Here is a 52466-nt window from a genome sequence, read left to right on the forward strand (position 1 = left end):
CAATGCTGGCATGTGTGGAGAGAAGCTTTCAGTACGTACAGTTGGAGACCAATTCCTAGGTTCTAGTTGACATGATTCATGGTCGATTACAACTAGATGCAGTTCTAGATGGTATTTTGTGAGATATTACTCTTATTAAACAACAAATTGAAGCTGCTCAGTTTTTATATGCTCCTCGTGCCTGTAATAAGGCTGCGCATCTTGTGGCATCTTATGTCACGCGTATAGGGGGTAGTCATTCGTGGGATGATTTTGAACCAGAGTGGTTATTTAACACTCTGGCATTTGATGTAAACATTTCGATTCACATTTAATAATATTCCTCTTTCGACAAAAAAAAAGCCCCACAATTATTTATTTATTTTATTTGGAAGAAAGTAACTTATATTCAGATTTCAGAGGGAAAAAATAAAGTAGTGATTAATAAATTAGCAATAATTAGCAAACTCATACCAGGGAGGAAGCTCCATTCATACAAGCATGATCACAACTCAAAGAAAACCTACCTAGTTAACGAGCAAAATGACATTTCAAGGCATGCACATGCTGTATAATAATTATGTAAAGAATTAGAGTGAAATTTATAAAAGAAAGACAAGGAAAACTCTATATAAACAGATACATAATAAACAATAGAACAAGTAAAAAGTACAACTTAATTCGTAAAAAATGAGGTAAAGTATCCGATTTTCTTTGAAAATAAAGGAAAATAAAACCAATTAGTTATTGGTATACTGATATTCTCTGTTCTAAAATTCTAGGTAGTTGGTCTCCGTCCTGATTAGTTCCTAGACGTTTGAAAATTAAGAAAGTGTGCCTAGACCCGTTTCGGTGTCTGCCTAGCTCGTCTAAACCCGCATAAGCACCCACTTAGATAGTGACTCTCACTTAGACATAAAATTGATAATTGTCATTTTGAATTTTATTTGTCAACAAAATGTAAGCGACTTGTTGGGCACTTGGATGAACACTCATTATATGCTTATTTCCCATGTTTTCAATATATATGTCCTAATACTTTATAATCTACATGTCATTTTTGTTTTGCATTTTATGTATCCCAATACAACTATGTGTTTCCAAAATATACATAGGCATTATTATACAATATTTATACACTGGCAACCCGACTAGCACCCATCGTCTTTAAAATCTTACTGATATCCGTGTACAATGTACTATTTTAACAAGCGATGCTAGCTGGTTTTATATATAATTAAGAAGAGTTGTTTGAATGAAAGAGTATTGACAACTCTTTCATTTTTTTTCTTTCCAACAGCTCATTTTATTACGAGAATGTTAGGAAGACGTTTTTATACCATATTCAATATTTATAATGTTATGTGACAAGTCATTATTTGATATGACTTGTTCATATTAATTATGATATACGTGATACAAAAATGAGATCTCTCTAAACATTATTATTTTAGCTTCTATGATTAAACAAGGGACATACGAAAAAAGTTTAATCACATATGCGCTAATGGACACATGTATATGATGATTTGCGGGATCAGGAACAACAAATGTTAGGTAATACTTGATATCAAGCTTATAACTAGGATGTTAACTTTAACATTATCCTTAATAATGCCTTCAAACCCACGTAAGAATTGCATTTTTATGAGAAAATGCTCCTAGAGCTCAAGCGCCATAACTGAGCCTTGAGTCCTAGAACTAACCCTAGTTAGAAAGCCGAAGCTCATGATCTAAAACCTTAGATTCTGACCCTTAAGAGAAAAACCAAATCCTAGCTCAACCAAAAGCAACTTCATATCTTAGAATTGTTTGATTACTTGATATCATTCCATTCTCATTCTCATTAGCCAAGTCATATAACCAAAAGCAATTTCATATATCTTAGGTTTGTTTTTTATGAGGATGTGAGGAAATATTCCACGTAAGATATTTATAAAACTTTGCATGGACTTATATTGCCAACCAGTTTTTTATGGTGACAACTTTCAACTGTTTTTAGGATATATATAGTTTTTAGGATATATATATATATATATAGAGAGAGAGAGAGAGAGAGAGAGAGAGAGAGAGAGGGGAATGTTAGGGATACTAATTTTTTTAAACCAAATGATATGTCACCAATAATAAACAAGCACGTTAATCGACACTTGATTAATAATCCAATCATCTCCAACCACATCATTTAGTCTGCAAATTTGATTTAAAAAATTTAGTCTCCCTAGCATTACTTATATATATATATATATATATATATATATATATATATATTAGAGCCAGTTGGCCAACATGAAAAGCCAATAGCCAAACGCTCTCTACAACACTTAATTTTTGTTGTCCACGAGTTAGGCTTAAATTAACCACACGTGAAGAGGCACATGAAAATGTAAAAAAATATTAAACATAAAAAATGTACCAAAGCTTGTGTGAACTTACAGAAATTAAGTTACTTTTCATATTACTAATTAATTTTATAATAAAACCTCAACTTATTTCATAACTACATACAATAAAGTACTTTTCTGCTCAAATGATATTTGATATTTTGTACTTTTCTGCTCAAATGATATTTGATATTACGACGAAATATTTATCTTCAATCTGTCTTCTTTTTCTTTTCGATGAGCATGCTCCATTATCGTTAAAGAGATGTCTGTATTTTGTCCGCAAATAATACTTTCTCTTCGAATAAAACAAGAAATGAAACATGTCATGTCGTCACCAAAACATGTCATGTGATCGTTCGTATGTTGAGAATAGAGATTCCATGTTTCTTTTTCGGATATTCCCGGTGAACTAGGGATAAAAATATGGAACATAGGGCCGGAAATATGAAGGATTTGGCATTTTAGGCTATGTTTCGATGAAGTATTTCCAAATTCAGAGATAAAAGTTAAGTTTTTGAGAAATTGATCACAAAAGTTAAACTGTCGATTTGCATCTTAAACTATCACCTAACTTTGTATTTTCCCCCTGAACTTTTTAATTGGAAAATTAAGGACTTAAACTAATTTTTTTGGACGATTCGCCCCCTGCTGTTAATTTTTCATTCATTCCATCCAAATTTTTGTTAAATGGAAGCATGTGCACAACATGTGTGGGTAATTTAGTCGCTTCATTCTTTAAAATAATTGAAAACCTTAGGTTTCTAAAATATAAACCTATGCAAATATGTGTGATTCTATAGCTTTTGTGTCTGAATGTCTAGTGAAGTGACGCTTTTGTCCACAAATGAGAGTTACGTTGTTTGCACATTTAACGTTAATTTGAATGAAACTATGAAAAACTAACGATAGGGGGAAAATCGGCCAAAAAAATTAGTTTAAGTCCTTAATTTTCAATTAAAAAGATTCATGGGGGAAATGGAAAGTTCTTCAGGGGCAAATTGGCAGTTTACTCGCATTATAAAAGTATGCGCATGAAATTTTTTAATTACTACTTAGAATATAGAACTTATAAATGAACTAGGGATAAAAATATGTAACATAAGGCCGGAGATATGAAGGATGTTGTCATTTTTAGGCTATCTTTCGACGATATATTTCCAAATTCAGAGATAAATGTTAAGTTTGTGAGAAAGTGATCACAAAAGTTAAATATGAAGCATATGATATATTATAAATGTCTTTCAAGCATTATAAAAATATGCACGTGAAATTTTTTAATTACTAATTAGAATAAAGAATATATAAATGTCTAATCCTCTTATCTAACTCTTTATAATTCTCTAAATCCTCTTATATTTCGTTAAATATTATTTGTATTTAATTTTAAATAAAAAAATAATTTTCAAATGCAAAATAACAGATGAACTAATCATTAAAATCCGAACAGAAGCTTGTTCCATGATCTGTTACATATTAGCTTTGGTATCGGTGTTGGAGTACTAGGAAATCCTTCACCCAGACCTAACAAGGGCTAGGGTTTTGGCTTCGGCCTCTCAAAAAGTGAGCGAGAAAAAAAAAAAAAAAAAGGGAATAGAAGAGAGAAGTTTTGGAACGCTAATCCCAAGAGGCTCCCAATACACTAAGGGGGTGTTTGTTTGACCGGATTAAGGGGGACTGGACTGGACTAGACTGTAGTCCTTTGTTTGGTCTGGACAAGGATTAGGTTTAATGGGATTAAAGGGGACTCGCCCCGACTGAACGTTTCGCTAAACGTTCTTAAGGAGACCCCTCAATTTCAAGCGGACTGCTAGTCCCGTTCTCTCCCCCGCCACTGATCCCTCGTCGTCTCCCTTCTCCTTCGCCCTCTCCCTTCTGATCCGCACCTTTGCCCACTCCCTTAGGCCTTCACTATGCCACCCAAACGCCTAAACCCAGACCTTAAACAAAACTGAAAAACAATCCATTGATTCCCTTCCTTTCTTCTTCGTTCAAGTCGGGACCGAAAGCGTACCAAATGCTCAAGCACCTGCAAATCCCCACATAAATTCAAAACAAAAAGGCAAAATCACCAGAGAATCCTGAGATTTTTCGAGAAAATCAGGAGGCGCTGCGTGGAGAGCTCCGATGAATCCTCCATGCGAATCTTCTGCATAAGGAAAAGAGGGAGAGGTTAGGGATAAAGTGGACGAAGGGAAAAAAAGGAGAGGGGAAGGAGAGAGTAGCCGGAAGAAAATAGGGAGAAGTTGCAGAGAGAGAGGAAGAATATTTTGGAAAAATGGAGAAACAGAACAAAAAGAGGGAGATGAGAAGGAGAATGGCGGAGGAAAAGAGGAATAGGGTAGAGAGAGATAATTTTAGGAATAAATAAATACAAAGATTTTGGCCCTTACAGAAGAACACATGATTCTAGAAACAAATAAAATGATAAATTAATAATAAAATATTAATAAATATAGATAAAATAATATAATATTTGAGTTGGATAATTATCCAACTTCTTAGTCCGACACTGCACCAAACGCTTCACTAAACTAGTCCAGCTTAATCTAGTCTAAGCCAGTCCAGCTTAATCCCTGAAGCTAATCTAGTCCGAGACAATCCGGTGCAACAAACGCACCCTAAAAGACAAAAAACGCAGGCGTGCGTGCTCTCTCCTCGAAAAGCACCGTCACCATTCTCTTTCCTCGAAATCCCACTTTTTCCAGAGATTTGATGTTACTGTGGTCCCTACTGGCCTCAAAGCCCTTGCTCTCTACTTGTACGTTAACCCTAATTTCTGATTTATATGATTCTTTCAGTGCACGTGGTGTTCTATCAATAGGGCGGTGACTCCTGCCCGCCACTAACGTCGGACTCTGTGACTGTGAGTCCGTTAAACCTGCCCGGTTTCCGGCTGCTTGCATGCACGCTCGCGGCCCCTGTAATCAATGTCGATAAAGGATAACGGGATAAGGACATTATATTCCTCAAATATATTATATTTTGTTTCTCAATAGGAGTGTGAAACAAGTAAAACTTAGACATGTCAAATATTTTTATTATTATTATTTTTTCTTTTCGGAGACAATTGGAAGAAAACCATAGTTATCCACCCATTTTTAGCTCGAAGAGACTATGAAAAATTTCACAATGTCCCCCAGTTAAATAAACTCATCAGCTCAAAGTATCGAACTTGGAACCTCTCATATTTTTTTATTTATTGGGGAGGTCAAATGTTTTCATTAGACCCCTTCTAATATTTATAAGAAGAGAAATCCAATTAGATTCCATGATAGTACTGAAACAATTTGTTTGAGTATGATGCCAAAATGTGAAATGCAAACAATCTGGATCTTGGACGGGAAATTGTCAATAACTGTTAACGGGATAAGGACATTATATTCCTCAAATATATTATATTTTGTTTCTCATGAGGAGTGTGAAACAAGTAAAATTTAGAAATATCAAATGTTTTGGTTAGTCCTATTCTAATATTTATAAGAAGAGAAATATCCAATTAGATTCAATGATACTTAGTATTTAACAATTTGTTTGAGTAGCTACCTAATACTACGGTTTAGTGTTATTCTTCTTCACTTGTAAGTGAGAACTTTTAAGTTCGATTTTTGCCCAAAGTGAATTTGAACAACATTATTGCTGACCTATTGTGAGACTTAGCCCACTCCTTTACTGTCTTAGTGTAGATAATATCGTTTGTTCAAAAAAACGATTTGTTTGAGTATGATGCCAAACGTAAAAGTGCAAACAATCTGGATCTTCAACGCCAAATTGTGAGTAACTACTGATGAAGAATATTTAATTCAATGTACGACTTTTATTAACGTTCTAAATAGCTTACGTGTAAAAATGTTTGACAAGAGAACAATATTACATATGTTGCGTATTCTAAACGCTTTGCAATGGTTTTCAAAAACTAGGAAGGGACCTCCAGCATATTGCATTAATCATATTCTTTTACTAGCTACAGCCTACATGTAGCATATTATTTGTACAATTAAATAGCCTATGTACACGGAGTGTCAAGAAATAGTCCCCCTTGTAAGATGCACCTTCTTAGAGTAGTTCCACCGGCAGGTGGTTAGGCCGACACTCAGCCAATCTACTCCAGACCGTTTTATTGCCTGGCATTCAGTCTAAGCTGGTCTCCAGGCCAGCCCAAAATTGACAGACCTTGGGACCTGTCCATCTGACATCAGCATGGCGTTGGAGGGCATATGACGTCAACCTTTTTTTTTTTTTTTTTTTTTTTTTTTTGCACCAGAGAGGGAGTTGTTGTGGAGGCTAAGGAGCGGAGCTGGTCGAGGAGGGAGAGGGTGTCGGGAGGGAAAGAGCCACGGAGGGAGAAGGACGGAAGGACCAAGCGACGGCGTCGAAGGTGTGGAGATGCAGGAGGACGAAGCGACGACGTTGAAGGATAGGAGGTGTAGAGGAGCTTGTTGTTGAGGTTAGCTTGGGATTTGAAGGACAGGAGGGCAACGGCGTCGGAGGATGGGAGGAGGAGGTTTGGAGGCAGCGGTGGGAATGGATTATCTATGCTGGGGCAGATGGCGTGCAGGAATGGAAGGGAAGTGTGGAAGATGAGAAAATAAAAATATTTTAATAATAATAATATTATTTAATTTTTTTATAAAGTCAAAAATTAAAAATAAAATTATTAATTTAAATTATTTTATAATAAAAAATAATAATATTTTAATAAATTGACTAGGCTATTTTTTTAGGGGTGGAGATGCTTTGGCCTATTACTGTTCACTTGAATGGATAAATATGCTGGGTGTTGGCGCAAAGTTTTTAGGGGTGAAATTGCTCTTAGATAAACACGAAAACAAACACACACTGTCAAAGAAATAGTCCTCTTGTAAGATGATCCACCTTATGGTTATACAAACTTTTGGGTGAGAAGGGAATATAAACACGAAAATAGACTAACACTCGTCAATCATTGGTGTAATGGTGTTGCGTTGTTCAATATATTCAAATTCTTTGGCCATGAGTGAGGATGATAACACATCTACGGTCTTAGGAAGATCATGTTACCACCACCACATTTTATTTTATGCCGAATTGTATTGAATCTTTAATTTTCAAGATTTAAAGTTTCTTTTTCGAATTCGTGTCTTAAATAACGAGAAAAATCATCACAACTAGTTGTCTGTTTTTAAAATAATTAATCACCGCCATAATCACTTGTAGGAAAGTCATTATATAGAGGTCGTGGACATGCCACGCCAGCGAAGGTTTTTTTTATGAAGCTTGCAGTTGATGATGATATTAATTTATATATATGGATTAGATAGGCTTTTAGCCAAACCAGCATACCCTACAACCCACCTCTCCAGGAAACATGGTGTGGATCCACACCGTGACACCAATGGCGTTTGCTTGTTGGGATTAAGAAAATAAATAAAAACGAATTAACACTGTTCATTTGAATTAAGTTATTCTAATATTTCCCTGAAAAAAGTTAATGTAACATACAGTAAAACCTCTGAACGGTCAATCCCAACCTGGGCCAGTGTACCAAGAGAATAACTTCTCTAAATGTTTCTTATAATCCTTTAAGGCCAACGAGTGTAGAAAATATTAACTGATGAAATACACGAAAGAAATAAGGCAGAAAGTTCATAATGCATAGAAATTTTTTACTTAACAACTTCTATTTTCTCAATTCAGCTCTTTCTCAAAATCTTTATCTCATCCCCAAATTTTGCTTTTCCTAAATCCTTATCTCATCAGTCAATGCAGATATTTCTACTCCTTTCAAATTAGATGCCATGGAGAAACAAGAAATGATAATTATAATGATTTGCAGTCTAAGAGATTACGTGTGTTATATATATATTTGTTGATAAATTAATAAATTCACAGATATAACAGTAACCTTTAGAAAATAATAATTTTTCTTAGTCTCAACATTATTCATTTATATAGATTTTAGTGTAAATCTTTCTTTGAGCAATATTGTAGATATATAGACATAGTTGAATATGTCAAATTGGTCCAGTGAACATTTAAATTTGAAGTGGCGTAGTGAACAAACTCTTTATATAGGCTTATTTAAGGTTTCTTAATGAATTAGAACTTTAACTTCATATCCTCATTGCATCCGTAGAAGCATTGACAACTTGTCACTTATGTATATATTTGTATGAGTTATATATATATATATATACATATATTTCTTCTATTGAGGGATCTTTCAACTAAATTTATTTGAAGGACATCTTATTGGACACATATTTTAACAATCCAAATCACCTATTTTTCAAGTTTTCATTCATAAATTATCTTGCAAAATTAGATAAATTTGAAACTATTAATGTGTTTAATTGCGGCAAAAAAACAAACGAATACAGTTTATAGTGAGAGAAAAAGAAAACCGTAAAGGTGACGTGCTACATATATTTCTTTACAAAATAGGAAGCAAATCACAACAAGACGCTCAACCACACTTTTTTTTTTAAAAACAAAATAGGAAGCAAATCACAACAAGATGTTCAACTACACTTTTTTTTTTTTTTAACAAACGATATTATTTACTCTAAAAGGGGTGGGGAAGTGGGCTAAGCCTCACAATATGCTAGCAATAATATGGTTCAAATTAGTCTTTGATGAGAATTGAACCTAAAATCTCTCACATACAAGTAATGAATACTATTAGACTGTAGTGCTAAGTGGCCTCAACCGCGAATCTTGTTACTTATTATAGTTGATTAGAGCAAGGTCTCTCCTTGTTTAGAAAGGAGATGGCTTTTATGCATCTGCACGTGGCATATCTCATTCAACTATCTACTCTCTTCTAAACCTCCAAGTTTAGAAGCAAGGTTTCCCCCTAACACAATAGGATTATTAGGGGTGCGCAAATATCACTTCAAACTAAAACTCTTGTTAACTCATCAAACTCATCATGTGTTGCACTTGTGAGCACTTATTCATGCGTATTTCATCCCTATAAAACCTCTAGGCGACTTGGGGTAAAAACATGTTGGCTACAACTAGCCTTCGAGGAGCGAAAGATATGTCCATCAAACTTTAGTCAACTGAATTCTTGTTCAGTCAGCTAGGTTGTGGGAAAAAACAATCCTTAGAAAGAGTTTCCACATATATTGCAAATGATACGTTTTGACTAAAGTTTTAACGAAAACTTATATATGGAGGTTGTAACATTCACACTTAAGCATAAATTTGAGTGATAAATTGGCAAGATTTAGTTTATGTGATATTTGAGCACACCTGCAGTATTTAAGATGGTGTTTGTGCAATTTCACTACTATTAGTGTTACAACATATTGTTATTATTAGTAGTTATGCAATTGCATATCTTACATACTTCAAGGTTATGGTCATTTGGAATTTCTTTTTTTAGGGAAAAGCATGAGGGCAATGCTATTGCATGCTAAATTATTGAACTCTCCTTCCCAACTAATCTTCTTCATACCCGAAAGGGGTGATTGACCGTGGTTCGCCACTAATTGTCCTCTTTTTAAAAACAAAAATGAAAGCACATAAAAAAATATTACCTAATTAAACTGGGATGAGAAAATAATTTAGGCTAGCATTGCTACGTCAACAAGTACTTATTTGGACAAGTAAAAGATTTGTTAGGACAAGTAAAAGGTTTGCAATAAGTAAACTAACAATTAGAAAGCAACCAAAGAAAAACCAAAGTTTCTTAATTTTCACTTACGGATGCGACCATTCCGTGTAATTTGCATGGGAGATTACTAAGAGATCGGTCAGTACTCAGTAGCATGCAATCTTGGATCTCAACGCCAATAAGCAATAATAGATGGATAATAATTAGGTACTCACTAACGAGTACTCTATGAATTTATTTTTTAATTTGACTTAATAAAAAAATAATAACTAACTAGAGGTCTTAGATTTAACATCACTATAATAACTAACTAGTAGCTACTCTATTTTTGAAGAGTTTTGATACTTAATTATGCTTAATCTAGGTAGTTATCCTAAGGTACTAAAAACTTTCTAAATATGCAAGTGACCCTTTACCATAGTAGTGAAAAGGTTTTGAGTCCTTGCATGACGGCGTGAGTTCAAACTTCGTCGGGAACTAATCTAACAAAATTATCGTTTGAAAAAAAAAAGAAAAAAATAAATAAAATCTAGGTATCCATATTTTACACGTAAGAATTCAGAAATGGTCTGGATATAAACAAGTAAAATGTCTACATAAGTGGTGCTTGAGCGTGATTTTCCATTTTAACTATTTTTTCCCTTCAAATTACTTCCTCTTTTTCTAATTTTCTCCACAGGAATACCTTTCCTAAAAAATAAAATAAATAAATAAATGTGTACTTCTATTAGTTCATGCATCGCATTTTTTTTATACAAGGTTCAACGATTTCCGAACCACAACTACTTGCCCCAAGCGATTGGGGGTAGGTGAGTCTGGGAAAGCAACATTCCTTGAAAATACATAGCAATTAATGCACGCAACTACCTTTCTATGAACCCTATATCGTTAAGCTTAATTACTTTAGTTAGAATGAGAACACGGCATTGACATTGACTTTTTTTTTTTTTTTTTTTTTTTTTTGGATTTGAGTACATCGATATTTTTACACTAAGGAGATGAGAGTTCGGCTAAGCCACACAATGGGCAGTCTAATTTGATTGACTTTTAAATATACAATTATCCTCAATTTAATTAAAAGGGCTTTCACATTAACTCTGTATGAACATTGTAAGAGATGATAAACTCACACTTTTGTTTCTTCATGCACACTCATAATTGATCCTGTCAATTGTTGCTTAATAATTTGAACCGTCTATTTTACAAGTCATCTTTTAAAAAACCAACCATGCAAAATATCAACCAAATCATAAATCTTATAATTGTGCTTTTCAGTATTAAGTGAGAATCATAGTTCGTTTATTTATTAAATAGCAATTAGATGACAAAAACATTAGTTTTTCTTTCCTTTTTCTTTTTGCAAAGTTGACGTTTAAAAAGTAACTTATAAAATAGACAGTTTAGATCATCATGCAACATTGCATGAAGGTAGAACAAGAAGGTTACTAGCATTTTTCTTTGAGTTTTGGTTTAGTCTTGTCTTGTCTCTTTCTTATACAAGTGATAATATTACTACTTCAATTTACACTAAGGGAAGGAAAAAGTTAATTTGAAATGCAATGAATCGAAGAGAAAGATCCTAGTTAACAGCGCAATCCGCCACTTGCTCGTCTTGTTTTATACTACCCGAACTTTAGCTGTACTAAACCAGTTTAAAGTCGTAAGTGTAAAAATTAACAACTAAGAATTAACAGCAAAATGATTTGGTATTCAATATCTAAAAAGTACTTAAAACTTCAAAGTTAAAAAACAAAAATATTTGATTTTAAAATTTCTTGTGAACGAGTTGCTCACGAACTTTGTAAGCTAAATGTGGCATACCTCAAGCCTGATTTGTTTCTGTCATGATTTGATATCAGACGACCCAAATTCAAGCCACGAACTCGAACTGTACCGAACTAATTTACAACCCTATTTATATGATGGATCTTGCATCAATATTGGTGAAGTCGCCGACTTGTAACTTGAGTGTGTTACAAATTTTATTTTGTTTTGGTTGCGCAGATAATTTTTTTTATTAACTTTCTAGGTTTTTACAAGAAGAAATTAGGTTCTTATCCTTCAGTTTGCTACTCAATTGATTAAAATCCTATTTATTTTCAATTTTTGATTAAGGTCCTTGAGTATTAATAACATCATTAATTATTTCAATAATAAAATATTTTTTTATTTCTAACTATATTCATTTAATGTTAAAAATGTTACAATTAGTATATTTATATTTCTGACTAAATTTTTTATCATATATTTTTAGTTTTAGTTTGTACCCATTTTTAATTTGGACACATTTTTAATTTGTACCAATTTTCTTTTCAGTTTTAATTTGTACCCATATATTAATTTCTTTTTGTGCCCATATTTTTTAAAGTTTATTTGTATTTGTACCCATATATAATTTTTTTATTTGTACTTTTTATTTTGCTAAATGTACCCACGCTAATTATATGTACCCATTCATGTAAAACTTTTTAATCTTAAAATGTACTCATTCTTAAATATACCAATTTGTTATATGTAAAATGTACAATTTTTTATATAAAATCTATTCAATTTTTTTCTAATCCATTTTTAAACTTATATGGGTACATTCTTTTTTCTTTGATTTTAAAATGTATCCATGTCAAGTTTAATCGAAGAAATTTACTAATGTTATTAAGCCTGATATCTTCTTTTTTTTTTTTTTTTTTGTGATTTTGAAGAATGTACCCATGTTTTGATACAATTAATTTTTTGGTTAATTTTGATGAATGTACCCATGTTTATACACACACACACACACACTAGTATATTTATATTTTAATATTTTTAATCCCACAAATTATGGTTTTTTTATTTAAAATCTCATTTATATAAACAACTAAAATTTCTAATTTTTAATTTAAAAAATATAGTAACATACATAGAAATAAATTATCAGATTAATTTCAGAGACCTTGATCAAAAATTAAAAACCAAAAAGGTTTCAATCAAAGAATATTCATAACTAAGGACCGTATCTAAAGTCTCTCTTTTTACAATAAACAATAATTTATAATTAAAAAAATCTAAAATCGGAAATTTAACACATCCAACCAGTAAACATCATGTTGAAGATGAAAAGAACAAGGAAACACAAAGAACCAATATACAATAACTTTCATCATGTGCACAATGGACAGTGATGGTGACGGTCAAGATATTGGTCAATTAACACATAATCATGTTTTGTTTTGCAGCCAATAACAAATATTCATGTGTTAGATTATATTGTGAAAGGGACAAATGGGTAATTTGAGGTAATCTCCTAATTAACCTTAGGGTAATTAGTGAGCATCTCAACAATACAAGCTAAATTTTTGTTAGATCAAAGCATGTGGAGATTGATCGTAATTTTGTTTATGAGAAATTGAAGGAAAAATCAAGTTAATTCTGTATATGAAGAGTACAGAGCAGCTGGTTGATATTCCAACACATGCCTTGTCGTGTCAAGCTTTTCGTGACTCACTTGTAAAGATGGCCATCGATGATATCTATGCTCCACCTTGAGAGGGTGTTGGTGAGTCATGGGTGTAAATTGATTAGATTGTATGGTCTTGTAACCCTACTTGTAATCCTATATATACCTCCTTGAGAAAAGAATGAAAGTACTCTAATTATTCTACACCAATACTCCTACACACACTTTTAAGTAATATTTTATATTAAAGACAACAACCCAAGCCCTTTTTTCTCTTAAAGCCCATAAACAATACAATTTTATAATTTTTAATGTTTAGCAAAAATTTAACTTTATCCCTTCCTAGCTAAATCTAGCTAGTTATTCTTCACAAGGTTAAGATAGCTAGTTATTTAGCTAGATTTTTTTGTTAGTTCTCTCGAGGTGCCAACAATGAGATAGAAAATGAACTATCCATTTCCTAAGGGGACCTCTTTTTATTTCTCACATATTTTTTTAATTTTCAATTGTCAGATCAGATGAATAGAAAAAGATCAAAAAACAAAAATTAACAAACGGTGTATGAGAAATAAAATGAGCGTGTGAATAACACACCCTTTTCCTAAAAGGTATTTAAAAAAAATGAGCTACTAGAGATTATTAACTTAGAGCAAGGCCATTTTTAATTGATAAGTTTGTAATAAGTTTAAATCATATGATGTGATTATTGATGATTTAATTATTAAATATTAATTAACGTGTTTATTTTCTATTTATAACATATCACCTAATTTGTAAATATAATCCAAAAAAAAATTAGGATAGTATTACTCTTTTACTCTTTTCCTTAACTTTACTCCATAAGGTCAACTAAGAGCCAAAGCCCCATTTTAGTCAGTGCCATTTTCAAGGAACATCAGAGAGAGATTATTTTGATGTAGAAAGAGAGAAAGTGAAAGAAAAGAGAAAGGGAGCAATTGAGCATTCGGAAGAAGAGAGAGAGAGAGAGAGAGAGAGGAAAGGCAGTGTCTGGGTGGTGTAGGGGAAGATAGGGGGCAAAGCTTCAGCATTTGGTCTCTCTTAGTCTCAGCAAGCCCTCCTTTTTCTCTGCCCCTCTGTTCCCTCCTTTTACTTCGCCGTTTCCCCCCGTTTACCTTGCCGGAAAAGCCCCTACCCTTTCCCGGGAAAGCTACAAACTTTTTCCGGGAAAGTTTTTCTTTTCCATTTTTTTTCAATTTGTTTCGGGAGCTGCAGATTCTGCCGAGCTCAGCTGATAGAGAACTTGGTCCGAGTGCGTCGTCCGGGAGCTGAGACGAGCTCGGAAAGCAGGTCTAATTCCTCGCCAATATATCTCCGGCGATATGCGCAAGTGAGACTCTCGGCGATTTATACAATTTCGTAAAAACCCAAGTCGGCATAGCAAACAATGAAGCCGCCGGCGAACGGCGCGGGAGCTTCCGTCGCCAACTGCGCATCCAATTCATGCCCAGGTCGGTGCTTTCTCTCTCTAGAACACTCAAATCGATTGACTCTCCCTCTCTCTAAAAACACGATATTAAAAAAGCAGCGGATGGATCGGTGGATCGATACAATTGCTGTGGATTTATTTGATTTGTCTGTTTATATCGTTTTGTTCGTTACAAGTTTTATATACGGGACTCGGTAACTAACTGCCGCTGGCCGGCGGTTACGTTCTGAGATTCCCAGAATCCAGATTCTTACAACCTTTCAGTTGGTCTTTAATTTTCTTTCCCCCGTTTGCGTTTTCTCGGAAAACAAACGGAAAAGACGGGGGTTTTGTGCTGTGGTGGTTTCTGACGAATGGGTGGCCGACACGTGTGCAGGGGGAGAGAATGTAAAGAGCATAAACCCGGAGCTATGGCAAGCGTGCGCCGGGCCGCTGGTGAACTTGCCGCCGGCCGGGACCCACGTGGTGTACTTCCCTCAAGGCCACAGCGAACAGGTGGGTGGGTGTTTTTTATTGTGGATGTTGCTATCATGCGCCGCATCGGTGTTTATGCTTATCCTTCACATTCTGCTTTGCCATTTTTATGAACTCATGTTTTTTTGAGTTCATTTATCAAGCAGCTCTCTGTTAATAGCAATCTGTTGGTGGCCTTCCTTTTTTAAATCTTCCCAAAACATTTGGTTTTATGCATATATAAGTGCGCGTGTGTGTGTGTTTTATATATACACACACACACACATTAAAACATTGAAATATTGTGGTCTACTGCTACTTTATTTTCCGAATAAAGCAATTGGTGTTGATGGGTTTTGAAATATTGTTACTGTTTTTGTTCAACAATTACTGTTGTAGATAAGTTTTTATTTGGATTTAAGTAAATACGTTTATTATTGTTGTTTGTTTTTGGAGAATTTCCTCTGTGTTTTTTGTTTCTTCTTTTTGGAGGCGGTCTGTACTGATTTGTACCTGAAATTTCCTATTCCAGGTTGCGGCTTCTATGAAAAAGGATGTGGATGGTCAAATACCGAACTACCCGAATCTTCCATCCAAGCTACTTTGTCTCCTTCACAATGTCACCTTGCATGTATGGGTGATTTTATCTGCTTTAACTATTACTTTGTAAACAGATTTGTATTCTTGATCATTTCTAATTGATTTTCTCATTTATGTTTCATTTACAAGGCGGACCCCGAAACAGACGAAGTTTATGCTCAGATGACACTTCTGCCCGTGTCATCGGTAAGGACTATGTTCGTAATGACTTGAAGATTATTACGTTCTTATAGTACTATGGGCATGCCTTTCTGTCACTTGATAATTTTCCATTGTTCTTTAGAAGGTAAAAGTTTCTGGAACCTCATTCATCAATTTGTTGTCGTGTAGTTTGACAAGGATGCACTATTGAGATCGGATCTCGCGCTCAAGACAAATAAGCCCCAACCAGAATTTTTCTGCAAAACATTGACAGCAAGTGATACAAGCACTCATGGAGGTTTCTCAGTGCCCCGACGTGCAGCAGAAAAGATTTTCCCTCCTCTCGTAAGCAAGTTTACATCATTCCCAAGGTTTTCCTCGATAATTGCAAAGTTTTATAGTGTTTCATCTTCTACATAGGATTTCTCCATGCAACCACCTGCCCAAGAACTTGTCGCCAGGGATTTGCATGATACTGTTTGGACCTTCCGCCATATCTATCGTGGTATGTTATCTTTTTATCCATTTGAATGTACATATATGGATGAAGCATTAGTATCCTATTTCTAAACATCTCATGTCATTCCTTGATTTGCTTGATTCAGGGCAACCAAAACGCCACTTGCTTACAACAGGATGGAGCCTATTTGTTAGTGGGAAGAGGCTTTTCGCTGGTGATTCCGTCTTGTTCATCAGGTAATCACGTTGAAATGGAAATCTTGGGATATTCTATTTTGGAGTATTAAATTTTCACCTTAAGTATGATTTATTGGTAAAAGTGCCTCTTTCAAGTTATACAGATGTATATTTTAGTTTCCTCTTCCCTATTTTGGACTGGAAAATAAGCAACTTCTTCTGATGGTCACACTTTTCATGATCAGGGATGAAAAACAGCAGCTTCTTTTGGGAATTAGACGAGCAAACAGGCAACCCACCAACCTATCATCTTCAGTATTGTCAAGTGACAGTATGCATATTGGAATTTTAGCAGCTGCAGCTCATGCTGCCGCTAATAATAGCCCCTTCACAGTATTCTACAATCCTAGGTTAACATCTATCAATTTTTTATTCCGAATGTATCATCTTTATTTTACGACTATAGAATCCTAATTGTGGGAACGACTCACCTTTGTTATTACTCATCGAATGAATTCAATATATATCATTTTTAAAATATACTTTTCCAAATGCAGGGCTAGTCCATCAGAGTTTGTTATCCCTTTAGCCAAGTACTACAAGGCAGCATGTGGCAACCAACTATCACTAGGCATGCGTTTTCGTATGATGTTCGAAACTGAAGAGTCAGGGACAAGAAGGTAGTTGTATACTTGTATCTCAGTTTAAGTTCTATGTAGAATTTTAGTAATCTTGGCATCAGTGATCTGGTATGTAATTCACAAAATATACTTAACGAACTAGAAATGGCCTGCGGAATATGATCATTTGCAAACCTTATGGTAGTGTAAGAGTTGAACATAAGAAATTTTGTTGCGCAGGTACATGGGTACAATTACAGGAATTAGTGATCTTGATCCTGTTAGGTGGAAGCACTCACAATGGCGTAATTTGCAGGTAAATGTGATGCAAACTTCTCGTTGTATCTCTTCCCTTTGTTCTTACAGTCATCTTGTCGGTCATTGAAAATAACCCCTAATGCCTCACGTTTCTTTGAATAGGTTGGTTGGGACGAATCAACTGCTGGGGAAAGGCGTAATCGGGTTTCAATTTGGGAAATTGAGCCTGTTACTGCTCCATTTTTCATCTGCCCCCCACCATTCTTCAGATCAAAGCGTCCCAGGCAACCAGGAATGCCAGGTAAAAGATATAATATATATTGAAGGATGAATTATACTAGTTCTTCCTCCTATGATAAATGTTTGACCTTTGGACTTCAAGGGTATCTTTTTTGTGATCTTTTGTATGCTACAACAAACTATGATTTGAATCATTTGGAGGCTTCATTATCCTTTTCCTTGCATGTTTTATACCCTTGTTTTGAGTCAGCCAAACGCGCCGTTAGAAACTTAACCGCATTTTGAATTTGGAATTTTGGTGAAAAGACATCAATAACTTTGATTTTTCTTTCGCAGATGAGGACTATGATATGGATAATCTTTTCAAGAGAACAATGCCTTGGCTTGGTGATGATATGTCCATGAAGGATCCCCAGGTTCTACCTGGCCTAAACTTAGTCCAGTGGATGAACTTGCAGCAAAATTCTTCCACAGGCAACTCCATGCAGCCAAATTATATGCATTCGTATTCTGGTTCAGCTATGGAAAACCTTGCTGGAGCAGATCTTTCTCGGCAGTTGGGCTTGTCGGCTCCTCAAATACCTCAAATGAACAATTTACAATTCAATGGCCAGAGGCCACCTCAGCAAGTGCAACAGCTTGATCAGCTCCCAAAGCAGCCATCCTCATTGAGCCCGTTAGCATCCATGATACAACGTCAGCAACAGTTGGGAGATAATTCTCAACCACCCCGGCAAAATTCGGTCAATCAAACTCTGCCCTTGAGCCAAGTTCAGTCCCAGCTTTTGCAACCTCAGACCCTTGCCCAAAATAACAGTGGTGTTCTTCAGCAGCAATCGTCTGCTCAAAACCATCTTCAAAGAAACATACCTCAGAACCTACAGCAGCATCAGCAGCAGCAGCAGCAGCATCAACAACAAATTATGGGTCAAAATCAACAGCAGAGTTTTATTCAGTCTCAACCACCAGATCAAATGAACCAACAGTTACAACATCTTTCGGATAATCAGCTTCAGTTTCAACTGTTACAGAAGCTTCAACAGCAACAGCAGTCACTTTTAGCGCAGCAGGCACTGCAACATCCCGCCCAACAAGTCCAACTCCAGGACCAGCAGAGGCAAATGTTTGATATGTCCCAGAGCTTCTCGAGGCCTTCTCCCACCCAAATGTTAGATATGCCTCAAATGGCACCAACCTCGCATCCTCAGTCAAGAACAATGCCACAGCAGATGACAAAGAATAGTCACAGCCAAGCTAATGTTCGGTTTTCTCAACCACCTCAGCAGCCAAAGCTTCAACAGCAGCAATCTGGTATGCTGCCTGAAATGTCCAGCCACATGGGACTCCCAAACACAACCACCAATCACCTCTCTACAGTGGGTAGCAATATGATGACAGCGGTTGCAGGAGCTGGGCAGTCTGGGATTACAGATGAGGTTCCATCTTGTTCAACTTCACCATCCACAAACAACGGCCCGAGTGTAATTCAACCGTTGACGAACAACAGATCCCACCGAAACTCATCAATAGGGGAGGACATAGCTCAGTCTGCCACCACAATATTGAGTTCCGGTGCCATAGACAGAATGCCATCTCATGGTAACTTGATGAAAGATTTCCAACATAAGTCTGAAGTTAAGCCGTCAGTGAACATTGCTAGGAATCAAAGTCAAGGAATTCTTGCTCCGCAAGCATACATGAACGGTGCAGCGTCCCAGACAGATTACTTGGACACATCATCTTCAACAACTTCAGTTGGCCTCTCTCAGAATGATGTCCATTTACAGCAGAATAACGCCCCGTTACCTTTCCATCCACAATCAATGTTATTCAGAGAAGCAAGTCAAGAAGTGGAAGTTCTGGTGGATCAGAGAAACAATGTTCCGTATGGTTCTAACATTGATGGTCAAATAGGGATACCCTTGAATCCTGATCCTATGTTGGCCAAAGGCGTGGTGGGGTTAGCAAAGGATTTTTCAAATGCTCTCTCTTCAGGTGGCATGCTTGGCAACTATGAAAATTCGAAAGATGCTCAGGTGGAACTTTCAACTTCAATGGTTTCCCAGTCCTTTGGAGTTCCTGATATGACATTCAATTCGATTGACTCAGCGATAAATGATAGCAGCTTTCTGGACAGTGGCCCATGGCCACCTGCTCCGCCATTTCAGCGGATGCGGACATACACCAAGGTTTGATATTTTAAATTCAAAACAAAAAAAGAATTGTGATACTATCTATTTCAAGCTTTTCAGATTATGTCTTTTGCTCTAACTTGGTTAATGTTTATGTATAGGTGTACAAACGCGGAGCTGTAGGGAGATCCATAGATATGACACGCTATTCAAATTATGACGAGCTTAAACAAGATCTGGCTCGACGGTTTGGTATAGAGGGACAGTTAGAGGACCGAGGGAGGGTAGGCTGGAAACTTGTGTATGTAGATCATGAGAATGATGTTCTGCTAGTTGGAGATGACCCTTGGGAGTAAGTCTTTCAATCTCATTTCTGCTCAAAATTTGAAATATATTATAAGCATACGTGCATCAAACGTCATTTTCTTGTTTGCAAAATTGTAGGCCAAAAGCATAGGAGTCTTCATTTGTCATCGAAACTTGTTTCTTAACTAGTTGTTTTGCCTATTCCAGGGAGTTTGTGAACTGTGTTCGCTGCATCAAGATCCTTTCCCCGCAAGAAGTCCAGCAGATGAGTTTGGATGGAGATTTTGGTGGCAACGCTGTGCTCCCAAACCAAGCTTGCAGCAGCTCGGATGGTGGGAATGCCTAATGTAGCATGCCAATACGCTGACAGTTTTCTCCCTAGTAGGAGCCTTAGATGCTTGTAGGAAAATCTTTCACGGTAATCAGCACGGCATAAAGATCAAAGTTTGACCTTTCTGGTGACTTAGCCGTTACTAGTTGCTGGAGCAAGCAGTTTGAGAAGTGGTATTTCATGGTTAAGGTTGGCATCTAACTTTCTGGCCGAGCTCTTGCATAAGCACGGGAGAGAAGCTGAAGTTCTGAACAGAGGATCCCAGTCCGAAATTTCTTGTGGTTCTAGTTGGTCCCGAGTTATGTTCTAGGGAGGGCAAATTTCCGGCCTAGTGAACAATCTAGTACGGCATGTTTTATATTCGCGGATACAACGATGATGTCTGAAGTCAATTTTAAACTTCATTTGCCATTTTGCTTTTCAGATTGAAATTCTCCCACTCAAGTACATTGTAAAAATCAGCAGCATGAAATGTTTGTCATGCAGTTCTCGGTGTATAAATGCGCAGAAATGAACTTTCTTAAATAAATTTTGCAAAATTTTGACTGATTAACGGTAATGGAATAATGTTCCCAAACACGTTAAGATTAATGTAGCAGCATAACCTAAGGCCTCGTTTGGTGTCAATGATTGGATCAGAATTGATAATCCACTCGATTCAATGTACGTTAAAGGGAAAAAATAGACGTCAATTCTAAATGGTCGAAGTTGAAGGTAAAAGATGGATTAGTTAAGAAGAAACATGTCTCAACTGGGAGTTTGGGAGTTTAGGCGTCTCAACTGGGAGTTTGGGAGTTAAGGCGTCCATTTTTCCTTCAACAAATAACTGAATCGAGTGAATTATCGTTTGTCAATTCCGATCCAATCTTTGACACCAAAAGAAGCCTAAAAAGATAAATGAGTTCATGTCTTTCCCTGGATTTGCATGCATCAAGATTTGAATTGGATTAGATTGAGTCAAAACTGACTGCTCAACTTGGGATCGTCGAACCAGAGACTTGGATTCTGGACCTCGAGGAGAACTTCCCTGCAACGGTGGTATAAATCAAGTGTTGGAGGTGAGTTGTTCTGCAGGACCTCAACCCCCTATGTTTATGTTTCGATTTACCTGTGTATAAGATCTCTCTTTCGTCTAGCAATTCGAAGTACGAACATACAAAAGTAATATGGAACAAGTCACTTCAAATTTGAGATCAAATGATCCTACAAATGTAATAGTAACAATTTCAAGGGGATCCAGTCAAATTCTTTTATAAACTACTTATCGAGCAGGCAGCAAGATAAGTTCAATCAAATATGAGATGGTAATCTGAAACTGTCAAGTACAACTTTCGGAGTAGAGACTGAAATCCCCGCAGTGAAGACCAGGGCAAGAGGAAGCGTACCATTCATGGTATCTCGGGGGTTTACCTAGTCTTACGGGAGACCACAATCTTCAACTTATCATCATGTCTGGACCAGATGAAGATGATGACAAGATATCCAGCAAAGAATTCTGGGGTTCAAGCTCCTCATGCCAGAGCTGAAGGGTGTCCCCTGGATAATAGTTTCTCGTCACCCCCTCTGAATTTATCTGCAAACAGAGCATACAATCACAAGAGAATATAAGATAGAAAGAAGGCCATAAAAAATGAAAAACATACTTAGTCAATGGGTACTTTGGCAATTTTGGGACCAAAAAACCTGAAAGGCTTTAGTTCAATCCTCACAACCTCGATTAAACAGAACCAACACATTCATTGAATGGAAATAACAGCTATTCACTACTGTATAGAAACGCAACAGATTGTCTGCTAAATAAGCTATACAGCTTAATTTCAAACTCATAAGAAGACCATGTCACTGAAATAACAAGCATTACGCAATTTCCTGTGTGTTTTGAACTAATTAGACAGTCTACAGATAGAAAACACATGCTCGGCAGACTATGGCTGCAGGTACATCAGTGTGGAACTAGATATTTCTATTCCCAAAACCATAAAGTAATTGCAGACTACAGTAGAATAAAAGAAAAACTCACAGTGACAGTTCGAACGACACCACCACTAGCACCATCTCGAGCAATAGCGAGGGAAACTGCTTTCACCACCAATTGCTGCAGTAAATTAATAGCAGTTGCTTTAAGTGAAAAAATTCTACAAAGTATTATCTCACCAAGGAAGAAATTAGTTTCAATGGACAAGGTGGATGCAATCAAGGAACTAAATACTGATACAGAAGAATATTTTGAAGATGCAGAAATATATCAGTTAAAGATTGATGTTGAAAGAAATTAGGTTGTGTAAACCAAACTTTTGAATGGAAAAACAGAAAACAAAATATTGGGATACATTTTTATCTCGACATTGGTACTCATTGGTAATATAATAGCATAAATATTTTAATTATTCCTGTATTTCATAATTATTCAAAGATGAGAATTATTTCTATGTTTATGAATATGAATCCAAACAAACAAGGGAATTAGTACATGTCCATTTATAAATTCTGATTTTTACCCAAATTCCAAGTTTATTTCCCTCGACCAAACATAGTGTAAGAATGAGAGAACATTCAGCTGGAACCATAAGGAATTCGAGCAATTCTACGTAATATAACTTTAAGAAAGAATAACAGAGATTAAACAATAGTAAGAAAAACAGTTCATGTTGCATTTCTTAGTATTAACTATTAAGCAATCAAGTAATCCATCATTTAACAATAGACACAAACAATTACACGCATACACCTTTACCAAAATAATCTCATATTTTTATTTTAATAATTTATTGAAACTGACTCCTATAGTACACAGGGAGTACCTGCGTAACATAAGCAAAATAAGATTCCAGGAAAAACAGAATCAGAGTTTTCAAAGTAGTGTTGAAGTCCTTTGAATCCACTCAAAAAACCATCTTAACAACTGATCCCTCAATTATAGCATAAGTGTGTTCCTTCAAAGGCTCTGCTACTTCTTTCAGGCCACAAATACCACAGACTACACAAAGCTACCAAATTCCAAACAACTATGTTAAATTTCTAGAAAAACTTGCCGTGCAACCTCAAAATCATCTGTGAACACTGAACAGAGACCTTGGCATAACTCATATATAACCACAAACTACGAAATAACACACTCATATTGATCAAGCTAGTGGACAAAGTGTACAAAATATGAGTCAGACTCTTCTATCGTCTTGTGCATGCATCTTTAGCCCCAAGGCGCAAAATCATCCCATGTAACATCAAATACTAATTTATAGTCAAAATCTTCTCCAGCAGGTGGCCCTCCTAAAGAGCCATTCACAAGGACACTGCACAATGACTTCCACATTTCCTTCAAAGAGAAAAAAAAACCTATGTTCCTTCCAAAATACCAAAATAGCAGTCCAAGTAAACCAATTACCACCACAAGACCAGCCACCCAACTTCCCTATTACCCTCACTAAAGCACCATACAACAAGTAAACATCGTACACAATACTACAAGCAATTTTGGATCTCACTAATTTATTTCTCATTGTCACAATGATGAATGAATCAAACCTTGGCACATTATTAATCAGAAATATCAAGGAAGCCAGCATTGAAGCAGTACAAAAAAATGTCAGAAGCATAAAGACTACATACCTCAGCTTCCTCTTTGGTCATTCCTTCCTTCCACTCTTGATCAAAGAAACCATACAGATAAGTGGAGCCAGATCCTGGATGACACAAAGATCTTGAGTACTTCAAGCCACTAGTTTATGGTAATTCAATAGCATTAAGTGGCAAGAAAAATTAAAGTAGAGGACCTGTGCATTTACTCAACTATAAAAATTCAAGTAGAGTTGAAAGTTCAAATTATTTTACACCGTATGATGATACCTTGTCAGAAAGAATTTTCTATTAACGCCAATTGAAAGGGCTAAATATAGCCCCGTCCAGAATTATAGCCTTGCAAAATATTATTTTTAAATGACCAGTGTCAGGCCATATTAATATACTATCTCCAACCAAAGGGGCTAAACATAGCCTCCTCAATAATTTATTAGTTTTAAGTTTATACTTTAAATTTATTAGTTAATTTCATTAAACTACCTTTTAATGTTTTCAAATCGGGTTACATTTGGCCAGCCTGATGCCTCTTTGGCCAAATAATAGCCTAGTGGGCTCTATGGAATTATAGCCCAGCCTTCGGTTGGAGAAGAATTTTTGGACAAATTAGGCCATTTTTTGGCTTTTGTAACTTTAGCCCTCTCCACTAGAGATGGTCTCACTATGCTTGACGAGAAAGCAACCTAAAACAAAGAGTAATATAGAAATTTACACCAACTCATAAGCAAATGCAGAAAAGTTTCATATGATATAAAGGAGAAAAAAAATAATTGCAGGGAAAACCATTTCAACCATGACAAGGAAACCAACAAGAGAAATATAGAAAACAAAATAGAAGATCTTTATAAAGAACATATGTGAGTTATAAAAACACACCTCCAATAGCAAAAGGCTGCTCTAAAATTGTCCCTCCGAGTGGTACTCCATATATTTTACCTCCTTCATACTTGTCCCAACCACCAATAATCATGCCAGTTTGTAGCATATTCTACCAAATATAGAAAGAATACATAAGGAATACGAAATATACTAGCAAATAGTTACACATGAAGCCGCAATCATGACTTATACAAATGATGAAATCACAAACAATATCTGAAAGGAAAAGATTCCTACATATATCATTAGAATTTTATATTATAAAATATTTCCAGAATACTTTTAAATTACAATCAGATGCCATATTCTTGAAGAGGGGTTTCACACAATAGAAAAGATTTAACTCATTAGGAGGGAAAACAAACTAAAACACAGCTTGACGCACGGGGTGTGCAAGGAAAAGGAATACCAGAGACAAACCTTGTTATTGTATGCGAACAACCTGATAAGGTTTGCAGCAACCTTGACTGTTGCAGGCTGGCCCAGCTGTATCCTACACAAATCGAAACTTTTGACTGATAATTGCAACAAAAAATTAAAAATTCTTACCACCACAAGTTTCAAATGTTTACAACTTCAATCTCTAAAGCATAACTTTGAAAACTATTTATCAGGTTGCACAATGTTTAATGTTTCATTTAATTTCCAGCAAGAAAACTCAAACAAAGAAAATGCATTCAGCAAGCCCAAAAAGCATATGATGCCACAACATGAAGTCCATTAGATGAACAAAAAATCTTTGAAAATCATCGTAGGTTGGGTGCAACAAAATGCTTCCCAAAAGTACTCCAGTCTGCTTGGAATTATGTCTTTAAGAGTTATTGCCAAAATTAAGCATGTCAAAATTATATAGTTGAAAGCCACTGAAAACACCTACGAAAATAAGAAAAAAATATGCACAATTCTTATACAAAGGGGAAGATAAAAAACAGTTAGTTTAAAACCAGCAGTTGCTCTGTCACTTACGTGTGCTGATGGAGAAAGTGACGCACGTAATCAGACACAATTTGAGAATCTGCAGCCTGGGAATAGAATGGTAGACAGATTAATGACAGAATACAGAAACTACGGAGTTTTTTACAGAAAAGGCCTTGTTGCTTAACTATCGAACAATGTTCCTGAGATATTGAATGATTCAAAACAAAATAACACAACAATAGTAAAGGGAAATAAGGATTGAAATAGGTAGAAGTGGTTACGAAGCTGCGTCTGCAAAAGATCCTGTGGATGATATTAGGACTAGATACGACCATGAAACATAAGAGAATTCATGGGGTCTATTGCACTTAGTTTCTTATGAAAATCCATGTAGCCAACCCCAAATAAGGTTTAAGGGTAAGTGGAGTCGAGTTATTCTTTTTACTATGACATGCTAAAGCCCAAAGATCCAACCAGCCACCAAACAATCCCTCAGTTTGCCTAAAATCTGGAAAACGTAAGGTTCTAAACAAACAAGAGTTACGAGATCATAACGGAGGACATCCCAAAGGCTATTACAGAACTTTCCTATACCCTCTAAGTAATTTTGTTGTCAGGATTGCGTCAACTACATCTCCGAAATCTTATAATCAACTTGGTTTTGTGTATAACTAATTAAGATAGTTCAATTATTTTACCATCAAATTGAACAAAGCATAATATTAATACAAGACATAACGATAATAACTTATTAAATTTCCTCTTTCTCTTGCCTAAGGCCAACAGCTTGAGGGGTGGAACACCATTTAATCCTCACACATGTGTGCAAACAACAGAAATCACAAGCATTCACAAAAAAAAACATCAAATTTGTTCAGTAAGTAACAAAAAAGGAAGCAGAGAGAAATAGATACCGATCCGGAGCGGCACAAGTAGACATTATCAGTGAGCTGAGTGATCTTGTCGGATGCTCGATTCGCAACATAAACACCTAAAATCATCAACAAAAATCAACCAAATTCCGCCCAAAAATCAAATAAAATTGGGAAAAGGAGCTCAAGTGCTTCGCCCTACAAAAACCAAAAGAGAGGGAAGGAGATAGGGATGGTATGATGGTATTTTACCAGTGCTGGTACGAGAATCGGCGCCGAGGACGACGCCGCCATTGTAGGTGACGCCGATGATGGTGGTGCCCATGGAGTGAGGGGCATTAAGGTCATTCTGTATCGACTGATCCATCCTTGAGGAAAATCGCAACGCCTAGTGGGGAAGGGAAGAGGGTCACAGACTCACAGATAGGTAGCAGAGAGAGAGAGCTGAGGAAGTCGGAGAGACCAAATACTGCTCCAGCTGCTTTGCTTTCTTGTACGGGAGGAAAACATAAAAAAATAAATTAAAAAAAAAACGAACACACAAAAGGAGGAAAAGAATTAAAAAGTTGGAGGGGCATTCCGAGAATTGAACTCGGGACCTCTCGCACCCTAAGCGAGAATCATACCACTAGACCAAATGCCCTTCGTTGTTACTTTGTTGGAAATTCTCCTTAATAAAGTAGTTTACACATAGTCAATAGTATCAATCAGTAGCTATCTACTAACAAACTCTCTATGTCAACCAAAAGATAGTAGAAAAACAATTTTGTCCTCTATTTATAATTCAACAAAAATATTAAAAAAATCATAAGCATTAAGATAATTTCGCACAAAAAGAATTTTACTATTTTTCTCTTTTTCTTCACCAACATATTATCAAAGCATTCCACCCTTCCCTATCTCTTCTTAATTGCACAAACCCCCTGTTAAAAACCAAAAAAAAACTGGTCTCACACATAAAGTGTGTGGATTTAGGCTCGTATATGATTATAAAATCTTTTTTTTGGTATACAAGTGGCTTGTGGTTTAAGTAGTTAAAATTTTCGAACACAATATCGTTTACTAATGGAAGTATACCGGAGCATAATGTTCTATTGTGTGGCTACTATGTGCATAGGTGATTGGCGTACAAGAGTAGAGTGATACTGATATGATTACATATCACGAGATACAAGTAATTCAAGTGTCGTAATATGAATTAATATTTATTGATACTTGATGTTGTGGTATAACCAATAAACGTGATCATAATGTAGATAGACCAGATAACAGAAGAGGATACATAAAGATTAAAACCCCACATAAGCTAAGGCTATTTATTTGCTGCAAAGAGGCCGTAGGGATAAAAAAAATAACTCATGGTAACTTATTGAGCAAAGTTTATTGCGTAAAATGGGAATATTTTTGAAGAATCATGTCCGACTAAGAGAAATCATAGTCTGGACCATTCCTCTTGATTGCACGGATGTTCACCTTGCCTAAAAATGTTCGAACAAAACTAAGAAACCCAACATATCTGCCATTTGATTTGGTAATGGATCCTGCAGAAATGTGGAGGACCTTTTTATTCTCTTCTCTATCAGATGGCGATGAATGCATTGTTTGCTTTTAGTCCATCTTTATGGCGTTTTCGTGTTGCGTAGAATCACATTTCTATATATGCATTAACCAATCTCAATGACCTCCTTTCAGTGGAATCGAATTTCAGTTAAACTTTATCTCATAGTGAATCTTACTTTAAAGTTCACATGCTCTAGGTTTTTTTAATTGGTTTGATAGTACAATTGTAATCTCTTTCCATGAGAGTCACATTAAAAGTAGGTTATCCGATTTGGTGAAAACCAAGCGCCGTTATTTGGATAGCTCTGCAACAGACGGTGAAACCCTAATTGCCAGGAATTGGCTCTTCCGATAAAACCCTAACATTGATTTGAACACTTGTCCTATAGTACCGTACACTATATGTCAAGCTAGGGCCTTGTTTCTCACAGGGGAAAGCTCGGTTCTCTCTCTCTCTCTCTCTCTCTCTTCCCATTTTCGTCTAAGTTCTCACAATTTTCCTGGAATTTGGGTTAACTTAATTAATCTGAATCTTCCTTAGGGTAACCTAGGTGACGCTGGTCATACGTGCAATGGCTGTTCATACCCGAAATCCAAAAGCAATTTTTTTTTTAAAATAAAAAATGAGAAATCAAACTTTTTGTGTAATTTTTGGAATATTTGTGACGATTATATTCTTCCAAGTATTGGGTCCTATTGATTTTCCTCCAAAAAAAGACAAAGTAAATTCCTTTTGTGTTGAACGAACGACATTTTGTTTCATCTGCAGAAGGAAAACCCAATATTATTAGTAGGAGAATTTGTTGGGTTTAGCTGAGAAGTGGATGTAGTTTTAGTGATGGAAGAATCTCCAACGCCTGCGAAACGAAAAGAACCTGAAGCGTCAGAGATCACAGAAACTCCCACCGATGAATCTCCCCTGAAGCGACGCCATTTGACTCGAACATGTGTGCATGAGGTTGCAGTTCCCAGTGACTACGCTTCGACCAAGGATGAGTCGGTTTATGGAACCCTTTCAAATCCTGTGTATAATGGCGAGGCGGCCAAGACATACCAATTTACCCTTGACCCCTTTCAGCAAATTTCTGTGGCATGCTTAGAACGGAAGGAATCAGTTTTGGTCTCCGCCCATACTTCAGCTGGTAAGACTGCAGTCGCAGAGTATGCGATTGCCATGGCTTTTAGAGACAAGCAGAGGGTTATATAAACTTCGCCATTGAAGGCTCTGAGCAACCAGAAGTATAGAGAGCTCAGCCAGGAGTTTGAAGATGTTGGATTGATGACTGGAGATGTTACACTCTCATCAAATGCTAGTTGTTTGGTTATGACTACTGAGATCCTTAGGGGAATGCTTTACAGGGGTTCAGAGGTTTTAAAGGAAGTCGCCTGGGTTATCTTCGATGAAATTCATTACATGAAGGATCGTGAAAGAGGGGTTGTTTGGGAAGAGAGTATTATATTTATGCCTCCAGCTGTTAAAATGGTTTTTCTTTCAGCCACAATGTCGAACGCAACTGAGTTTGCAGAGTGGATTTGTAATTTGCACAAACATCCTTGTCATGTGGTGTACACAGATTTTCGACCAACTCCTCTGCAGCATTACGTTTTTCCGGTGGGTGGGAACGGGTTGTATCTTGTGGTGGATGAGAATGAACAATTCAGGGAGGAAAATTTGGTGGAGCTTCATGATACTTTCTCAAAGCAAAAGTTGGGTGATGGTCACAGAAATAACAAGGCTAGTGGGAGACTTGCAAAAGTTGGGAATGCATCCGGGGGTTCAGACATATTCAAAATTGTGAAGGTGTGCTCTTCAACTTTAACTTTCGTTCTTCCCACTTGAAGGTTTGCTCTTCCTTCCAAAGGTGGTTTTTCTAGTATTTGAAAAAATACCATGAAAAAATATTACATCTTTTTACCTGTTATTAGTTCCAATAAGTATAATTATTCTTGTCCAAAAAATATTACATCTATTTACCTATTCTTGTCCGAAAAGTAATTTGGTCACTGTTTAGGGGATTGCGTAGGACATCTAAAGATTATAGTTATAAGAACAAAGAGAAAGAAAGAAAAAAGAAAAGTAGAGTATAAAATGCTCTCATAGCGTAATGTTTTCTTTAGTAGCCTGTTTGGCAAGTTGCCTAAAGGCTGGGTTATCACATGGACTGTTAGAAATGAGGCTGCTCCCCACATTCAAGGCTCTTAGAGCAAATACTTCTATATTGATCCAACAAATTTTGGTGCTTTATTCAATTGACATCACTCATATGCCTATCTTTCTTCGTTCATTCGCTCATTTACTTATTTAATACCACTTTTATGCCATAAATTTTCAGATGATTATGGAACGGAAATTTCAGCCAGTTATAATTTTCAGCTTCAGTAGAAAAGAGTGTGAACAACATGCGATGTCCATGTCTAAGCTTGATTTTAACAGCGAAGACGAAAAGGATGCTGTTGAACAGGTTTTTCGTAATGCAATACTCTGCTTAAATGATGAAGACAGGGAGTTGCCTGCTATTGAGTTGATGCTGCCATTTCTTCAGCGAGGAATTGCTGTTCATCATTCCGGCCTTCTTCCTGTTATCAAGGAACTGGTAGAACTTCTTTTCCAAGAAGGCCTTGTAAAAGCCCTATTTGCTACTGAGACGGTAAGAATCTTTCTTAAGCACCTTTTTCCTTCTGTTTCGGTCTCCTTTTTCATATATTTAGTTTAGAGCTGTACCTTACTTAGTTTCTTTCTGTCTTAGATGTGAAGATAATAATTAGTTTCTTTCTATCAATATCTGTACTTTGTGAACAGTTTGCAATGGGCTTAAATATGCCAGCAAAAACTGTTGTTTTCACAGCTGTTAAGAAGTGGGATGGTGATAGTCACCGGTATATCGGATCTGGTGAGTATATCCAGGTAAGTGAAGAGTTTTTTTGCTTTTCTTTAGGAGAAATAATAAGTGAAAATGACGTGTTTGTAATTGTATATTTGTGCGTGCTACATGATTATTTTCTTGTTCTGATTATTAACTATTATCTTAATTGCTCTAGATGAGTGGAAGGGCTGGGCGTCGTGGCAAAGATGAGCGGGGTATTTGTATCATAATGATTGATGAACAGGTGATTCTACTAGTAGTCATCTTTCCGTAGTATACAAGTGCTACTCACTAATTTCTGTATAGATTCAAAATTGATAAATTTAACATTATACATCAATCATTGGAAGTCCTTCCATATGTTGAGGTCTTCCATTTAGTCACCTTGAGTTTAACTGTTCCTTTGCTTTGTTATGTTTTATTGTCGTATATTTTCGGAGCTAAATTCATATTTATAAAGGGTATAGTGAGAAAGATCCCTTTTATTTATTTATGCTTGGGTATAATGAGAAAGATCCCTTTTATTTATTTATGTTTGGTTATATCACATGAATTCTATCGCAGCCCAGTGTGATGTTGAACAAGCAAGAAAGCCATTTACTTTCATAAGTCAGGAAATGAATTCTTACCTTGTTACTTTTTGCAGATGGAAATGAACACACTCAAGGATATGGTTTTGGGTAAACCAGCTCCTTTAGTTAGTACTTTCAGACTCAGCTATTACTCAATTTTGAATTTGTTGAGCCGTGCGGAAGGCCAATTCACAGCTGAACACGTGATAAAGAATTCATTCCACCAATTTCAGTATGAAAAGGTTTCTATGGAATCACATATTTTATTTGTTCTGCACCAGAATCTGGTGATAATGACTAACCACTACGGATCTTTCTCTCATATTTAGGCTTTACCTGGTCTAGGGGAAAAGGTCTTAAAGCTTGAGGAGGAAGCAGCATTGCTTGATGCATCAGGAGAGGTTGTCTTTCCGCCTCAATTTCAAATTTGTTTTTTTTGGTTATTGTTGCATGCTTATGGATTAACGTTTTATGTGTTGGCTGAAGTTGCTGAGTATCATAAGATAAAACTTGATATAGCTCAACTTGAGAAGAAAATGATGTCAGAGATAACAAGACCTGAAGGAGTTCTGTATGTTCTTCCTGGCCGCCTGGTATGTGCTGAGAATGGTCAAGCTATTTGAAATTTTGCAAAACTTATTGCAGTTGTTTTCTAATAGCATTTAAATTGGATAATGTAGTCTCTTAGTTGAAATTTAACCTTTACTTTGTGTAGATGTGTATTTAATAGCTTTGGAACTGAAAAATGCGGTCTAAAGTTTTTTCTTCTAATTTCTGTTTGATTCTTAGATATGTGTTCTGGTTGAAGTGCTATTCTGTCAGACACAATAAGAAAATATTTACTTTTTTTCTTGTTGCACTGATGTCTTACCTAATCAATTATTGATATTAATTTTTCATTTTATGCCTTGTCTTTAAGCTTCTATGTTCACTTCAATTATATGGTAGCTTAAGGCCTATGGCTGCGTCACCTTGATAGCTTGTAAAACTTAGAAATGCAGATGTTAATTTTCAACTACAAGAGTTGAAGGTCATGTCTTTGCCTGTTCTTCAGAAGGTGTTTTTCTTTACACAGGTCAAGATTAGGGCAGGTAGTACAGATTGGGGCTGGGGAGTTGTTTAATGTGGTTAAAAAGCCGTCATCCGGGTTAGGCACACTGTCCTCACACGGTGGTGGGTATATAGTGGATACTTTGCTCCACTGTTCTCCTGGTTCAAGTGAGAACAGTTCACAGCCAAAACCTTGTCCTCCTCATCCTGGAGAAAAGGGTGAAATGCATGTGGTAAGTTCATGCACTCGAAGCAACTGAATTGTAAAGTTCAGATGTGGTTAAGTTTTCAAGTAATTGAATTGGTTTTTCTGGGGTTCCTGGTATTTCTTTCCCTTTGTTTTAGGTCCCTGTACAATTGTCCCTGATTTCTGCTCTAAGCAAACTCAGAATATCAATCCCTTCTGATTTGCGGCCGTTGGAGGCGAGGTAAAGTATTCTTCTAGCTGTTCAGGAGCTGGGAATTCTGTCTACCATATTATTACGACAGTTTCCTGTTGTCAAACTGTAATGTTTGGGTGGTAACACTTTAACTGATCACAGGGAATGGTAAGGATTTAATCTGCAGGTCTCTGAATTAGCAACCTGTTCTATTTAAGGCCCTATCTCCTTGCATTTTTTAAAATAAAAAGTGATTATGCCTTTTTCACTAAACCCTTTATTTGTGTCGATATCTGCAATATATTGATTTTAGGATATGGGCATTGAAGATCCTGAAATTGTTGAGTTAGTCAATCAAATAGAGGCTCTTGAACAGAAATTATACGAACATCCACTGCATAAGGTTTGTCATTTGTTTAAAGTACTTTTGTTCTACAAACAAATTATTAAGGGACTCTACTGTCTGGAGAAAAATATCTTTTCTTCAAGGAATTTACCCCACTATCACTCTGTGCTTATTGTTTGGTTCACCGCAGTCTCAAGATGTGAACCAGATTAAATGCTTTCAAAGGAAAGCAGAGGTGGATCATGAAATTCAACAACTTAAGTCCAAAATGCGTGAGTCCCAGGTATGCCTCGTCTGTATTCTTCTGTCTTAAGCAGTTCTGATGTTTGGCAGAAGTAGAACCACGACTCATGGGATGATGAGTCAATGTTACTCTGCATGTGTGACAACCTTCTGATGACGCATGTGAAGAAATTTGCAAAAGATATACATGCTCAACTTTGCTGTTTACACGGTTTTATTTATGTATTTATTTACCAGTTGACTTTAATTGATTCTGCAGCTTCAAAAATTTTGTGATGAACTTAAGAACCGTTCACGGGTCTTGAAGAAGCTTGGTCACATCGATGCTGAGGGTGTTGTCGAATTAAAGGGGCGGGCAGCCTGCTTGATAGACACAGGAGATGGAACTACTTGTTGCTGAACTGATGTTTAATGGTGATAATCATGCACTTTTCTTTTCCTGGGCTTGCAAAAGCTTTTATCACTTAAGACATGTTATAAGAGCAACTCCACCCCTAAAGACTTTGCGCCAGTATCCAGCCCATTTATTCACTTCAATGAACAGTAATAGACCCTAATGAACAGTAATAGGCCAAAGCATCTCCACCCCTAAAAAAATGTGATGGCACCCAGTCTAAAAAAGCGCTGGCACAAACGATCTCCACCTCTACAAAATGCGCTAGCACCCAGTCCATTTAAAATATTAATAATTTTTTTATAAAATTATAAATTTAAAAAATAGTTTTAATTTCAGATAGGATTATTAACCAATCTCGTCACACCACATGTCATTATCCGAATATGGTGGAAGGTGGAAGATGAGGGTTAGGTATTTATAGAAAAAAAAAATTAATTTTTTAAAATTTTTTTGTATTTTTTAAAAAAAATTCATAATTTTTAATAAATTTTAATGTTGTTAATTAATCTGGATCGTTGGATTTGAAAAATATTCAAATCCAACAGCCAACAAGCTGCCATGTGGCCAACGGTCAAAACTCTGACCGTTGGGCCTTTTTTTTTTGTTTTATTTTTATTTTTGGTAAAAAAAAGTGGACCGTTGATCTGTGATCGGACGGTCCATTTTAAAAGTCAAATTTAAATTATTTTTACCATTGGAAATCCAACGGCCTACAAAAACTAGCCGTTGGAAATCCAACAACTCTAAGGAAGGCCACGTAGCCTTCATCCAGGTAAACACAAGTGGGTTGACAAGCGGTCCCCGACGCCTTCACCCTTGTCTCCTACTCGCGCCCAGTTGCAAGTGTGATGCATGCGCCAGCCAAATAGACCGGCTTCTGGATCTGTCCGAAATGGGTTGGTCTGTTGCCCGGCTTGGGCTGGGTGCCAGGCTGGAGCACTTGGACAGGGTTCTGGCCTCACTTTTGGACTGGGTGCTGAGCTATTCCACCTCTGGTGGAACTGCTCTAAGGCAGGCTGTTGGACTGAATGTGGCCAATGCAATAACAGTAGAAAGATATGATAAGACAAAGAACTCCTGAAAGCTAATAAAGTTTATTGTGGACATAGCCAAGCCCACTGGGCCAGTGAAGCTGGTCGTATTATCAATTCAGAACACCTTTGCTCTTCAGCCCTCGCATCAATATTGTTCAGCTTTCTGTAAGTATAAATGCTATATGTGTTCAGGTACTTTCAACGATTTGGATCATCATCAAATTGCGGCAATTGCAAGTTGTTTTATTCCAGTAGATAAATCAAATGAGTAGATACAATTGAGGATGGAGCTTGCTAGACCATTACAACAACTCCAAGCGAGTGCAAGAAGAATAGCAGAGGTGTTATAATGTTTAGCTTCACACACTCTTCATATGTACCAATTTTATTTTGTTCAATTGTGTAACTGTTGCTACATGATTGCAGATACAACATGAATGCAAATTAGATGTAAACATTGAAGAGTACGTTGAATCAACAGTGAGACCATTCTTGATGGATGTGATTTATTGTTGGTCAAAAGGTTAGTGTATTATTTTTTGTGTGTAATCTGTGCATGTTGGTATAGATGCTAAAACTATAATTTGCCAAATTTGGGAATGTTTAACAAGATAGAATATTCAGCTTTTGTCATCTTTACTCATGTAAGATGGGTTTAAAAGTTTCTTCTATCATCTCATTTCTACCAATTTGTTTTTGCATCTACAAGTTATTTATTTGTCTGTTGATCATACTGCGCTAATTTAACTAAATTTGGATATTGTTTAAGGCACTTTACTATCGGTGTCCAACTTTTTCTTTTTTTTTTCTTTCACTGTACTGGTTTGTGTACTGTAATATATTCGTTTACTGGAAGTTGTAATGTCTGGAGGGTTCAACTTTGTTAGTGTTTTTTAATTAAGAGGTTTCACCCTGTAACCTTTGATTTTTTCAACCAAATAAAAATAAAAGAAAACTTCTGGATTGTTTTAGCAAGTACTAAGACTAATATTTCCATATTTCTTTCTCTAATAAATATTCTATCAGGGTGCAAGTTTCGTGGAAGTTACACAAATGACAGATATATTTGAGGGTAGTATCATTAGAGCTGCTAGAAGACTTGATGAATTTTGAACCAGGTATTTACTAATTTTTTTGCTTGGATGCTTCCTGCTTAGAGGTTTTCAATTTCTTTTCCAATTCAAGGTTCCTGTTCTTAGTTAGAGGGGTTAATAGTTACTTAGTTAGACAGAAAAGTTTTAAATCTGCCTCTGCATGCTCTGCCTAACTAAGAAGTTTTCTGCGGTTTTCTGGGGAAGACTTGTCGAAGGCTTTCTGCGAATGAGAGAGAGAGAGAGAGAGAGAAAGAATCATAGTAGAAAACAGAGAGATAGACCCACGGTTTTTAGACAGAAAAGGTTTAAATCTGCCTCTGCATTTTCTGAGGAAGGCTTTATGTGAGAGAGAGAGAGAGAGAAAGAAGCAGAGTAAAAAACAGGGGGACAGCCCACGATTTTATTTGTGTCTGTGTGGCTGCCATAAACTGTTTTGCACTTACACATCCCTGCCATAAATTGTGTCCATGTGCCATAAATTGGCACTTAGATAAATTGGCTGAACCCAAACATTTCTAAATGCTAGGCCTAATTAGTAGGGACTAAAGGGGTATATAAATTAATTAATAAATTGTTAGAAATTGTTGGAAACTGTTGGTATATAAATTAATTAATAAATTGTTGGTTCATTAATTGTATGCATGCATCTATTGTTTATTGTTTAGGGTATTGAAGAATATGGCTTCTTCTTCTAAGAAAGATTTTGTTTGGCAATGGACAAAAGATTTGGATCTTGTCACTAAGCACTTCTATTGTGTTTTTTGTAACCACAAATGCACGGGTTCAATTTCTAGATTCAAACATCACTTAGGTGGTGTAAGTTCGGGAGGAATGATAAGTTGTAAAAAAGTCCCACCCAATGTGAAGGAAGAATGTTTTGCTAATGTTATGGGAACTAAAGAAAAGAGGAAAGCTAGTCATGAGTTGTGTTGTGGTGGTGGAGAAGAAAGTGAAAGTGTCGATATGGGCACAAAAAGGACAGCATATGTATGTAGTGGGAGTGGGAGTGCAAGTGCCACACATTCACAACAAATCGGTTCTTTTCTACCACCTAGGTCAAAGGGACCACTTGATAGGTATGTTACATCGGAAGCTCGTCAAACCACATTGAATACACCTTTCAAAAAAGAGGAAAGAAGACAAGCATCCCGAGCACTTGCCCGATGGTTCTACACTAGTGCCATTCCATTCAATGCGGCAAACAATGAATATTATGTTAATGCAATGAAATTGGTATCCAATTTTGGTCCCGGCTTTGATGCTCCTACAAGCCATGAATATAGAACTTGGATGCTCAAAGAAGAAGTTGATGATGTACAAAGTATGATAAAAGAACATCAAAAGGCTTGGAAGAGATATGGATGCACTATTATGTCGGATGGATGGTCGGATGGCAAAAGTAGATGTTTAATCAACTTTCTTGTCAATAGCCCTCAAGGTACTTGGTTCTTGAAATCGGTTGATGCATCGGCCTCTATTAAGAATGGAGATTTGTTGTATGGCTATTTGGATGACGTTATTCAAGAAATTGGGGAGGAGAATGTGGTTCAAGTTATATCTGACAATGCTTCGAACTACAAGAATGCCGGGGCAAAACTTATGGAGAGGAAAGAGAAGGTGTGGTGGACTCCATGTGCGGCTCATTGCATTGATTTGATGCTAGAAGATATTTCTAAGATGACATGGTTTGATGACACACTCAAACGTGCTAGGTGTATTTCAAAGTATCTATATGGGCATCAATGGGTACTAGCTTTGATGAGAAAGTACACTAACAATTTAGAAATTCTTCGTCCGGCGGTCACTAGGTTTGTCACTTCTTTCCTTACACTACAAAGCTTACAAAAGCAAAAGAAAACTCTTGTTGCTTTGTTTACCTCTCAAGAATGGTCGGAAAGTACCTATGCAAAATCCCGTGAAGCAAAGTTGGCTAAGCATCATGTGTTATATGATCGTGAGTTTTGGGGTCGAGTTTCCTTTTGCATTAAGGGCGTTCTTCCTCTTGTTTGTGTTTTGAGAGAGGTTGATTCGGAGGAGAGACCCCCCATGGGTTTTATATATGAGTTGATGGATGCCGCAAAAGAGAAAATTGCAAGCAATCTTAACAAAGTGGAGAAAAAATATATGCCTATTTGGAGAAAGATAGATCGTAGATGGGACGATCAACTTCATCAACCACTATATGCGGCGGGCTATTACTTAAACCCACAATTTCGATATGAGGATAATTTCTCAGATACTGATGAAGTGCGAAATGGGTTGTTTGTTTGCATGGATAGGATGCTTGGGAAAGGGAAAGAACGTGAAGAGGCCGATGTTCAATTGGATTTATTTACTAATAAGCGTGGTCCATTTGTGGATTCTATGGCTATGCAAACTAGGAAAAAGCGAACACCAAGTAAGATTTAATTAGTTAATTGTTAATATCTTTTTATCATTAACCTTTAAATTACTTATCTTATTAATATTGTTTTTTTAGCGGCTTGGTAGGAGCACTTTGGGCATAAAACACCCGAGTTAACGAAATTTGCTATCCGAGTTCTAAGCCTTACTTGTAGTGCATTGGGATGTGAGAGGAATTGGAGCACATTTTCAATGGTAAGTAAATATATTATTAGTATCTTAAGTGTCATTTTTGCTTAAAATGTTTAGACTTGAATAATAGAATTGATTTATTTGTAGATTCATACAAAAAGAAGGAATAGGCTTGAACACAAAAGGCTTAATGCTTTAGCCTATGTCAAGTACAATTTGGCTTTACAACAAAGAAGTAAGAAAAGGATGGAGAAGTATGATCCTATTGTTGTGGAAGAAATTGCCTCCGATGATGAATGGATAACAGAGATAGAAGATCCCGTTCTTCCCGAAGATCCTAAATGGCTTGAGGATGAGTTATTGTATAATGTTGAGGTCGTAAAGAATGTGCCAACCCCGGTTTATGAAGGTGGCTCATACATTCGAGAGCCTAGAGAGTCTTCTCCTCCTCCTCCTCCTCCTCCTCGTGAGCCTACTCCTCCTCCTTCTCCTCGCGAGCCTACTCAATCTCGGGGTCCTATTACATACAAAAGAAAACAGGGTAATGAAGAGTCCTCAAGTAGAACTAGAAGAAATGTGGAATATGATTCGGAAGATTCTTTTGATAAAATGATGACATACCCGACAAGTTCATCTAGAGTTGGCAATGAAGAGGATGATGTTGCCTTTTATTTAGATGAAGAGGATTTAGATGAATGATTTATATCTTTGTTTGTATTTTGATTTATATGAAGATGATTTGGATGAATGATTGTTTTCTTTGTTTGTATTACCTTTTGAATGATGAATTTGGGTGATATTACCTTTGAATGATGAATTTAAATGATATTATCTTTTGAATGACTATGGATTTGAATGAAAAATTGAGAATGGATGTTTATTTTACATAGTATTATTTTTTATACAATTATATGTATAATATATAAAACATATATATAAAAAAAAAAAAAAAAAAAAATTCATGTAAGGCTTCGCCTCAGACGCCTCGCCCACGCCTCATGCTTTTAATACATTGCTCAAAACTCAACTTAAGGTTTGGTTACCATCAAATCATGATGCACCCTGATTTCATTAATAAAACTGCTTTTCAAACTCATGAGAGGCACTATGAATTTTTAGTTAAGCCCTTCGGGTTAACCAATGCACTTGCCACATTCCAAAACCTCATGAATCACATATTTAAACCTTATCTTAGACACTTTATCTTGGTATTCTTTGATCGTTTATAGTAAATCTTGGGAGGATCATCTAGCTAATCTGAGTATTACTTTTCAGATTTTAAAAAATCATTACTTGTTTCTCAAGAAACAAAAGTGTTCCTTCGGTCAGAGTAAAGTAAAGTACCTTGGTCACATTGTTTCTTGAGAAGGTGTAGCTGCTGACCCTTCTAAATTGCAGGCCATTGTTAATTGGCCGACTCCAACCAATGTGAAAAGTCTAAGAGGATTTCTGGGGCTAATGGGTTATTACAGAAAGTTCATTCCTAGCTATGACAAGATATGCCAACCCCTTTATCAGTTAACCAAGAAAGAAGGGTTTCATTGGTCTTCAAGTGCTCAGGATGCCTTCACTCACTTGAAACAGGTCATGACTTCCCCATAGGTTCTAGCCTTGCCAAATTTCTCAATTCCTTTTGAGATTGAATGTGATGCTTCAGGGTAAGGAATTGGTGCAGTTTTGCAGCAACAAGGCCGACCAATTGCCTTATCTAGCCAGGCATTAGGTCATCAAAATCAATCATTATCCATATATAAGTGAGAGCCTATTGTAATTGTATATGCAGTAAAAAAGTGGCACAATTATTTACAGGGCGGGCATTTTGTGATTCACACAAATCATCACAGTCTCGAGTACCTTCTGAGTAATAAGGCTCACACTCTATTTTAGCAAAAATGGGTGACCAGACTCTTGGATTTCGATTATAAAATACACTACAAAACTCGAAATGAAAATTTAGCTGCTCATACTATCTCTCAGATTGCTGAAGTTATCCCCTTAGCTGAGGAAACTTTGTCTCAGAATGATCAAGAGTTGCAATGTAAGGCCATCTCATATCCTTATGGGGTTGGATGGATGAGTTAAGAAGATTTAATGAACATGATGAGTGGATTATGCAGAAGGTGCAACAGTTGGTTCAAGAATCTTCTACCACTGCTACTAAGGATCCTACATTACAATCCAAGTATATCACCTTGATAATGGGTTTCTAATTTACAAAGCTAGAGTGGTCTTGAGTCCTACTTCTTCCTGGAGGCTTAAAGTCATTGTCGAGTACCAAACAACTCCTACAGCTGGTTATGAAGGGGTTCAAAAAACCTATCACATGATAAATAGGGGATTCTATTGGGTGGGGAAGAAATCTGATATCAGGAAGTTTGTATCTAAATGCCACATTTGTCAGCTAAACAAATATGAAACAATCACTCCACTAGGCCTTTTGCAACCCTTGCCTATTCCCCAAAACATTTGGCAAGACATTAGCATGAACTTCATCAATGGTTTGCCTCTTTGCAAAGCAAAATCAGTGGTGATGGTGGTTATTGACAGGTTATCAAAGTATGCTCACTTTATTGGTTTAGCTCATCCTTATACAGCTGCTAGTGTAGCACAATTGTTTGTGGATCATGTTTTTAAATTACATAGAATGTCTGCTTTAATAATAAGTGGCAAAGACCCTATATTTCTGAGTTCATTCTGGAATGAGTTTTTTAAACCGCACAAGTGCAAATTATGTCTTAGCTCGGGTTATCACCCTTAAACCGATGGCCAAACTGAGATTGTAAACAAATGTTTGGAGATATATGTTCATTGTTTCACTAGTGCACAACCCAAAAAATGCCTCCAGTGGCTCAGTTGGGCGGAATAGAGTTACAACAACTTATACCATGCCTCTTCCAAGTTTACACCCTTTTGAAGTGATTTACAGTTACCCTCCTCCTCACCCTGCCCCCCTATGAATATGGCATTGCTAAGGTTGAGCTTGTCGAGCAACAGTTGATAGCACAACAATTGGTAGCAAAGGATATGATTATCTCTTTGCTGAAAACAATCTTGAAGTGGCACGGAATAGAATGAAAACGCAGGCTGATCACATGACAGAGAGAGAATTCAAAGTAGGGGATTTGGCTTACCTTAAACTAATTCCATACCAACTTCAGCCTTTGTCTTCTCACTTTTACCATAAGCGGCAGCCCAAATTTTATGGCTCATATGTTGTTGATGCTAATGTGGGAAAAGTTGCATACAAACTCTAATTACCAGCTGATTGTAAATTGCATTATGTGTTCCATGTGAGTTGCTTGAAGAAAAATTTGGGAGCCAATGAATTGCCAACAACCACACTACCTACCGTGATAGATGATGGACTATCTCAGCAATTTCTTGTTGATGTGTTGCATAGGCGTATGTATAAGAAGGGTAACATTGCTGGAGTTCAGTTACTGGTGCAATGGGAGGGCTGCAGCGAGGAAGACTCCACTTGGGAAGACTTTGATGACTTCACTGGTTCCCCGAGTTTCAACTTTGATTTAACCTTGAGGACAAGGTTCTTTTACAAGGGGATGGAAATATTATGATCTGTAATTGTGACTTCCTTAATCACACTTAGGATTATTGCATTAGTAGTTTCATAAAGGATTAGTTATGAATTAGTTATTTCCTTTTGTCTTTTGTAAGTCGTTAGGCCATCTAGCAAAGAATGTAAAGCTTTGTATTGCCAATAGTGATCTGTGGTTGTGATCGATCATTTTTATAAAAAGAATATTATTAAAAAAAAATATCTCAGAAGCTCAGCTCCTCATTTCTTGTGTTCATCTCCATAGCTATTCATACCTGCAAGTTGAGTAAGGAATTCGAGTTAGGGTTTAACAGCAAAAGCCATGGCTAACTTCGACAGAGGTATGAGTTGGATAGTGGGATAGAGACAGATGCAATAGGGGAGAAAAAAAGAAGGGGAAAGAAATAGGTGAGAGGGAGATGAGATAACAAAAGAAGAAAAAGGCAAGAGAGAAATGGGACAGAGGAATGTGGCAGCATGAAAGGAAAAAAAAAGAAGAAAAAAAATGGAGAAGAGGAACATTGCTGAGGACAAGAAAAGAAGGAATAATTAGTATGGTATGGTTTCTAACTTTCTAATAGGATGCCTAACATTCTATTTGGGCTTGAAGGGTTTGAAGTTTGGGCTTGGAATTAGTTTGGGAAATGAATACCCATGATATGTAAAATTACAAATTGAAATAAACTTAATATATATATTTATTCGGTTCAGTTCAATTTTCGAACCCCAAAAATCAAAACCGAACCAAATCATTTCGGTTTGATTGGGTTTTGTACTTTCAATTCGGTTTTTTAGGTTGTAGTTCGATTTTTGGTTTGGTTTTCAGTTTTTTGAACCCATCCCTACATTTGAGAACAATGTAACTGCCTAGCTATACTTGTTCAAGGTTCATATAAAGTACTAACAAAAGGATTGGGGCGTGTAACCTTAGACCATCTCCAGTTGAAAGAGTTAAATATAGCCCCATCCATAATTATAGTCCTACAAAAAATTATTTTAAATGAATAGAGTTGGGCCATACTCATATACTGTCTCCAATCGAATGGGCTAAACATTGTCCCTATATAATTTATTAGTTTTAAGTTTATACTTCAAAATTTAAGAAAAACTAATGAAAATGACTTGAAAACTTTGAATTTTAATCAAAAGCCATACAATAACTTTATTTAATGGTAGGATGAAGCTCAACACTAAACCAGTCCAATTAAATAGCCCAAGCAATGAGTTTCCAAATATACCCCTAACTGCAAGCTTTTATCTGTTTAATAACTCTCTTCTTATGGATCTCTTTACTACTCTCTTTCTCTCCCACATTTCTTCCTTGACATTCGATCATGTTTTAGTTTCTAGTGGTTAATTTTCTTTATTTCTCTTTGTGATCCACTGATGGAAACCGAAAGTGAATGGCAAGCAATGGGAATCGAAGCACATATAGGTTTTTGAACCTAACACATATTGAGCCTTGCCACATTCATCCATCCCAAAATTAGCTTCTCCAAATCCTCCAAAGAAGAACAAGCCCACCCCATTGTGCACACAAGCTTGATCTTTCTCAACCCCAAAAAACCCTTCTCCGTGAACTCCCTCTTCAACACCACATCAAGATCCAAACTCTTCAAAATTTTCAAACTCTCCTCCACCAAATCCACTTGCACTCCACCACCACCACCAACTTTCCCTTTCAATTTCTTCCCATTATAAGACACCCCATGATGCAAATTTGTCAAACCAAAAACTTTTTTCTCTAAATTGGGATCTGGGCTTTTAGCTTTGATACCAAAAAACGTATGGATCGAATGGCCCGCTACCGCTATGGATTCGTTGAACATATTGAATGTTAAATGAACTTTCTTGATCAAATACTAGAAAGAAATAACAAAATAAGAAGGAAGACTGAATCTTTGTGAGTAATGGAATCAAGGAATTAAGTTTTTGTCGATGAATATTAAGGATTATCAGATCAAAAATTCAGTAAAGATTACTTTTAAGCAAAGCATGAATATCTGGGTTTTTCATTTTTAATGTTGGGTCTCTCTCAGCTCTTGTTTTGAATTTTTATTTAATTAGGTTAATCTTAGTTTATTACCCTGAAGTTTCGTGATTTTCAACATTTGGTACATGAAGTTTTTTTATCCCAAAGTCATACCTCAAGTCTTAATTTTGGGATAATTTCGTACCTCCATTAAGTTGGCTATTTAGTCAGCCATTAATTGATGATGTGGCGCTCATGTGGACAATGACTGGGCACTATGTGTCAATATGGGCCCACATAGATATTAAAAAATAAAAGAAAATAAAAATTTAAAAACTAAACAAATAAAAAATGGCCTAGGAATGTAGGCCTTCCTTTTCCTTCACCTGCACCAACCCTTTTTCTTCTTCTCTTCGACAGCCACCAAAGCTCAGCTGAAAATAAGCACCACCATGACCTGGGTTCTCTTTCTTTCTTCTCCATCGACAACAACAACAAAGCATTCATCGCGGAGATTTCAAACCAGAGTAGAAAGCCATAACCCATGGGTCTCTGGAGATTTGCAACTACAAAAAGCGATCCCAAAATCCTTTCTCGTGTTCTCTGCTGAGCATCACCTTTAGCCCAGTACATCATAACAACACATCACCAATAAAGCTCTCTACCACTGGAATAGCAGACCAAATCCAAGGACCACGCACTGCGAGGTGTAGAGTCTGGCTCGTGCATCATCTCTGGTCTGCGTGATCTTCCTCAGCGAGGTTAGGGCCTTCTCAATTTTGAACACGTTGCAGGGAGACCAAGTCGGGTTGGGTTGGGTATGGAAGGATTAGGGGAGGGATGGGTCGGGTTGGGTATAGAGGGACTAGGGGAAGGATTGGTCGGGTTGGGAGGTGGTGGTGAGGGAAGGACGAGTGCGAGTGGGGAGAAGGACGAAGGATGGAGATCGAGTCGGTAAGGAGGAGAAGGAAGAAGTGGTATGGGTGATGAGGAAGGGTTCAGATTTATGTTTAGTTTTTTACTTTATTTTTATTTTTTATTTTTAATTTTTTTGAGTTTTTAATTTTTTTAATATCTACGTGGGCCTATATTGACACGTGACCCCCAATTATTGTCCACATGGGCGCCACATCATCAATTAATGGCTGACTTAGCATCCAACTTAATGGAGGTATGAAACTGTCCCAAACTTAAGGCTTGAGGTATGATTTTGGGATGAAAAAAAACTTCATGTACCAAATGTTGAAAATCAAGAAACATCAGGGTAGCAAATTGAGATTAACCCTTAATATTAATTGGTATTAGTTGTGTTACTTACATGCATTGAATTTCCCCGTTATTTTTGAAACTGAAACAAAATAATTCACACTACTTATGGAAGTATAGCAAAATAACCCACAATATTTCTAAAACTGAAACAAAATAATCCACACTATTTCTGAAACTATAGCAAAAGTACACTATTTATGAAACTAAACCAAAATAACCCACAATATTTCTGAAACTGAAACAAAATAATTCACACTATTTTTTAAACTATAGCAAAATTACACTATTTAGTACACTATTTATGAAGCTAAACCAAAATAACCCATAATATTTCTAAAACTGAAACAAAATAATCCACACTATTTCTGAAACTATAGCAAAATTACACTATTCATGAAACTAAACCAAAATAACCCACACTATTTCTGAAACTATAGCAAAATTACACTATTTATAAAATTAAACCAAAATAACCCACACTATTTTTGAAGGTAAACCAAAATAGCCTACACTATTTCTGGAAGGGAACAAAATAAACACTATTTTGAAACTACAGCAAAATAACCAATACTATTTCTGAAATTGAATGAAATAACCTATACTATTTTTCAAACTATAGCAAATTACAGACTATCTTTGAAAATTGAACCAAAATAACCCACATTATTTCTGGAACTACAGCAAAATAACGTACACTATTTCTAAAACTGAACTAAAATAACCAACTATTTATAGAACTATAGCAAAATTACACTCTCTAAAAATTGAACCAAAATAACACACATTATTTTTGAAATTATAACAAAATAACACACTATTTCTGAAACAACAGCAAAATATACGTCTATATCATGGATCGTATAAGACAATTAACTCATGCTTTAACATCGTCAATTAATTAATTACTTTAAAAGATTGAGAGGCAACTGGTTACACAATTAATTACATTTATATATTATGGCCTATATATATTGGAAATTTGGAAGGCAAATGGCATGTTTCAAAGTCCTTAAATCAGGGGAAACAAAATTATCAGTAGCAATTAACTTGCAGCGGCAATATGTGTGATTGCATGTTTTTGCCTTTGGTAAATATATATATATATATATATATATATATATATATGTTTTTCTATAAAATAAAGAAATGTTTTTAATTAATCTTTATGCCTTTCGTGTATAAGTATGTCTTTGTTTTCCATGAGTCTTTCGTTGTTTACACGAAAGCAAAAAGAAATTGCTGTTTGCAGTTGTTTGTTTATAAATCAATCGCTATGTAAAGTTGCTTTGATTTTTCTTTGTATTGGTATTTGGTAAGGTTTGATTTTACTTTGTACTGGGAGCCAAAGCCCAGCAGTCCAAAACATAATGAAAGTCAACTTTTGCTCATGGGTATTTATTATTTAACGTCATTGATGCTTGACGAAATGGGTTTCCGTTAGGGGTAAAGGCTGGAAAAAAAATTATTTTGTTTTGGGCTTCTAGTTCAGCTCACGTGTGTTTAATGTTTATGAGTTGATATAGATTAGTTTTGTTCTTATGATTAAATATGAAGTCTTTTTGGTTAAATAATTCTCAAGGAAGGCCGCAGCTTCCCTGGTTTATCCCTGTGAACCTGGCCTACATGGCCAGCAGCAATTGGCCGTTGGGCCTTCCTTTGCGTCCCGGTCCACATATTGCAGCCTTCTTGGTTGCAAGACCTGCGCCACAGCCCATCGGACTTAGCTCTAGCCTCGGCTGGGCCCCGTGTGACCCAAACTCGCAAGCCAGCCTTTGCTGGACTTGCCTTCCCACGCGAACCCAAGTTCAGCTTTCGTTGGGCCCTAACTTGTGCCGCCCTAGCCCCAATTACACCAGCACTTGTTGTTGGGCTTCAAAAATTGGCCAGTGGCAGCCATACCCAACCCGAGCCCATTCTTTTGCTCACGACACCCAGCCTTATTTTTTGGGCTATGGTATTTTCGACCCAACGCTATTATTTAGCATTTTAAATAATTTTAACCCGAATGTTATTATTATTTTGCTTCTACAATCGACCTTGTATGGCCCGATTTATTAAATTAATTAAAAGTGACCTGTAATCCCTTAATCTGATAATGAATCCAAAATTATTAACCTGAAGATCACTTTCGAACATTAACGATTCAATAATTTATTTTTATACTTTAAACCGTTGACATACTTTCGTAGTAACGAAGCTCTCACACTTGAGTTCCCGATGAACCTCAAATCCATTACACTTAAATCAGCATATTGCATTCTGTGTTTTTGCAGGAACCTCTCCTTTATGAACTAAACATTCATAGACTAAATTGAACATGTAGTTTCAAATTTAGTGCCTTTGAAACCCGAAGTTTTCATAAAACAATACACCCATGAAAACCCAACGTTTTTCATGAAAACCATGTCTTAGAACTTGAATGTTCTAACTTTGATGCTTATGGATGATTCATTCCCATAGCACCAAACACAATATTGTTCCTTCCAATTTAGCGGATTGTTGAATTGTCACAAGTTCGATTTCCCTTATTTGGACATTTCGAAGAGAAACCACTTTATGTGGAGTACAAGACGTGAATCTCCACTTGACTATTAAGAAGCTGAGAAACCATTGAAGCTAACAATGGCATAGAAGAGCTGAATAAGCCTCCGCCATGATCTTCATTCGAAGACTTATGCCTGAAGCATTACAAACGGAAGTACCTCCCAAACAAGGATTCCATGGCTCTTTGGCTTGCTCCTATGGACCGTCTAATCATGAAAGCCATTGCCTGAAGCACACCATGATTACGTCTATGAATGAGTACAATTCTGAAGTTTATAAATCCGATCGAATTTTGAGTGGAGAATACTTTTCTCGTCCTTCCATGTTTCTAACTTGCTTCTAAAGCAATAGTGTAGAAAACGGAAGTTTACCAAATTCTTGGATCTAATTACTAACACAACATATGATAGAATCAAGGCCTGCCAAGGTGTGGCATCATGCCCAAAGCATGATCCTTGGCACCTAAGACCTAAAACTTCAAGAATAAGGGATAGTATTCCCAAACCTTAACCTTGCAAAATTTAGTAGTCAATATGTTAGACTAATCTTGCTCCACCAAACATCGTTGGAAGAGCAGAATTTTGACATGGATGGCCTTGTTGCCTGAATCCTTTTAGTAAATCATTTACTTTGTGTACATTTTTCCATGTTCTTGGATTCATGTTTAGTGTATGTTTTACTTATGGATAATCTTATTGATATTGTCCTCAAATATGAGTTAATTGAATCATGTTTCTTAATACATATGACCGATTCAACTAAACACGTGATTAGTTAGGAATGTGAGAAAGTTAGTTGTCTAGATGAATGAAATACGCACACTAACTTTACACTTAAATCACATCTCTAACAACGACTTCAGGTCTATCCAACTTAATTAAGAGCATTTGGCACGCTCCTCGTTGTATGAATGGTACTAAATTACCATTTAAAGGACCTTAAATTCTCTTTGTCGTTGAGTTCTTAAGAATATTCGAGAGAAAAATGATCATCAATGGAACTACTGAAGAAAATAGAGTGAAATATCTTCGCACCACCTCCAAAAATGAGCCTGAAGCTTTGATCAGGGGCCAATGGGTTGTCCCCCAACTGGGAATACACCACATGTGGTCGGCCTGGAGCTTGGTGATTGAGCAGTTTACTTGTTTTGGCATAACCTTTTGGGATACTTAGGTTAAACAATGATGCTACAACGTATCTCCTTACTCGAAGTAAGGATATTGTGCCTATATGCACACTTTGCCAAGCCTGCTCATTAGGGAAATTGATTTCTATATCATCCCTCGAAAAGATACAAAATCACCATTCTTTTCACAGTGGATTCAAGGGAATATATGTGGACTAATCAACCAAAATGCAGATCATATAAATACTTATGGTTTTGGTTGATGAATCGACAAACTGGTCACATGTTTGTCCATACACATTACTGCTAAACCTCATGGCAGATGAAGGGTTCACCACCCTACTCATCCCTTAAAGTCTGGGAGACTGGATAATGTCGGAGAGTTTATATCGACGGTTTTCGATAAAGTATTGCATGTATTTTGGATTTATAATTGAACATCAAATTCTCATATTCACCCCAAATAGCCTCGCCTAGCGATCATAAAGCACAATTTAAATGATCGCCCAAATTTTGGTAAACATACCAAGTTTTCGGTTTCTACCTAGGGCTATGCAATCTTGTACGCAGTTATGTTGGTCTGCCTTGAGGCCCATTGACACCCAATCTATATGACGTTACAGTTGGTTACTGGGTACGAACCTGACGATTTTCATATTTACGCATTTGGGTGTGCATTCCATGTGCCAAGTTGCATCGCCACAATGTACCAATATGGATCCTCAAAGAAGGATGTGAATCTTTGTCAATTATGATTCCCCTTCACACTAGCTCTCTTCGATCCCTGTACCGCACAAGTATGATAAGCAAGTGCAATGAATTCTAGATTTCATAATGTTGCTCCAGACGCATTCCTCTAATCTAGCTAAAGTGACAAGATCATATACCAGCTACAAACATGCCTACAAGGATAAACGTACTTAATGGATGTCAAGTCAACATCCCTAGAGGGTGTGCTGTCTCTGTTGGACAATCCGGTATACCGGCGGATAACCAATCAATCTATCTTAGCCTGGAGTATGACAAATCATTCGATTCGTAGGATTCACTTCCCTAGAAGAGAAAGACACGACACAACAATGAATCTAAACTCGATCGCTATCCCAAATCCTTTCCATCTCATGAGATTAATCCGAATTACTCTAGAGACTTGAAGTTCTTGGTCCAGTATACTAGTTTTGATGAGCTACATGGAATTGAAATGAGATTACCATCGATGATGTTTTCACTTATATGGTAGCTATTGATATAAATAAAAAGCGATGATATTGAACCGTGTTCCATTGATTAAGTGACAACGTAGAACTGTTTGGACAACCAAAGTTACAATCCAGGTCAAATTCCTTCCAAAGTGTGTTTTAGACTTATCGTTCCTACGCTACCCAAGGTAACCCTATTATGTTACAAGTGGGAAAGGAAGCGTTATAAGATGAATGAAATAGTGCAATATGATGCACGCCTTACGACGCAAGGTTTCTCTCAAACATCTTATGATCGATATTAGCAGTATGAAATATGGTTAGTGTTTTCTTCATAGGGATATAGATACAAAGATTTACATGTAAGTTCCCAAAGAATTACATGGACTGGTTCAAATAGTTCCAAACCATGGAACACCCTCTTAACTTGTTTGAGGTGTTCACTTACCATCCGACGGATGTGGTATACCCATCTAAGTGATTATTTGATTAGTCAGGGATGAATTATGCCCTTTTGTGTTAAAACTATGAAGTCTTATTCCGAATTGCTAGAGTTACAGTTTATATCGTTGACACGAATCTCGCTAAGACTCCAGAAGAGCTTGAGAAAACTGCCTCGCACTTGAAGATGGAATTTGAGATGAAGGATCTTAGGAAAACTCGTTTATGCCTTAACCTGGAGTTCAAGCGTTGTTCTGACAGTACCTTGGTCTACCAATCAAACTACACCTCGAATGTGTCACTTTTGAGTATACCTTTGATTGTCCATACGTTATATGTAATTGAGACTCTTGAAGAGGTTATGGAATCCAAAATTCCATATCTAAGTTCAACTTTGTGCTTCGTTGTACTTAGCTCATTGTATTTAGACAGGACATCTCCTTCACTGTTGATCTTGGTAAAGATGTAGCACCGCGCCTATACGCATCCACTGAATTGGTATTAAAGACGTACCTTGAAGGTACTACGAGGGCAAATCCCAACGCATCTCGAGCAGATCCAACTCCCTTAATTCTCAAAATGATGGTTATCTTGTTTGTTATGCTGACGCTGGTTACTTATCAAACCCACACAAGGCAAAATCCCTGAATGGTTATGTCTTTACCGTTAGGGATATTGCAATATCTTGGAAGTCTACGATATGACCTTAGTTGCGAAATCTTCGAATCATTCTAAGATTCACCTTACTTCACTACGCCACAAGTGAGACATGGTTAGGAGTTCTTGTTGAGCATATTCGAAGTACTTACTGTTTTCATCCATCATTGAGTCCCAACGACAATTCATGAAGATTATGCCGCATGTATCAACCTGACCAAGCCATGATACATCAACAAAGTCAACGCCAAGGCAAATTACGTCTACATCTACATCAACAAAGCGTCAGGAGTTTGAAGTCATGCAAGCCGATCCCAGACAACCTTGCCAACCTCTACATGACGTCACTACCGAAGTCAACCTTCTAAAAGCTTGTTCGAGGAATTGGTATGCCTAGCTATTCATATGCAATGCTTGTAGTTCTCATTTGGAAGTTATGTCAAATTCAGGGGGAGTATCCAGAAGTATACTCACTTGATCTTAATGTACTCTTTTTCCCTACAATTAGGAGCATTTTTCCCACTGGGTTTTTGCTACCTAACTAGGTTTTAATGAGGCACCCATCATGGGCTGATCATACCCTTGTGAGCTCTTCTACTTGCGTCCAAAAGACGTATATTTGACTTAATGCAACTTCTCATTTTTCTCCTTAGCCTATGGGTTTTTCTCCCACCTTGAGTTTTACCATAGCTAGGTTTTGTGAGTTTTACTTTTTATGCATTCTTCCGTTGATCTGAGACTTGCATTCGCTCATTGTGCCAACGACTTCATCAAGTGTACTTACTTCATCACTGAAGACTTGATGTGCCATATACTTGA

General features: G+C 36.5%; 3 protein-coding genes, 1 non-coding gene and 1 pseudogene across 6 annotated transcripts; 3 read left to right on the forward strand and 2 right to left on the reverse strand.

The window, feature by feature from the left end:
- Positions 1 to 14269: 14269 nt before the first annotated feature.
- LOC137737523 (auxin response factor 19) lies at positions 14270 to 21092 on the forward strand. The gene is made up of 14 exons (XM_068477032.2): positions 14270 to 14868; positions 15223 to 15341; positions 15832 to 15930; positions 16029 to 16085; positions 16230 to 16385; positions 16461 to 16545; positions 16646 to 16736; positions 16922 to 17086; positions 17234 to 17356; positions 17537 to 17612; positions 17717 to 17855; positions 18131 to 19983; positions 20088 to 20278; positions 20440 to 21092. The coding sequence occupies exons 1-14, from the start codon at positions 14805 to 14807 to the stop codon at positions 20576 to 20578; spliced, it is 3357 nt and encodes a 1118-aa protein (XP_068333133.2). The 5' UTR covers positions 14270 to 14804; the 3' UTR covers positions 20579 to 21092.
- Positions 21093 to 21725: 633 nt separating this feature from the next.
- On the reverse strand, positions 21726 to 27318 carry LOC137736905 (proteasome subunit beta type-6). Its single transcript, XM_068476219.2, has 8 exons — positions 27061 to 27318; positions 26851 to 26927; positions 25985 to 26040; positions 25439 to 25511; positions 25016 to 25127; positions 24173 to 24246; positions 22584 to 22658; positions 21726 to 22136 (listed from the first exon to the last, which is right to left on the reverse strand). Exons 1-8 carry the CDS (start codon positions 27173 to 27175, stop codon positions 21999 to 22001), a joined length of 720 nt encoding a protein of 239 aa, XP_068332320.2. The 5' UTR covers positions 27176 to 27318; the 3' UTR covers positions 21726 to 21998.
- Positions 27319 to 27379: 61 nt separating this feature from the next.
- On the reverse strand, positions 27380 to 27451 carry TRNAP-AGG (transfer RNA proline (anticodon AGG)). Its single transcript has one exon. It is a non-coding gene; the product is annotated as a tRNA-Pro (tRNA).
- A 1717-nt stretch (positions 27452 to 29168) lies between these two features.
- On the forward strand, positions 29169 to 36382 carry LOC137736068 (DExH-box ATP-dependent RNA helicase DExH10-like; annotated as a pseudogene). Its single transcript, XR_015955239.1, has 15 exons — positions 29169 to 30169; positions 30702 to 31016; positions 31169 to 31273; positions 31408 to 31476; positions 31879 to 32046; positions 32134 to 32204; positions 32283 to 32397; positions 32880 to 33087; positions 33200 to 33352; positions 33548 to 33637; positions 33771 to 33863; positions 34083 to 34237; positions 35447 to 35595; positions 35681 to 35774; positions 36279 to 36382. The product of XR_015955239.1 is annotated as a DExH-box ATP-dependent RNA helicase DExH10-like (transcript).
- Positions 36383 to 36811: 429 nt separating this feature from the next.
- LOC137748006 (uncharacterized) lies at positions 36812 to 39768 on the forward strand. 2 transcript variants are annotated; one of them, XR_015955240.1, is made up of 3 exons: positions 36812 to 38746; positions 38828 to 38946; positions 39031 to 39768. XR_015955240.1 is itself a non-coding variant. In XM_088683351.1 (2 exons), exons 1-2 carry the CDS (start codon positions 37027 to 37029, stop codon positions 38836 to 38838), a joined length of 1731 nt encoding a protein of 576 aa, XP_088539477.1. In that variant the 5' UTR covers positions 36812 to 37026; the 3' UTR covers positions 38839 to 39115. The 2 variants fall into 2 exon arrangements, 1 of the variants encoding a protein (XP_088539477.1); XM_088683351.1 differs by having other exon boundaries at positions 38828 to 39115.
- The last annotated feature ends 12698 nt before the right edge of the window (positions 39769 to 52466 follow it).

Source organism: Pyrus communis, chromosome 13, assembly GCF_041283825.1.
Source record: "Pyrus communis isolate YQ-2024b chromosome 13, ASM4128382v1, whole genome shotgun sequence".
Classification (NCBI taxonomy): domain Eukaryota; kingdom Viridiplantae; phylum Streptophyta; class Magnoliopsida; order Rosales; family Rosaceae; genus Pyrus; species Pyrus communis.

Coding starts and splice junctions, on each gene's coding strand:
- LOC137737523 (XM_068477032.2), top strand. CDS start 14,805: ATGAAGCCGCCGGCGAACGGCGCGGGAGCTTCCGTCGCCAACTGCGCA. Junction 17,087..17,233: donor ACAGTATTCTACAATCCTAG/GTTAACATCTAT, acceptor TTCCAAATGCAG/GGCTAGTCCATCAGAGTTTG. Junction 19,984..20,087: donor GGATGCGGACATACACCAAG/GTTTGATATTTT, acceptor GTTTATGTATAG/GTGTACAAACGCGGAGCTGT.
- LOC137736905 (XM_068476219.2), bottom strand. CDS start 27,175: ATGGATCAGTCGATACAGAATGACCTTAATGCCCCTCACTCCATGGGC. Junction 24,247..25,015: donor GCAGCCTTTTGCTATTGGAG/GTGTGTTTTTAT, acceptor TGTGTCATCCAG/GATCTGGCTCCACTTATCTG. Junction 22,137..22,583: donor GTGTCGTTCGAACTGTCACT/GTGAGTTTTTCT, acceptor CTCTGTTTGCAG/ATAAATTCAGAGGGGGTGAC.
- LOC137748006 (XM_088683351.1), top strand. CDS start 37,027: ATGGCTTCTTCTTCTAAGAAAGATTTTGTTTGGCAATGGACAAAAGAT.